The 72,089-nt window shown below is 38.5% G+C and overlaps 1 protein-coding gene across 1 annotated transcript; it reads right to left on the minus strand.

Moving 5' to 3' along the window:
* Window positions 1-23,630: 23,630 nt before the first annotated feature.
* On the minus strand, window positions 23,631-38,318 carry SHISAL1 (shisa like 1; the record flags this gene model as incomplete). The annotated part of the gene is made up of 3 exons (XM_082486435.1): window positions 23,631-23,958; window positions 31,781-31,994; window positions 38,252-38,318. The coding sequence occupies 3 exons, from the start codon at window positions 38,316-38,318 to the stop codon at window positions 23,631-23,633; spliced, it is 609 nt and encodes a 202-aa protein (XP_082342561.1).
* Window positions 38,319-72,089: the final 33,771 nt, after the last annotated feature.

Here is a 72,089-nt window from a genome sequence, read left to right on the forward strand (position 1 = left end):
TTCACATGATGAGAAAATACGCTTCTATTTCCACACGTGTAAATGAGTCAATATCATATTCATGTGCTTTCCTCACAGAAGTGTTGGGAGTATTCGTCATTTTTTTCTTGCAGCGCCTCCTGGACATAACAAATGCTTTAAATCTGCTCATCTTCACCTTGTGCAGAGGGTGTGTGTATAACTGGCTATGTGATCTGTCCATATATCAACTATGGCAGCGTGTAGGTAAATTGGCTGAAAGCCCAGCTAGGGAAAGTTTTGAGGTAGACCAAGATTACTAATCATGATAATAAATTAAAGCAATGCATCTGTTTGCTCAAGCAGGCAAGCGTAATGGTACGAATAAAGCTGTTGGAGGCACAATTCGGTATCCTAGTAGCAACAATACTTAATTAACTTCTCCCACCAGACAGAGTTCTTTGCGTATCGGGTGTTCCCAAGTCTATGTGCTACATTATACATATTGCATTCCATTAATGTATAAAAAATAAAGAAACATCTGGTTAGACAGCAGAGTATCTGTGGGAACCAGCGTGTTTGAGGTTATCTAGTGTTTACCCATCAGTATATAATGTTGACCCTATTCAGTATATAAGGCTTGAGCCTCAACTTTCACGTCAGTGTAACTCCACTGAAATTGCAGCAGTGCATCTGCTCAGAAGTGCAAGGCCGGGTAGGCAGCCACCTGAACTCAGCGGTATTATCTTAACTCAGATTTAGGCATTTCTCACAGTACTGTTAGCCAGGGAGAACCTCTGAGCAGATCTATGCAATTCTTTCGTAACTAACTGTGAGGATTTATGCCTTCACTCAAAACTCAATCAAACGAAACCTATGTCAAGGTTTGACAGTTAATTGCTTTCTAATAATCGAATAGCCTAGACAGCCTTATTCATGTTAGCAATACAAAAAAATTACTTCGTGTTGTTTTTGTTCCGTCACTGTCTTTTTTTGTCATTGGTAGAAATGGATACTAACAAAACATGCAAACCTGCCCCTTGTGAGGTCTTCAGGCAGACAAAGTTTAAAACAAGTTGTTTGTATCTAGCGGAGAGTCTCCTGAGACTTAGTTAGAACTAATTTAAAAAATACCCGGGGAGAGAGAAACTGAAGACTGTGAGCACATCTCACGGCTTGGAGCCACCCACATCCTTCACAGCACCTTCAGTTGTTTTTTTTTTTACTCTTCTGTAGAGTGCTGTGTGTGCTTTAGCTCAGATGAAATGCTTTACTAATATACAATCTGTGTAATTTAAATCACCAGATTGTTTGACAGGACATGGTTTCTTTTAGTTATTTATTTTTAAAGAAATGTTTAGAGATGGAGCAGGTAGAGCAGGTTTAGAGATGGAGCAGGTAGAGCAGGCATTTGGGCGCTCCAGGACAGAACGCAATTTTAAACGTGTCCGACCCATCAGCCAGTTACTCTTTTCCTGCACCTGAGAGTCCCAAAGTTGCTCCTAGCCAGATCCTTCTTCTGAGGTTAATGCAAAATCAAGACTATCACCAAGGTGGTGTAAAATGAGAGTTCTCGGATCCAAAGACTGTAGGAAAGTTTATGAATATTTGTATGCAGCACAGAAGACAAAATATCACTCATGCGAGTAGCTTCAGTTCTCTGCCAGTTCCCCTAATGTGAGTATAAAGCTACAGGAGAATGCGTGGGAGGATGTGAACAGCAAAGCCAGCAACACATAGACCACACTCAGCTCTGAAAGCCTCTTACATCAAGTATGAAGTATTCACCCTGCGTTTTCCGAGCTCTTGGCTGAGCCTGGTGGCGAATCAACACCTTCTGCCCGAAACCGAACCCTGACAGGACAGATGCCAGGCTAAAAGGTCCTCTTCCTCTAGTGAGAAGTGAAGTGGTGTGTGCGATTGACCGATTGATGGCTGGACCAGTAAAGTTGAGAGGTTCTGCTTCAGATTTTGCAATAGTGGGATCACTGAAAATACTTGTATTTTCCTAAGAAAGACGAATGCTAATTTCCATGCGCACTTAGCCGGAGTATTATATCCCAGGCTCCCAACACAGCATGCTTGGCAATGGAAGCCCCATGTTTGTCACTTATGGTCACTTCCACAGGACTTTAATGTATTTAGAGATGAAACGTGCTCTGGAGCTGGCTCAGGTTGCTCCTACTCACTAGCAAAGGTCACCGTCATTGTGTAGCACCCCAGGTTGCCATCGCTGCTCTACCTGTCTGCTTGGCGAACAGCACCCAGTCAAATTGCATCGATTTTCATTGCCTGGCAAGGAAGTAGCTAACTAAAAGATTGCCTCCTCTTCCACAGAAATGACTTTGCATGGCGGCTTAGTTCCGCTGGAAAAAATGACATCCATTAATAATGAAGGAATGATTCAGAGCCTCTGGAGACAAGTTTTTTTTCAGGGACTTTTGTCATTTTCTGACAAATGAAGTAAACAGTTGTTGCATTCACCGTTCCAGGGCCTCTTGCTAAGTTAGTGTTCACATAAAAGCATCATCAATCACCACAGCCCCTTCAGACCTGAGATAACAAAGGAACGGTCTCTGCTAATGTCCAGATCTCGCTCTGGCATAAAATCGTATTACACTGATCTAAGCAGACCTGCACTGATCTGCGCCTGTTGAGGTTCTGTTGTGATGCCTTCAGATCTGGTCATGCTGGGAGCGGAAGAAAAGCTTTCGCTTGCTCTGTTCATAGGAAGAGCTTGGATACCAGGCTAACAAACAGCTTTCTGCAATAAGAAGCCCTTGGCGGATACACTGATTATTATAGGCAATAGGAATGTCCTCCTTCCCCATAAATGGAAGGACAAGGGAGGACAAAGCACAATGCACTAGATTTTGAAAAAAGCCTCACAAGATTGAAAGGAAGGATATGAGAAATGAATTGCAGGACAAGCACCAAATGAAAAGCCATTCAGTTGTCTAAATATATTACAAACCAGAAAGAAATAGAACATAATCTAATCCCTCTGCCTGTGGAGTCTGCCAAAGAGCAGGGAAATCATTTTCACAGCTTGGCATCTGTACACTCCTATGGCTATATTATACATAGCATATAACATTATAACCAAAATGTATGCTGAAAGGCTGCTCGGGTTACAAAGTCTAATTCTTAAAAGTTACGAAATGTCAGAATGAACACTGCTGGTGCAATCTCAATTTGGCCCTCTTGTTTGCGTGAAAGAAAGCAGAAAGCCTCAAACTTTTTAGGTGGGGCTCATCATCTTTTTTCTTTGGGAGAACATCAAAATAGCTGAATGATTCAGGTTTTTCCAATGCAGGGGAAACTTCAAAAGCAACAAAAATTTGCTTCAGGTTGGCTCAGTCCTCAAGAGGTTGAATGTTTCGGTTTTTTGAATTGACTAGGAACACTTCAACATTAAGCAGTGGCATTCGATGTTGCCATCTTGCCATATAGGAGCAGTGGTTTGGTTCCTATTTTCATCCCCAGGTTTAGTGATTTTTTACCGGGCTACATTGCCTTTGATGCAGCACAAATTCTCCTCTGATCTAGCTGTAAAATGCCTCATGGCACCTGCATGAGGTCAGATGAGTGGACTGCCTTAAATGGTGGCAAATCAGTTTTGTCGCAGCCATTATGTAAAATGACCACCATCACTGGTAGCCATCGCTAATGTTTCTAAATTAATAGCTGGCTCAGGGAAGTAGGCATCTGGTGCTTAAGAGTTTAAGCAAAACCCAGGCACTGGAAATTTTCAACTTGAAAAAACAGACTCTGAATTTTCAACTCAAAGTGTTATTTCTACCATAGCTGACAATTCTGCAAAGGTGGAGAGAAATGTCAAAATATGTTGGAAAGTGAGTATCCCAGGAAAGTGTTAGGGATTAAACAGGAGAAATGTGCAACACATGCCAGATTCGTTAGAGTCAAACAATCCCTTACCTGCAGACCTAAGAAGGCGGAAATAGCTGGGATGTGTTAAGAACGAAACCAGAAGCATCTGCCCTGGTAAGTGTGCTCTTTGTGGTTGGGGGGACACATAAATGGGGCCAAATGAGAGAATCCCTTTGCTAAGTAGTCAGAAATGTCTGGGATGCTTCTGTGAATCAGTTGTCAAGCGACACCACGGAACTTCACAAGAGGCCTGTAAGCCATGGGGAGGCACGGAACAGATGGGCTTGTTGAATTTTGATCATATTTCATGGGGAAGTTTTGGAGGGGTTCCTATTTGAGGGCAGGTATCAACTGCATGAGGCTGGCAGCCCGTGACTTCCCTAGTGCAGGTGTGAATGGCAACTAGAAAGGTTATTATGTGCTCTGCATTAAGCACAGAACTGTGAAGCCTGTGTGAGCCACGGGTCTGGGGTATAGCATCACAGTGCTCAGGAGAGTAAGCAGTTCCCTGTTGGTTCAAGAGAAGACTTTCTCAGCAGATTGTTCTGCTCTGCTGCTCTTTTGGAGGACACAACCTAATCTTTTGCTATCATAGCTTGTGAATCCCTAACCCTGATTTAAGTGCAGCAGGCAAGAGATAGGTTGGTTGCAACAGTGAGTGGCAGAACATGCATTTAGCTGGTGTCTTCTGGAAGGATGAGGCCTACTTCCAAATCTTCTGCGATACGCCCTGAGCAGTGCTAGGATGTGCCGTGTACTTCAACATACACAAGGCTATCAGGAGAGAAATCTTTTGCTGTGCTGGGTTAAAGATTATGCTAAGTTTATTAGTAGTCCTACTGAAGCACCAGAAAGCCTGCTTTCCATAACTGATGCTGGGAAAGCCACAATCATGTGAGAGATGCTGTCTGCTCATATTGTTGCTTTATAGGTGGGAAGAAACCATTTGGATTATACGAGTTTCATTTGGACTGTGCTTACAGCAATGTATTTGTTCATGCTGCAATGCATTAGCATCAGTACAACGCATACTTGATGAGGAACAAGTCAGACAAAAGGCAAGAATGGGTCCCACTCAAAATAGGAATAGGTGGAACAGGTCCTATCTACCAGTCACTGGAAATGGGGCTGCATGTCACCCATCAGACCGTTCTCCTCCCCTCCATCCGGGAAATATAGGTGGGAAACAGGCATGTGCTTCCATTGCACCTTCAGAGCAGAATCACCTGTTCATGTTATGGAAGCTAATTATCACATAAAGGCTTAATATGTTACAAAAGTGAATGCTGTCAGCTGTCTTGGACATTGGAGCACTGCAGCAATATATTCAAGAGTAGCAATGACTGTTTACAATGCTTGAGAAAGAGTTACTAGAAAAAGTCAAGTGCACAAATTATGAAGCAGTGCAATCTTTAAGAAATTTCCATTTTAATAATTTGTTATGAGTGTTGGCAAATCTGGCTTTCAAATTGCTCACTCCATTTCTTAAGAATCTCACCTCTTTTAGCTTGGATTAAGCTTGTGTAACTCCCGTAAGGACTGGGGGATATAAAACAAATGGTATTTCACATCACTGCTGAGAGCTGTTGACTGGCTTTAAAGGAGCTTTAGAAACTTTGGGAAGATCTTGCATTCCCAGGGGTAAGCTGGCTTGGGCACTTGTGTGAGAGAAGGGGCTGGTGGTGGATGGCAGGTATCTGCTGACCAGGTCTTTGGTTGTGCTGCTGTCCTGCAGAGGAAAGGTTGGTGGGGCAGGGGAGGTGCAGGGCTACTCTCCATAGCAGAGGGACATACAGCGACTTGAAGGATTTACACTCCACTTCTGATTATTTCCTAGCTAAATCTCAACCAATACCTGCTAATTAATGACAGCCAATCCCCCCATTGGTGTGTAGTCACACGTAAGATAAGGTTACTCACACCATTGGAGGGTCTTTGCTTGCCTCTTCAAATAGCTTTTAAATTTCATTCCATGACTTCTTGTTGCTAATATAGAGTTCTAAGATGGTTTTCAGAGCAACACTTTGTCTATAGCTCATGTTTGGGCTTCATACTGGTGGGTTCACTGGTTCGGACTTGTGCCTAGCCAGTGCTCTGAGCTGGTAGCCAGAGAGCTGGGAAACAAATGGCAACCAGTTAGAAATTGCCTCCCAGCTCCACCCTGCGATGAAGGGAAGGGTTCTGTGCCAGCACTGTTTTTGGCACAGCATATGGTCTTGTTACTGATGATCTGGGTGCTTTTTTGGTAAGTGAGGCTTGGGATCTGCTTGGATCCCAGGTCTGTGTCACAGAGGGATGCGGGAGGAGACTTGGCACTTGTAATGAGCCTGGAGAGCTGTTACAGGCAAGGACTTGCCTTCCCCACCTCCTCCACCAGAACTGCGGGTGTTAAAACAGCAGCTGGCTTAACTTTTGTTATTAATATGGCTGCCTGGCTAACAGACCAAAGCTAAGAGAGAAAATGGGTTTCCTGTAGTTTCTGGAATATCTGTAATTGTACAAATTAAATACGTCTTTTGTCCCATCAACTGGGTTGGGTGGGAGGGGAATGAAACCACACAGGATACAATTTTCTCTATTTTTTACTAAAGGCCATATTTTACAATTCTCAATTACAAAGAGCAGTGAAGTGAAATCAATCGGATTGCTAACATAAATAAATATTACTTACTGTGAATAATAGTTTCTGAAGTAATCCTATGCTTCTGCAAGTCAAGTATTTTTCAATTAGTAGCAATGTTTATCATTTGATAGTTCCTGAAATGGTTGATACCCCTGAACACAGGTCTGGAAAGTAAAAACATCCAGTTCTCTTGGAGCATTTCAGAGGAAATATGAAGCGCTCTAAGTTCTGATTTATGAGTGTTGAACAGAGAAACAGATGAAGGTTTGAGGACATAAATTGAAAGATGATAGCTGAAAAGCTGCATGTGTCTTCCCTCACTGAAGCATTGCAGTCTGATTTTTAATGACCTGAAATGTTTTCATCCTCCTCTTAAGGTTATTTCAAAAAAATGCTCAAAACACCCTGGGCCTTCCAAGGCATCCTAAAAGTGTGGATGGCTGATTACAAGTAAAACTGAAAGTGAGCTGAATTTACTGATTTGCCAGACATCTAGGAAACCCTCAAGTCACTACCAGGGTGCCCGAATCAGACGCATCACTTGAGGCTGAAATTCATCTGGCTGTTCCTGTAAGCTAATGTGTGGCAACCGTTAAATAATTGATACACCTGAAGGCAAATTAATTTGCATGGTTGACAAAAAAAAAAAAAAACCAACCCTGGTTTCGTTACATATACAGTTTGAACTGCCTTCAATTTTTTTTCAAGACCTCAGTGAATCACAATGCCAAACTGAATAGGTGTATCATGTAACGAACTCAGACTTTTCATTCCACTTGAGACTGTGCTCATTTTCACATATTTTCAGCTAACTGGAGTGACCAAATAGCTTTAATTGCATTCCTGTCATAGATGAAGATGACTTGAGGTATTTAGACATGGAAAGGCCAAAAGGAACTATTGCTAGAGGCAAGATAGTATTTTTTTGCCTGCTTCTTCAAGGTCTGGGGCAGGCATGTTGCTTTGGAAAGGAGATTATTGCTATGTGTAATTTAATGGCATACATACTATAAGTGGGTTTCATTCTACCTAACTTTAGACAGCAAAATGGTTAGATATCTTAACTTCCAGGGAGTCAGCTCAGGCTCCTTTATTGTCAACGGAAAGCAACAGCCACCTCTGCAGAGCTACTCTCCTCCTCCTGGGATAGGCATCAAGTTAGGTGAGTGATGCTGCGGGGATTTCCCTTTGTTCTTACTGGCTCCAAAAGAAACGGATGGGTGATCAGTTCAGGTGCAGGTGCCTAGAAGTCCCATGCCTAACTTAGGGAATGAGTAATCCCACTGCCCCCCAAAACTGAATTATGAAAATGTGTAACACTAGGACAGATTTCTGTTACCATCATGTTCAGTCTCATACTGCCACATGCAAATATATAATCTTCTATGTAAATATATCCAACTCTGTGCTATTTACAGTCCAGTACCACTCAGTGGAAGTTGTTCTGTAGTCTCCATGTTCTGGTTAGAAAGCTTCTTCCATCATGTTTATTCATGAGCAGATTTGATTCGTGTGTTGAAGACCTGTAACATACTAAAAGATTCTGATGGCAAAACCAAGGCCTGTAGGTATTTCCTCACATACAGCTACCTCTGGAAAGAAAACCAGCTTCTTACCCTACATGTGCATGCGCAGTTCCAAAGATATTTTCTTCCCCTCTCTCATGAAATTCCACTGGCTGAGTGGCAGAAAAGGTGCATCCCTGAGGCTCGTGACAGTAGCACCCCCAGAGATGCTGCATGCTCCTGTGGATGGGGTAATAGATGGGCACTCTTTGGAGCAGGGCTTGATACTCGATTTTTTTGCACGGTGAAATCTCTTGGTACTGCTGTAAAAGCTTTTAAAAAAAAAATCTGTGAACCTTTGAATATTTCTACATCAGTGGTAAGGCCTGAATTATCTGAATGTCTCTGATTTCAGCTCATCCCAGTTTCCCAAAAGCTGGAGTTACCAGTTTTCAAAATCTGTTCCCACAAAGGGGCTTTGACATACCTAAGACACTCAAGTATTCTTCGCATTTGCTGAGCTCTTATACAGCAGTGTCAACCCATACACCAAGCGAGCACAATGATAAGTACAAGAGTCTTTACAAGAGTGTGCCCTTCTATGTAAAATTCAGGTACATGATATGAGAAAAAGGCCTCCTTTCATGCTGGCTGACAATGTGAATTTAACAGATCCACTACAAATTGAAAGCCAGATTTAAAAAGCAAGCGGTAAAACTTGCCATGTGACTTATAATGTAGCTTACTAGGACACTACCATTCCCTGCTTACACAATCTCCTAATGCACCCCAAAACTTTACTAGAGACATTTTAAAAACAAAATCACCCAAACTTTGGTATAACAGCAGTGTCTGACACAGAAAGAAGAGCAGTATAGAGTGCATTCTTTTATTGTCTAGTAACTTAATTTTTTTCATAATTCCTTTGCCATACAGTGACAAATAATGTATTTATAAATGAAGGACATAATCTAAAAGGATGTTTACAGAAGCTATACTCAACATAGAGTATCTTTACTCGTGTAGATGGTCAATTTTAAGTGTTTTAACAGGTCTTTGCAACTTACAGCTGACTTTAGAAGCAGTTTTATTGTACAGGATGTATGTGATCTGTACCTTGATGTTAATTGAGCTGTACAGAGAAGTTAGTAAGTGAAGAAGAAATGTGGGCATATGTAAGGAACTATGTGGGTATATGTAAAGTGATATGAGTGCACATGCGCGTGTTTGTGTATATAAGTGTATATGTGTGTATACGTTTCTATTATTTATTTATCTAGCCCACAGTTTCTGTATATTATCTCCCACATTTTATATGTAACTGTAGCTTAGTTTCTTTGTAAAATTCAAGAATGAACTACTGAGCTAAACAAAAGTAGGCCAACCTACATAATGTGAATGTTCTGCTCCTTTTATTATCTCTTTTGCCCTAGCGCTCTTTGCCACCTTGGCATGAGCAAAATTCAACCTATTAAAATTGCTGCCTAGCATGTCCTGAGATCCAACAGAGGATAAAAACAAACCCATTCATGGAAATTGAACTGTTGAAACACGCTGAAAGGGGGGAAAGGGGTTTAGCCAAACATTAGATTTGACTGTTTTGGTACCATTTGCAGAGCTTCAAGATGCTGACTTCTTTGCCAGCCTGTGGAAGTCAATAAAACTGAAAGCCACTGAAATTTCAGCGGATTTATGTTAGAAGCAAGAGAAGATATTTTTTCCTAGGTTCCATTTGAAAGAAGGTGGCAAAGTTGGTTTCAAAAGCAGATCAGATACATTGCTTGAACTGGATCCCAGCTGGATCACACACAATTCCTCATAACACTATGAAATACTCCAGGCTCTTCATTCCCCTGGTAGCAAGGTGGGCGCTGCAGGGGCAGAAGGGGCAGAACAGTGGCCCTGTAGAGGAAGGTGGCCAGTTTCCGTGCCCGTATCCAACAACTGCCCAGCAGCAAGACAGCTGGTGAGCCCCTCTGGACGCTGCAACTGCTCCTCAGTCCACACCAAACCTCTGCATTTCATTTAACTTACTAAGTTACTTCCCTTTCTTTCTCCTGTTTCCATTTTTCCCTTCTGTGCATTAAAAACCTTCTGTAATAACTGCACTTCCTCCAGGAGAGCTGAAACAAGATGTGCGCTGCTTCCCTTAGCCTCGCCAGAGGCTGAACTTACTCCAACTGCGAAATGGACTATTTAGGAGGGAGGAATCTGTTTCGGCACTTGAATTTTGATCCCCAAACCTGTGGTTTAGCCTAGAGTTGTACATTTACTCCCAGTCAAATCAGCTTTTTTATTTACCTCTGCACAACACAGGAAATTCTTTCATTTCTGGAAATAAAATGCATATTAATGGCATATGGAAAAAATTTTATTTCTTGAAATAGTTATTTCTTTTACCAAAGAGCCTTATTTTCTACTTTCACTTTTCAGTATTAAAAGGGCTACTCTTCTGAGTCAGAGCTCAAGAAAATATATGTAGTAATCACTGTATTGAGAGCATTCAATGTAGAATGAAACAGTTATTGCGTTTCCTGAAACTGTTGTTTCTGTGTATTATTTTTTTTTTCCTCAACTGAATTTGTGTGGCTTTTCTAGTAGTACAAAATCGAAAACAATTTATTTTAAAATAAATTTCTGAAGATTCTTCAAAAAAGAGCTTTTTAACATTAACAAAATTACCAACGACTAAAAAAATAGGAGTAAAGCTGTTGCAATTTAATATGGTTACTGTTTGGCTTCTTGTTGTAGATCCAGTGTATGTTTCTTTGCACATAACCATCCAAGCAGTAAATAATTTTTAACTTTGTTTATTTGCATTTAGGAGCAGAAGGGTAACACCCGTAACACTATCACTGGAAACAGCACTACATGCTGGAAGAGATGTTAGGAAGACAATTTCATGCAGAAATGTCTCTTCCGTCTTTCCTCCCTGCCTTCCCCATGTAAAAAGCCATAGGAGAAGTTGAGGTGTGTTGAGATGTGGAAAGAGAAGAGGCCAAAGACCCCGGACAATTTTAGCAAAGTGAAGGAGGCAAGAAAACAATTTCTCTTTCATGGTTATCTGAGCCGTATTGCCGGCTTTACAAAGAACCATGCTTTGACGCCAGTGGTGGAACTGTGACTGGTGTATTATTTTTAAATTGTCTCACAGCTGCATCTAGATATCGGTCTGCTGGGGTGTAAAACGTCCTTTGGCTGCAATAGGATCTTTGTGCACGGATCGATGACACTGTATGACCCCTGCTGAGCAGCATTTCTTGCGTTGCAGAGAAAGAAAAACAGTGCTTGCTTGGCGTCATCAGGCTGAGGTATTCCACTTGGTATGGCTTGGTTTTAATGATAATTTATGAAGCATGGAAATTTTTGTTTTGAACAATAATGACTGCCAGCTGGTGGGTTATTCTCTGTTTGTTCTGTGTTATACTTCATTATTCACTCATTTGTTTGCCCGTGTATGCACGTTTTGTATTGTGGATCCATTGTATGCTAATTTTTTCATGACAGACATTTAGGCTTCTTGCAGTTGCCCACTGATGACTGCGGTTTTCAGGTGTGCAACTTAATATTAGATGAGAGGAAGAAAGACCGTAATAATTCAGAATGAATAATTCAACAACAGCTATCATATGCATGCACTGTAACAGAGAATGCTGCCGTGCTGTGTCAATGTTCTTGTGTCCACTATAGCCTTACAGCCCTTCCAAATAAAAAATTGGAAGCCAGTTACTTACACACAAAAATAATCTTTACCTCTTCAGCTTTCTGTGCCCATAGAACGTGAGAGATGAGGATTTGGCAGGTGGTGCCGAGATGAGACTTTGCCCAGAGATTTCCATTCTTCGGTGTGATTATGCAATCACTGCACAGTCCCACTGGCATCAGCAGCTATTATGCAGCAGCTGCATAATCAGGCAGTTATTGGAAGAGGTGGGGAGGAAGAAGGCCACATGTTTGTCCCCTGTGTTCCCTAATGGTAGAGGATGAAACAATTGGATATAAAGCATTGTGGGATTTTTGATGTGCAGCTGTTGGCCCATGTTTTCTGACTGCTCTGTAAGTCCGATGAGAAGGTGATGCTAGGAAAATGCGATGCTTGGGTCACAAGAACCCCATGCAGTGCTACAGGCTTGGGGAAGTGCGGCTGGAAAGCCGCCTGGTGGAAAAGGACCTGGGGATGTTGGTCGACAGCGGGCTGAATAGGAGCCTGCAGTATGCCCAGGTGGCCAAGAAGGCTTGTATCAGGAATAGTGTGGCCAACAGGACTAGGGTTGATCATCCCTCTGTACTTGGCACTTCTCCCAAGTAGCAAGCGATAGGACAAGAGGAAATGGACTCAAGTTGCACCAGGAGAAGTTTAGATTGGATATCGGGAAAAATTTCTTCACCGAAAGGATTATTGAGCATTGGAATAGGCTGCCCAGGGAAGTGGTTGAGTGGTTTAGTGATGGACTAGGCAGTGTTAGGTTTACAGTTGGACTTGATGACCTCAAAGGTCTTTTCCAACCTAAATGATACTATGATTCTGTGAAAACTGATGTTGGTGTGAGTCTTCTGGGAACACAGCTTCACACATTCCCCAGATAAATCAGATTTTAAAGAGTCATTCTCCTTAGGGTTCTCAGTTTGGCCTCCTGTGCAGACCTAGCTTCCCATGCAGTGACTCTGTTTATATTCCGTAAGCCCTCTTGCCAGTTTTAAAATCACAAACAATGGGTATTCTGCTGCATCTCACGACATTTCCTTGGTGAATTGCCAACTTTGAAAAGAAATTTACACTTAGGTGAGATGAATCCCACTGTCAAATTTCAACCGGTTAAACGTTAGTGACTTGCATAAGCTTATCTTCCAGCATAATGTTAAAAAATCGATGAAGAGAAGCTTCCAAGTGATTCAATCCATCCTAAGAGAGGTGGGATGAATAGCCCTCTGGAAATGCCTCTTTCAATGTATTAGTGAGGATGCCTAAATAACTAGTAGATGCTCGACTTTTGGATGGCTAAATTGACTGAGGTTAATCCGGCTCTTTATCACCAGTCACAATTTGAATAAATAGATCTTCCAGGTATCGGATCTTTTTCTGCCTTTGTTTGCTACAGTCCTCTTTGTCTGAAATCTCATTGCCATGAAGAATTTACAGACTGGGATCAAATTGCCTTTTAATGTTCTTTTAGCCTTGAGCTGCTTAAACTTCTCACAGTTTGACAGCCTTTCCAGAAGTCAGATAAGCTCTGCAGCTCTTTCTGAATGCTTTCCCATCTGCCATTACAATTTTTTCTGCTACAGGCTCTACCGAAGGTGATGTTTCCCTCTAGCAGTCTCACTGCTGCCAGTGAGATAACAGCTCCCGACTTCTAATTGGCATGTCCTCTTTATATACTCAAGAATTTTGTTAGTTTGCTTAGCCATTATACTGTATAGGAAAATGATGTATTACTGGATATTTCAAATGGTTCCAGGATACTCTGTATCAGCAATGCCTACAACAGAACAGTAGAGAGTGAGCTGTGCTGTTACCTGAACCTTATGTCTGTGTTTCTACTACATAACATAAAATGTGCAATCTTAGTTTTGTGAGGAAGGAACTTTGTTGCCCAGGTAGTTGTGCTAACTTTCAGATATCAAAGCAGAGCACAGTATAATCAGTCTTTAAGAGCTAGATTACAGCCTGTTGCATATTTAATCTCTGTAATGCATTTGCAAATTCTTATAGACCGTCTTTGCATCAATCTAAACAGAATAAAGGAAAAAAGAAAATGAGGCAGAGATTACCCTCATGGGTGATATTTATTAGTGTAACAGACACTGGGAGATTAGGACTTAAAATGGGAAGGTGTGGATTACTCACTAATGCTAGGCAAGCTCTTTTTTCTGTTAGCTCACTTTAACTCCTCCAAAACCTGCCCCTTACAGCCAGCATCATCTTGTGGACTTTCTTAAGTATGGTTGTTGGACTGCTTCAGGTATTTTTAGTTTTGCTTTATGTATTCCCAGGGAAAAGAAAGGAACAGTCAACCTGAGCAAGAGTTGGCAAATGCCAAACCAAGTTTATTTTTTTTTTTTTTTCAATAGCATCACAATTAGGTTGTATTTTCAACACGTCCATAAAAATGCATCCACATTTTTGTCTTTTAGTTGTTCCAGCAAACAGTGGGGCTCTTCTTAATTGGGATGACATTTTTTATTGTGAGCTCTCAGAGGCTTCAATAAATAGTAAAAAAAAAAAAAAAAGTCAATTCCCAGCCCCTCATGTAATTTTCTTTAATATATCTTAAGATGCAAATTAAGCAGGTGTTTTTCTAGTTGATTTCCATTGTCAACTTCAGCAGCATAAGAGAAGTTCGGGAGGTTTTTGGTGATCGAAAAGGGTGAAATCTGGCTGCTTTCCAATCACAATTTCTTTAGAACACTTTAGGTGAAACTCTGCTGGAGATGAGCTGTTAGCATAAGAATGATAAAAGGTGCTGGGTTCAGCAGCTCCCTATGACTCACCACTTTTCAGAGATGAGAAGTTGGGAATGCAATAGAAAATAACTTGCCTCCCTCGTCTGCGTGACTGATTAAAATCTGTATCACTAATCAACATAGAATATAGTTAATGACTGTTTAATTAATTTACTGTAATTTTTGATGAAGCTCACTGCAATTACTTTTCCACATGCCGCTACACGATAGTAATGATTTCCAACAGAAAGAAGGCGGCCTGGGTAGTGTGTGACAGCCCTCAGAGCAGCATCACTTTAACGACTGCAAAGAACTGCTCTAATGCAGAACTCAGCTCAGAGATATGATTAGCTAGTTAATACACACTATTCCTGTAGTTACGAAGGCTTCTTTGTGCATAAACTACTCAACTATGTACTACAGCGCCAGTCCTTCAGGAAGAACAATTGTAGCTGGACTTTGTGATTTGAGCCCAGCAGTCATTGTTCCACCAGCTGATCACATGAACTGCTGTGCAAACACCTTTGCATCACTGCTTTTAACACTTACTGTAAATGGTTATGTCTCCACAATCATTCCACCTCTGAGATTCTTTGGAGCCTAAGTAAAGGTTACCAACAGATACAAACACCAGGAAACAGATTACCCTACTGGGAAGTAAAGTGAGGTAGCTTATTTATTTCACACATAATCACTTTTTACAGTTATTTACTGTATTTTATGATGGGTGCCTAGGTTCCACCATTTACTCCTTCGAGCCTGCTCTGTGGAGGCTGCATAGTGTTGTGCTGATTAAACTAATTTCTCTAATGTTTAAAGTAATGTGTTTCACTTGTTTTGTTTCGGGATCACATTATCACCTGACATGGCACTAACATTAGCAGCATTTCTAATTGTGTTCCAGTGACGCTTGTCATATTTCTGCCATTTAATGTCTTAAGCTGATTTTATCTCTTTAGCATTTCCTACTTCGAATAAACTTTTTACAATGGATTTCAAAGTCTTTTCAAAGGCGTTTTTTTTTGTCTGCAGTGAATAGATTTTCTTCACAATTATGGTTGCAGATATCTGTGTACATGTATTTATGACAGCGTTGATCATATAACTTCTCCAAAACCTTTTAAGGTCTTGAAAATTGTTTGCTGATTAACATCAGCGTTCTCTCATGTCTTAATGAGCAGTAAAGTGACTCTAATGTTTCTCAAATTTCAACACTTTTTGATCTTTGCTTTTAAGACTTAAACAGACATATATCTGATATCTTCCTAATGATGAACAAACTGACTGTGTCTAATTGCTGGCCTTTTCTTGAACTGTGCAGTGAAACATCATTATAAAACCAAGGTCATACAAACATGTTTTATCACTTTTCTGATGAAATGCCTAATTGCTTGCTGTGGTTGTGTTCGTCATGATCTAATCAGGGAACAGTGACAATAAAAGTAATGATGTGGTAGATCCTTGACCTCAGCTCTCACTGCAAATAATTGTCTGACATTGTTACCATTTATGGTCATGCAGTCACCATTATCACATATGCTCTTGATGATTCCATTACTGTCTAGTATTCCATAGTATCACGTTATTTCATTTAGATTTCAGCATACTCTAAAAGATCTTTTGCAGCCCCATAAAAGGATTATTAATTACATACGGCTTTTTGTTTAATAATAACTCTGAGAATAATAAATTGGTCTGTACATGATCTTCATCTCTACTACCTGCTTGTTCCTCCTTGAGTTAGGGAGTTATCTGTTTCCTGACATCCAAAATATACGTTGGGAGTTGATTTTCCAAGACACTGAAAGCAATGGGATTTTACTTCAGAGACTCTTACTTTTTTCTTCTTCATTCTCACTTCTGTTAAAAGCACTGACTGTACATAATAGTTGTTTTGCAGGTGTTTTACTAGTTCTCTGGCACATACCGTACTTTAGATGGACACTACTCTGTCCATCATTTTATTTCTTTTTTTTTCTTTTTTTCAAAAAGTACTTTCTTTCAGTTCAGAACTCCGAGTTCCACTAAATCTCCTACCTAGAAATCCTGTTGCAACTTTGCATAAACACAGGAAGACTTGCCTGTTTAGATCATTAACTCTACTCCTTAACACCTTCCCTTCTATTTCTTCTACCACTTGCAATATCTTTTGCTGATTCTGTTTATTCTCCCTGTCATTTGCTTGTTCATCTGCCTTATTTAGTCTCGAAAAAATAAAAAGCAATTAGTTAAATTTTATCAACGTAATAAAAGTTTTGGTCCCTGCCAGTTAAAGATTTAATACAGCTGAGACTGCATAATTCAATACAAGGTATGGGAGCTATTCACTGCTTCCTACCTTTGCCTTTGCTAGTCTAGATCAGCTGCTCTTAAAAGCTCATCGGGCACAGCGAGGCGGATTTTTAGTTACATTTGTATTTCCAGATGTAAATCAGGAGTGATTGTGAGCGCCTGACTTAGCTTTTTAAATGCGAACGTGAAAGTGAAATCAGCCAGCCTGGACACCTTTGATGTGCTATTGAGAGAAATGACAGATTCCACGAGTGTATGAGGGTATGAAGCTCAGCTGTTGCGCTCAGCTGTACTTGCAAAGTAGCTGGGGCCGTTTTGAAGTTTCTCTGTGATACTTCAGAATCTAAGTGAGAAGCTTTAGAATAACCCCACTATTTTATTTTTGAGCGCATATATAAAATGCGTAAAATGTGCATGTGCTATTACAATTACTATTGAGCACCTGGCACCTAAGAGGTTGTAAAGGATAGGAGTTTTGTAACTACTAAAATAACTTAGTCTTTTAAAATTAAGTGGTTTCTATAGTGACACAGAAGATGGAATTAGCTGATAGAACTTGGGATGTTGTTCCTGTGTGTGATGCTACAGTGTTGTGACATTATGCAGTGCAATTGTGGGCTAAATTGGAGTCTTCTGATTTCACACAAAATTTACACTGCTAGCTGCTACTCCAGTAGTGTTATTCCAGATTTGTTGTAATGCAGATGAGGTAACGATCTCGCTGCAAAAAATTCTACTCAAAATCTATGAGAAAATTTAAGATGATGTTCAGAACCAGTTTCTAGTATTTTTACTAGCTTTCATTTCTCAGTGTGCTGAGCTCATTTAGCAATAGACTTCAGACAACCTTTTAACTACTCACTTTTTTTCTAATTGCTATTTTCTGGCAATCCATTACCACATTTAAGCTAAGTTAAATTACTTCAATTGTACAGTCCATTTAAAAGAAAGACTTTCTGATGAATGCGACAGTCCCAATTTGACAGAAAGGCTGAGAAACAGCTAAAACAGGGAATATCAATCAACCCATATCCAATGAATCTGCAGCTAACAAGAATGTAGAGGAAGAAATGTTGCAATATGGGGTCTATAATTCAGACAGCAAAAGAAAAAGGAGAATAAGGCATGAAATGAACAATATATATTACATATCTATCAACAAAAGATCCAGTGTCTTTGAGTATACACAAAGATTGCCTATATTCAGATTGAGGTGAACAGAAACCTTGCGCACCGGCTTAACTTCACATGCTAATAGTGAATTTCTAAATACAAGGAAGAAAGAAAGCACTCAGTAACTTATGTATCTTGAATTATTTAAATGCAAATGATAAAAATCAAAACTAAAATCTTCCCATTTGTTTGCATGGTTATAGTACCGAGGCAAGTAAACAAGGCTCAGAGCACTGCAGATTTTGAGGGGTTTGGTTCCAAGCCCACTGCCTGTTTGTGCTGTTGGTTTTCTGCCCTGACATCATATAGGAGGCCAGGCAGGAGAAAGAATATGCAATGCAAAATGAGTTTCAGCATCTGGCTCTTCTAGGAGCAGAAAGTGATTTCCTTAGCTGTGCTTCTGTTTTTAAGCAATTTCTATTTTTACAGTTATGCAGTTCCTAGCAAACAGACAATAATATTTAGAAGAAAATATATTCAACAATATCTGTTATTCTAACCCAATATATTTTGAAGGGAATGGAGGCACACATATAATGGTAGATGTTGCTCAAAACACCTAACGTGTGTTACCAGACAGCTTCTCCAGATGATGTTAATTCCCAGACAGTTCTTTCATAAAAGCACTATATGAGTATTCAATTTTATTTCTTTCCATTTAAAAAAAAACAAAACAAAACCAACTATTGTTGCTCTGGTTTTCCATAGCTAGTCTGAGAATAATTTAAGTCTAGGTAGGGGCTGTAAATAAAAACTATGCTTTGCCCTATGATGCAAAAATTTGCAACTTTAAAATAGTATCATTGTATTCCTGTTTAATGTACCTCTTTTGCAGATATAAATTTGAGATCTTTCTTATTTTCAAAACACTTAAAATGGAAGGAGGCAGATTTGGTTCACTTTGTTGCTGTAAATGTATTGTAGAAAGAGCAGCCTCTGCACAAAACCCTCCCACCAACCTAGCACCTAATGTTTTTGGTGCACTATGGCCATGTTCACACTGCACAGCTGATCCCTTTCAGTGCCAGTGTCCCAAGCTAGGTGACACAGGCAAGACTGCATGCACAGCTCAGAAATTACTGAAGCAGAGGACCTACTGAGTGTGGATATTTCACTCCAGTGACAGTCTGTATCCTCTTTAAAAATTTGGTATCAATTTGGTATTTTGCGTAGATTTTTAGCCACCAGCAAAGTATTTAATTTCTGTGGGTTTTTGCACAGTTGCTATGGACATGCTCAGTTACCTGCTGGCTTCTAAACTCTGCCAATATTTCTATAAGCTTTTTTCTCTTTATGTTTATAAGTGCTTTGGTAGTCCTTTGAAGAGGTGTCAAGTAGCAGGTGAATAGCAGCAGGCTAAAAACTATTCTATTTGTTGTCTGAAAGACACGTGACTCAGAAGAATTCACAGCAAAAGCAGACTGCAACATCTAATAAGGAGAAGTAAAATAGACTTGCCTTTGTCTAACCCATTCCAACTGCATAAAGGAAATAAGCGCAGGCTTACCCTGCTGGGCTGATACTTTTCACGATTCTGGACAACCAGCAGGTTTCTGAAACCGTGAGTCATGTAGAGTAGCATATATGATCCCATACAGAGCAGACATGGCCTCTGCGTGCTGTTGTGCAGAACAGCAGGCAACGGAGAAGCAAATGTTAGACTTCAAGACAGTATCCCCTGTGATTTGCATCCTTGATGGAGGTGAGGAGGAGTTTAACATCACCACAGCAAGGCAGAGAGATCACGTTCATCTGTTCCCCTCTCACGCCTAGAACGCAGCACAGCCATTGAGAACCTGGAGAAACTGCCAGGCTGCCCTGGCCCACGCTTCCTCTTATGTGATCTTTTCATGCCAGTCTGACCATTTTAGTCATTATTAATTAACAATACTCCCATGATTGTGAGAAAAGTTTTTTCAGTAGTCAGGATTTTGATTCCTCAACTTACAATATTTCATTTTATCACCTCCCTGGCTTGTACTTTGTTGAGCGGTAGTTATGATTTGCCTGCTGCTTCTTGCTGTTTGATTGCCAGCCATTAAAAGCTTGCTCAGGCTAACCAGACTGCAGATTTTTACATGGGCCAGTAAGCATGGAAGGGTCCAGCTTGTGCACCTCAGCCATGACCTGGAGGAACCACCATGAGGCAAGCCACAACTGTTTAAGTTTATTCACTTGCAGTCTGTGACGGTGTTTGGGTTGCGGAAGGTACATCCACCAGGACCTTCAGACCACACAGGCCTTTCGACAGCCCTCAGATGGTTTCCATACTAAAGAAGAAATCAACATTAGTTGGGCCGCAAAATCCATACACTACATGATGAAGCAACATTATTCTAAATCGGGCTTGATGTTTCTGAGATTAATGCTTTTCCTTCCTGTCCTTGCACAACACTGCAAGCCCTCTGCAGAGCAGCCAGCAGCATGTATAATGGATTCCAGACTTCTTTAGTTATAATAATATTATGGCTATACATGGTCCTCTTTGTCTCAAGTAAATAATACAGTGATCTGCTATGACAAAATGTTTAAACATCTTGGGGATGGTTCTACCCACTATACACTATGAGTTGCATGATTTTTCTCTCTGACATATCTGTCTCAGTCATTGGTTTCATTGCCAAATCATAGCATTTAAACTAGAACAAGAAAAGAAATTATAAAATAAAAAGCATTTACATATATTTTTTTTTAATCCAGGAAAATCCCAAACTGCTTTAAAAACTATAGGCTAATCCTGCCATCTTTCTTTGGATAGCTTCTTACACTGTCAGCTCTCTGCAACACGGCTACCTAAAGTCTTTGGCGTTGCTGAGATTCTTGATGTGCAAGAATCACTTTCCTATTGTCATCATGTCATGTCTTCTAGAATAGGCACATTTTTCAACTGTATTAGTGTAAACGTAGTACAGGAAGCTAACAACTTCAATAACATCTGTCATCATGAAAACTTGCAAACTGTTTTTGAAAATGTTTTTGACAGTATTTAAGTCTTTATGCCCTGGTATATATGCATATATCACAGGATTAAAAAAATCTATTTCGTATTTTCAAAAAGCTCATATGTAAACAGGTACTGTTCTTATGGTATGATACCACCAATACATATATACACAAGTGTGTTTGTAAGGTGCTAAAGAAAAATGCATATTTTCTCTACGGAGGGAAAAGCCAGGCCAAGTTTAGAACACATTAAAAATGCCAACACAAACTGAAAAGTTGATTTTATGGACTGGAAAACTGCTGTTACCAAAGCATCTAAGAGGTTGTTGTCATGATCTAGAATAATGGAAATTCAGGTATAAAGTACAAAAATATATTAATAGATTAGGCAATTTTAAAACCAGTGATGGAAATTATAAATCCAGTAACTCCATTGCACTTCTTCACTGACAGTAAGACTACATTTTGAAAAAACAATACTGAGGTCAACCATCAAATATGAACTGCAGCAGAAATGAACTCTGAAAATAAGCTTAATTTCTACCCGACAAAATTTCCATATTTTCATGTATATAACCTGCAGATTATCTAATGGAGAAATAAACAGCCAGGAATCCTCCTTTTACTCCCCAACTGTCTTAGCAACTGCTGTAGTACACAAGTCTGTCATTTTCTGAGGGAGCTGTTTACTCAAAAACCTCTTTCACACGCTAAACACCTCGCCTGTGACCACCAGTGCCTACTATCTTTTTCTTGGTATTTTTTATGTAGCCAACTCAGACTGAGTCATCCATGCACTTAGTTAAAGGACTGTGAGTTACAAAAGCTGCAGGTTATAAGTTTGAAAATATGGCATCTCTTGTAGTGCTTTACATGCTGAAATACAAGGGATAAATATGGTTTTGCTAAGGAAACATCTACTTATTTTTTCCATTGAGCAATGAAAGGATTAGGAAAAAAGAAACAATTTTATGGGAACTGAGGGGAGCAGAGACAGACAGTTGTCTGGGGAAGGGGTGAGGGTTACTGGAGTGACTTATCAATGCTCATCTCCTGCAAACACAGGAAAAGGAGCATATGGGGTATGCTCACCTGATCCTAACATACATTCCCCGCTTAATGCTTCAAAAAAAGCAAAGAAACAGAATAATAAAAGTCAGTAATGGAAAGTGACCAAGAATCCTTCAAGAATTATTGAATAGCTTCCTTAAATTTGTAATGGTATGACAGAATTACCAAGTGGTATCACCAGGCTAATTTTATATATATATATGTATATACACACATATATATTCATGCAGTCATTGCATTTTTATATATACACTCACGTGCACACATGTGTATTAACCTAGAATACAATTATTGTACTATAAGTGTTGGTCTTAACCTGTATGGCAATTCTGACTGAAGACTGGGAAATCAGTGTGCAAAAAAGCTTAAGGAATTAAAAGAAGAAAAAAGGAGAGAAGATGAAGAAGTGGTGAAAAGTAGAGTGTTTACAACTAAGCACAAGCAATTCTCTATCTTAAGTAGCTCTTTTAGAGTCTTCTGTTTGGACAATGCCTAATAGAATGGTCCTTAAGTCTGATCTGCACTGGATACAACCAGTACCAGCTACTATGCCAAACCACCTCCTCTTTCACTGATCCTTGTCCTTGGGTCAAGCTATCACTACCTTTTCTATTACAAAAACCTATTTGCTCTAGATTTGAACCCTATTTGCTCTAGATTTACACTCAAAATTAAAGGGTAAGTTATGAAATAAAGGACTACTGCTATCATCATCTCATCTGCACACACTGCTACCCAAAGCTTTCAGACCAAGATCAACGTTGTGGCTTTGCATGCTCTACAGCTTCAGGAACTGTATCTTTTTCACCCTACTCATTCTTAGATCACTTTATTTTGCCAGAACTCAGCACTCAGCCCTCTGGAACACTTCTAAAATACACTGGTAACTCTGTACCCTCTCTGTCCCCTTCCAAATTTTTATGGTCTCTTGCCAAGAAAAAAGTCCGTGCCTTTCTTGACGCCTTATTTAGAGCATCATCTTATCCAGTTCTCTTCTTTTGTTTCTGTTTCCTTTGGTAAAAACAGTCCGAAATCATTCAATGTCATTTTGTCCTATGGCTGTCAGTATTTAGTTTCTTCTATTTATATTGCATGCTCTGCCTGCTCTTGAAGTATCTGTTTTCCATTTGGTCTGCTTTTTTCGGGTGGGGGGTGCAGGGGGGTGGCGTTTTGTTTTTGTAGCATTTAAGTTTACAGTAGCCTACTTGTGTCAGTCTGTCAAATGAGATCAAGCTATGCTTTTCTGGCTAGGCATATAAAAAAAACTAACCTGGTTTTTATGTTGTTTCTGTGTCTCATGCCACAAATAGTGTGGATTTGTGATATCTCGCATTGAAGCTATTTCAGTGTTGCTATTTATACAACTTTTTAAAACCAGACCAACAGATACCTACATATACATTGCAACTAGTCTTTGACATGAGATTAAAATAAATTTTATAATGGTTGATGCAGAACAAAGATGTGTAGCTTATTTGTACCACAGAGTAGTATAACTATTTCGCACTGAAAAATGGCAGCATCTATTTCTCTGAGAACAGTATTAAAAGATGACTTAAGATATTCCAGAGTAAGAAATCACTCTCTAAGTCAGTTCACGATATAAAGAATTATGTGCTAGAAATGGTGCTGTTCAGCCTGAATTTGCAGGCACTTTCAAACACAGGTGAGAGTGTTGACACTACGAAACAACAGAGTCAAAAAATAGATCACAATATGGCTTAACTTACTTACCAGGCAGATGTACTCTGAAAAGACATCAGGGGTGGGCTTAAAGCATCTCCTTTTAAAGTATGTACTGTTTGTGATGTTTGAGGCTGTTGCTGAGTTTGAGGCTGCGTCTCTGGCTGAGGCTGTGTCTGTACTTGGCTTGGGTCCTGAGCAGGGCTAATCCATCGGCTCTGTCCCTGTGTCATCCACTTTCCCTGGATTCCCCACCGCGCCAGGTAAAATTTGCAAATGTCATAGTTCATTGAAGAGTAATATAAAAGGTCCAGTACCAGCAAGATCACGACAAAAAAGCCATAGATCCACACTCCTAACAGTGCACTGTAGTTGCTGTGAAAGAAAAAAAGGGAAAACAAAAAAGTTATCGCATATATCAATAATGGTCATCATGTTAGTTTATCAAGGTTGTTTCTTTCATTAATTATGTAAATATAATATATAGATGGATGAAACAAAAATTTTGTTCTAAAGCATGTGTCATTAAAAATTATTATTTCAATCTAAATACTGCTATATGCATGATGTGGGAGGTTTCTAAAAACTAAGGCTCTCTGTCTTACATTTTTATTTCTCCCTCTTATCTGCGTATTTATATCAGCACGTAAATTTGGCGTACAATTAGATTCAGTGCTTTAAGTGAGACCACTGATATGTACACGGTTGATGGGTCCTATGCCTTATTCTGCAAATTCTCACTCCCAGAGAGTCACCCTACTGACAGTGACAGGGCATTTATGACAATGAGGGTTAACCATTTGAAAATACGCTGTAATAACTGAGACCAAGGGGTGTCTATACTATTGAAAACATTCACTGCTGACATGCATTATAAACTACTTGTCTTAAAAGGTGTTTAATGTGCTTGGATTTGCTCTGAATTTAATAATTAATTATTGCTGGATACAGAAGATACTAGTAGAAGTATAGGCTTTCAAAAGCAACTGCTAAAGATCTCTTAGTTTGCTAGTAATAAATGTAGGAAGGAAGAACATCAACAAGATCATATTATACAATGCATTCCACAGGAAAGAAAATATGTACTACATTTATATGTATACGTTGGTGTAGTTATGAAGTATATATACAGGTAAAGGCCATGAAAATTAGCAGCTGCTGACATGGTGCGTGGAGCTGTAAAGCTATGACAGGTGACTAAAGATATTAAAAGAAAGCGGGAAAAGAAAAGGAGGAAAAGGTATAACGAATCAAGAATTTGGAGATCAAGAAGGGGAAAAAGTGCTAAAGCTCTGCTGGAGATGCAATATTAAAAGAAAAATGACTGTCAGGTGCAAATGCAGTTTGGATTGGCAACTGTGTGAGTAGGGAGGATAAGGTCAGAACAGAGGAGGAAAGAAACGGGCAAGAATGAGATTGTTAGGGATACAGCGAAGGCAGCTAATCTAGACCTCAGAGCTAATGTGAAAGTATGTGTACCAGAGACTGTAAAAACAAGAGCAGGCAGAAGGGATACTGGTAAAAAATGTCATTAGGAAGACAGTCTTGGAGAAAAACGTTACTGAAGTAACAGGTGGGCAACACCCACCTACGTGAATCTGAACTTACATGAATAAAATTGAACACACACTCAACCATGCTGTGTCACAGATATTCAGAGAAACTTTGAAGAAATTGTATTTTATCAGAACATTGATCAAAATGGAAGTGCTATGAGAAGAAAAAAGGCTGAGAAGACATACTATAGACGCAAGCCAGAAAGATATTTTGACATTTTAAAAAAAACGTCCGAAACCTTTTTGGATCTAATACATTTCAAGTCTCTGCTTTGAACTTTCCCTCCCATTTGAACTTTTGTATGACTCTTTCATTTTATACTTTGAAAAAAAATCAGGATTTGAAACAAGAAATCAGAATTTTAATTTCTATGTTGCTGCCTGTCAGCACTTAAGACGACTGATTCTCCTCTCCACGGAATGATTTTTCCACTACACAGATATAACGTGCTTAGATTAAATGAGGTTCCATAGCAAATAACTGTAAGTAACAAGAGAAAGGTCAGAGCTGTTAATGAGTCCCTTCCTCTGTAACTTTAGGATTACACAAGCCTAGGATTTAAAAAAAAAAAAAAAAAAAAATCAGTAAATTTCCAGGAGGATTGGAAGTAGACTAAATATAGTGCTTCTGAAAACCCTTAACTCAAGAGTCTTTGCCTCTACTAAACACTTATACATGCATACCTAACTTCACACAACAGTAGGTAGACCTTTGTAATGCATTAAAATCTTTGCAGTCCAGGCACTTGAAAGTATAACAGGATCTGGTTAATCCAGGCTTCACAGCTCTTGACTTTTAGTGGATTTATTCCTATTGGGGTAAACTCTTCTGTCTTCTCCTAATATAAATAAAAGGGAAGTGAAGGCTGGAGAAGTCAGGAACAAATCCACTGTAACAAATCCTGTTCTTCTTCACTAATGCCTACAGGATCCATTTTACAAATAGGTGAGCTGTAATTGATCCATAGGAAGAATGAAAATATTAGAAAACATGTTATTTTTGTTTTGGCAACAATGTGAGAGGTAGGAACATTTCTTATAGATAACTCAAAAGAATTTGTTTGTATTTTAGGTATTTAGTTTCACTCATCAAAATTTTGGTTAGCAAAAGCTAGATCTATTTTGAGTGCTCCATTTTAAAGCAACAATTTATAAATCATACCGTATGTGAGTTATCCATCTGCTCCTTCTAAATAACATCTGTTTCTCACAAGTACAAAAATGAAAGACTGCTTTATTTTAATTAACAGACAGTGGGACAACAGCACTATCAAAAGGGCCTTGTGGAAAATCACAAGCAAAATTAATAAGTAGTATGTTTTGTACACACAGGGAAATTCCATACTTTGATGTTTTCTGTTTCTCAAACTATTAAGATGGTAGAAGATATTAATTTTGCTGATGGCTACTAATTACAGTAAAAATTAAAACTTCCCTACAAATTAAGAAGGCATCTTAATTAGAAAATAAACAACCTTACTCACATTGAATAACAGTGAGGCCAGAGACACAGAAAAGAACTGGGAATCAAAAAACTCCTCGGACTTGCTCTCATTTCATTGAGCTGAACAACTTAATTGTAAAAGTTTAACCCTGCAATCTGATTTTCCTGTATGTTTGTGTGGAAGTTTCATTTCAATTAAAAATAAAGCGTGAACAGATTCCAATTATAGGGGTTTGTTCCCGCATAGGGTCAATCAAGTATAGCAAGTTGTTTTGGTGTGGTTGTGTCTCCTCTCCCCTGTCCCAGCTGGAAAGCTTGCCCTGCCATGCTAGTGCTCCTGCCCTTCCCAAACAGTCATTTTGGAGGTTCAACACAGGGTTTAGCAATATAACACTAAAATGACTACTAAAGCTATGTTGCCCAGTCCTCTGCTGCTGCTGGCACACAAATACAAAAGCTAAATCTGGAGTAAACACTAAAACACAATTTCCCTTTAGCTTCTCTGTGAAACAGGGTAATTCATAGACCTATCAGAAAAGGTTAGTGGCTCGTTATTTTAAGATACTTTGTCTTTTGTAGAAATACAGCGTATATATGGTATAGCTTTGATACAGAGCCCGCTTGGGTAAACAGAAAGATTAACACTGACTTCAGGGAGCATTGAACTGGGGGGCTCTCTAAGAACAATAAATACTTTTATCATCCATCTCCTCCTATTTCATCTACAGAATCCTGCTTAGATTTCTCCAACATCCCTACACAGAAATGAAAAGAAAGATTCTTTTATTATTATTCTTACCCATGCGATTTCTTCCATCTAATTCATTAACTTTTTGAGACAGATGACAAGCAGGTTATGACCAGGCTATATTTTTTTTAGAAGAGTTTGTTGCTTTTACGTGCAGCACATGAACCAAAAATAATTTATTTGGGAATTCAGGATTAAATAAACAACAAATCAAAACAATTGTGAGCAGAATTCTACAGCTGCAGCGTTTAGATCTGGACAGATGGCCATGGAAACTGTTTCCTTCCCTATTCTCCTTAAACAGGGCTGCTACTTGCAGTAGTAACACTTTTTAAGTGTTGCCCCAAAGAAATGCAAGCTTACATCCTACCAAATGCCTTGGTACTTCTAACACTGAGGAAATCTGTGCAGCTTTCACATGTACACTTTAAATGTGAAATTTTTTTTTCCTATTTTGTTTTTATTCTTATCTCAAGGCCTTTGCCCAATCCTGTGTTTTCCTGTAGAATCTGTTACTGTAGTACCTAAAAGGTCTTCCCAGCTAAATTATGCCTTCTTGCAACAGTTGGTCGTGGAATTGATTTCCCCCCCCCCCTTTTTTTTTTCCCTTTTCTTTTCTTGTAAAGATTACTTTCAGGGAGATATTTAAGTAAATGCCAGCTCTGCAAGAGACATGCTGCACATGGAGAAAGATAGTGCTATTCTATCCTCACATTGCTTTCAGTGCAATGTTATAGTGTGGTGTGCAAAAGCCATTCAACCCTGAAAAACCAGAATAAGAGATAAGGAAAAACACGGACACATTACAGGCTGCCACAACGCTGTTCCAGTATGAGATTAAGGACCCCTAGCATAGTAGTATGCTGATAATCCACCAAAACATGCATAATATTAAATCTGAGAGAATATGAATACTAGACTCAAGTGAATACAACTTTTAAGAACAGTCAAACAACTTATTAGACAATTTTTTTTTTTAAAATACTTTGGATGGCAGAATTTGTTTTGTCTGTTAGACATCATTGGTATTTATGTATTTAATACTAAATGAATTGTTCACATTCAAAAATATTTTAGACTGATTAATCTGCATGATCACAAAGATATAATAGCCCAGTATTCTGCACTTATAGAAACATAGAAATCTTTTGTTATAGTAATGGAAAAAATGTAACTAAACCTGGCTATATTTATATTGTGTGACTGTAGAAGACAAGTGTGTTTTTTCAGCTGTGCCATGAGAAAGAAGTTACATATCACTTCATTAATTTTTTCCCTCAACTGTATTATAAACCAAGAAATTTGTTTTGATGATCACAAGAATGGCTAAGGGGAAAAATAAACTACATAATAATATTAAAATAAATGAAATAATAATATTGAATCATTCTTCCCTGAAAACTATAATTTTTTTTCAGCTCATTGCTGTTCCCATATCCTAAATCATTCTCCCCAGCCACAGCATAATAGGTTTCATCAGAATTTTTTTCAGTGGTGTGTGAAATTAGATCTAAACAAAGAGCTGACTTCGTTACTGTAAAGTGAATCCTGGATGCATGAGAATCCAAATAAAGTTAAATTACTGTATATGTTAAATAAAGTCAGTGTATTAAGAAAGACATTTTTTACAATGTTTTTAATGTAGGTATCTAGGCTTCACTTTTTTCTGCCCCTCCACTGCACACTAAAATTATCGGGAAGTTTTCCACCAATCTCGGTGAGTTCAGGGTGAAGAGATATCTCTCCCTCTGTCTCACTACATTGGTGGAGTTTTACGTAGAAAGTTATCGTCTCTTCATTTTCCTGGCCCAGACTGATTTATCAGAAGTAATGTTTCAGGAAGTTACAAAAAGGCAATACTGGTTGCACTGCACTTCTCTAAGCTATGTCTCCAGAACTTTTTTACTGTATTTAGCATGATTTCACATAACTTTGCAAAAGATCAGCACATAGCTAATGTTCACAGGAAATTCCAGACTGAAGACATATAGGTTAAATAGTCTGCAGGTGGTTCTCAACCATGAATCTTACCAACAAAGACTACAGCGGTAGCTCTTTCTCCATCACAACCAAATGAGGTGATTTTGGTTGGTTTTTTTTGTTTGTTTGTTTTTGTTTTTTTTTTGTTTTTTTGTTTTTTTTTTAAATTACTAAATTAAAACTAATATAATACATTATGCTCTAAATATTTTCATTAAAATAAATACTGTTGTTCATGAAATATCAAATTTCCTTTTTCCCACTGAGGAACTGCTCACACACCACAGCCCTATAATGTGAACAGCCCAATATTTATTTCCCTGTGTGCGTGTGTATGTGTGTGTACGTGTACAGATGTGACTGGGCATGCAAACAGAGAATGCAGGAGGCAGACAAATGTTTTACATCCCAGGGCATATATGCAATCAGACCATACCTGTTCTTTTGTGCGTGTCTGCTTTGGAAAGTGGCTGATTGGCCTGTCCATTTCAGCTTGTTGGTGAAAGGAAGAACAGAAGGGCCTTACCTTAGTAAGCTCTGGCCATGACTATATGGAGTAGCTGCTGAGATATTGGAAAAAGCCTGAAGCATTGGCTTTCAACTTGGCTGAACTACAATTGGCCAGTAACATCCTAAACTCTGTGATGAATGTGTCTGTTAGGCAGATTTGGGTGCTCGGCAATGTTGGTGCAGGGTTTACAAGTTTGCGGTGTGCAAGACAAAGAACTGGGAATGCATGGGCACAATAGCCACGCTAGTCCATTCTTGAGGCTCTCTTTTTATCACTCTGAGCATGAAGCAGTTTCTGGCTCTGTCTGTGACTACGTGCAGAGTCCTGTGTACTAAGAGTCCTGTCACAATCTCTCTTCAGGCAGGCATCCGATTGTTGCCGTGGTAGCATGGTCATCCCAGTAATTAAAGGGGGAGCACATCCTACTTTTACCACAGAGCGTATGTAAAGTATGCATTGCATGGGGGCACTGGGGCATACTGTGGTATAAACTCCACCAGGTTGCCTGGAGGCATGTATGTTGGCAGAGTTGGGTAGCCCCAGGTGAGGGTGCTACTGGTCTCTAGATAGTCCTGACTGCACAAAGGGTGAAGAAAATGGATGGCCTTTAATAGGCCTGTTTAATAGACTTCACGTGTCTTCCCAGTGTCCTGTGTGTGATATGTTCTCGTGATGTTCCCAGATACAGCAGAAGGCCAAAGCAAGGAAATTTCACCTCAAGGTGAAATTTCACCTCAAGGACATAGCTGCACATACAGTAACAAGACAGTATAGATCCACATTGATTTACAGTACAAAGACTTCTAAAGGTCATCGTCGCTGTAGCACAGTTAGAGCATGCAACATCTACATCTATGCAAGATTCACACTTCTCTAGGTAGAGCTGTATGAGGAGTGGTTGTTAAGGAAGATGACAGTTTGCTGACTCCATGGGCTGGCTGCTGCTGGACACAGCTGCATACAGTGAGTTAAGAGAGGCGACATCAGTATTCCTGCACCATAGCCTCCTTAGCAGCCTTGCACCTGCCTCCACAGGAACGAATGACAACACACCGACTGACTTTTGCACCAAGAAGAAAACAATAAAATCCCTGTTGTAAACAAAAATCAATAGACTGGAATTCCAGTTGTCTTTATCTGCCTCTTCCTTGCCCTGGAGGGGCTGAATACCAGAATAAAATAGCAGGGGAAAGCAGAGTGATCAGAATTCGACCCTGGAAGTTTACATCAGCTGAAAGTTACCCTCTTCACCAAGAGAAATCACAGCAGATTAGCGTGGCCAGAATGTCAAATACTACATAGGAGACAGACCACAACTGAGTATTTTGTCATTGTAAATAGGTAATCAGTAACAAAGATCTACTTGCTACTTATTGGTTCTTTAGGAAAAATGTTACTGACATTTGTTTTAGAGGATAGGCCCCAGCAGTACGTGGAAGTATCCCAGGTAACAGGCAAGGATACCGCACAATGTTGGTATACAACCAAATACGTTCTGTTCCCCAATGTCAGTGATTCCAAGAGATATATATTCAAAACATCAGAAATTCAAAATAGTGCATTTGGGGTTGACATGGAAAATGTCAACTCCCTCCCTCTCTCCTCTACAGACAGCTTTGGGGTTTATTTTTACTGATATACATTTAACTATAGTTTGGATCAGATTGGGGTCAGGGGAGAGAGATTTGTAACTTTTATATGTAACTTTATATTTGTTACATTTATATGCAACTTTTACATACATGCTCTCCTAGCAATGTTTATAGCCTGCGTCAAAGCAAAGAAAGCAAAGCTAAAATATCATTTCTTTTAGGACTTCTGTAACAGCAAAAACGTTTTAATAATATTTTTCTGTATGTGCAATAATTCTAATTGCTTGCATCATTAAGTACACCTTAGACTATGTTATTAGACCAGGAACAGTTTGGTGAAGAGTACTTTAAAACTCATTTACTTACTTATGCATATATCCATCTGCGTTTCCTGTTAAGTTCATCTGCATAACAGTCTGAAATTCTGTCTCATTGCAGCAGTATTTAAATACTGTGTTGTTATGGTGACAGCAAAAGATGTAAGATTTATTGTCAGAAAGACGGGGGCAGTGAAAACCAAAGTGGTAGCGACCTTTGTAGTCCGTATATGGCTCGCAGACCCGAAAATGCGCAGACAACGCTGTAAAACAAAGAACAATATTAGCTTTGTGAGTCACTTGTGTTATCTGTATGTTATGAACTATAATTTTTCATTGGTTAAACTCAAACAATTCGTGTTTGTTTTCTGAAAAACATTAATATTTCAGAACTTACAACATCATAACATTTAGTACTAAAAAATTACAATATTTATCCTCTTGTTGTATTTTGACTTTTATTATTACTATGTTTCTGATTGCTATTATTTCTTTTCAGGGAAGAGAAGAAAGGCCCTCCAGGCCAAGAAGCATGAAAATATTTAGGGAAATGTTTTCATACTGCTGTTCTAAACATACGGATATCCATAAACACCCAACAATATTCATGTTTGATTCTCCTGAGATGACATCATAGAAACAAAAAGTGTATGTAAAAACTGCAATAAAAGTTTGATGGCACTTGATTTACAGTCACTGTTCTTGACCAAAAATACATTCTCTACTGTAAAGGTCATTCTTTGATAAGGATTATTCTGCCAGAAATAGCATTTACAAAACAGTACAACAGATCTGAACAACTTTGAATTTGCAAACAGACAGAACTAATAGAAAGACAGCTATTCCTGGGAGTTCTTACATTTCTCCTTTATTAAATTCTCATATAAAGTGTTTATTACATCTCTGAGACATTTTTTACAGGAATATGTCACACCATCACTTTTCCTGGGGAAAAAGAAAAAAAAAAAGAAAATTAAATGCTCTCCATGTATATACAGAATGCAGACTTGAGGATGATTGCCACGTGGCGAGAAGCACACTGTGTTTACACCTACATGGTAAGACTGTGGGCAGATGCCAGCTCTCTGACCATGCTCTAAGCCTACAGGTTGCAAATAGCTCTGAACTGGAAGCTGCACAATCATCTTAGATTCCCTGAGCTAATTAACCATGCAGAGGGACAGGATATAGATCCCTTCCAGTATGGTCATAAACGACCACACGCAACTTCCTGGTTGATCTGAAAAGTCTTGTAAGAGACAGTATTTGGTTCCACATACTGCCAACATTTTAACTGATTTATAGTTTTTGTTATGGTAGGCCTTAAGGCATCATTTAAGATTACATGTACCATACAGACCCTCAAAGGCCTTACACTCTAAGGAAAGTGAAATGCAGAAGTCGAGTCTGAATACTCTTAGCAGTGAAATGTTTTTACTCTGATTAGAGAACAGAGGCACAGCGATGCTGTGGGTAGCTGCACTTCATAAGATTACACCAATTAATAAAGGATATTCACTGTAGACTGACAGAATTAACCCTTGTAACTTGGTGTATGATTTTTGTATCAGTTTACCAGTACAAGAGGTTACAGATAATGACTTGCATGTATTTAGCTTAACTTTATTGTATCTTTCTGCACATAGTCCCTGTTGATCTGTAACTGCATCTGCATACCTTATCCATCTAATCCTCATTTATTTCTATGTTGCTTAAAAAGTCTATTCCTAAGAGTTTTGTTTCTCAGTTTTACAAAATATATTAATTTCAAGAATCTCTCACTCTTTCTGTAGGTCTAGTCACATTTTAAGGATTGTGACAGTGGAGATTACTTCTTTACTTGTGTGTATAGAGGGAGCCTAGAACAAAAAAACCCCAGATTACTAAACTGAAGAGAAAACAAGGTAACTTGTATTGCCCTCTGAGCCGCGGAAAACCGCTCTAAACATTTTACATTCATATATATATACACACACGCTGGCATGTGCACACACACATACCTGTCATCGTTACTTTAACAAAAGAGAAAATCCTTTTGTTGATTAATTCAGTCAGGAACTGAAAGTGCTAGAAGAATGCTACTTCTAAAGGAACATAGATATTGAAAAAACTAATTACATATCTTGCCCTGCCTGAGAAAAAATGCTTGTTCCAAATAGGAGAATGTAATTTTTGAAACCTCTAGCATAGATGGAGGTTTCAAGTTTGGGACATTTTAATGGAAGATATTTATTGCTAGAAGCAGCTTTGCAAATAACAGGATAGTTATTACTACAACTTAGCTTAGGTGAATTACACCCATGTTAAGCTACCACAAGTGAAGAGCAGCCTTGTGAAGTTATACTGGACTTGTATACACATCTAGTGTGTGTTATAAGAATTAAAACTAGTTCTTTATGTTTCATAAGCAATCAAATACTTCTATGCTTCTGAAATCATTCAGTGCTCTGAGAGAGACACTGCACTGTGTGAATGCACTAGAGGGCTATAAGGCCCTAAGAAGTTTAGTCTGTTTGTCACTGCAAAGTGGTTTACTTAGCAGCACATGTGAAAATGTCGCCTGATCCCTAGATGGGTCCTTTGCCCATTTTAAAAGGAAAACAAACCCCAAACTTGATGACGAAAACTGAGGGAAGGATGACTACAGAATGAAGGGAGAAGATAACATCAGGTCAGAGGAGGAGTGATGCCTGTAATAAAATGTAGTCCTAAGCAAATACTTAAATAGTAAAATGTGTGTCAGTGATTAAAATAAACATACAAATTAGGGCATAACATGATGACTGAATTACAGTCTGAATTTGGTAGTCAGTGTGTGGTGGGTTAACCCTAGTAGGCAGCTAAGCACCACACAGCTGCTTGCTCACTCCCCCTCTCAGTGGGATGGGTAGAGAATCAGAAGGGCAAAGCAAGAAAATTCATTCGTGGGTCGAGATAAAGACTGTTTAACAAATGAATAAGAAAAAAAACCCAACAACAGCAAAAAAAACCCCCACCAACCCACAAGTGATGCTAAAGCAATCACTCACTGCCACCAGACTGATGCCCACCCAGTCCCCAAGCAATTTTTGGATAAACTCCCACCCCAGTTTTATTGCTGAGCATGCTGTTATATGATATGAAATATCACTTTGGCCGGTTTAGGTCAGCTGTGCCAGCTGTGTCCCCTGCCAGGCTCTTGCCCCCTCCAGCCTCCTTGCTGAGGTGCACAAGAAACAGAAATGGCTTTGACCCTGTATAAGGGTTGTTCAGCAATAGCTAAAATACTAGTGTGTTACCAACAGTGTTTTGGTTACCAGTCTAAAAAACAGCACTATACAGGCTCCCTTGAAAACTAACCCCATCCCAGCCAGACCTAGTACACAGTGAAAAAACTTCATCAATTTCTTGTAATCTGTGTAATTCTACTTGCTATCTTTGCTTCTCTGAGAATCAGAGATCCAATAAACAAAGCATGATTTTTTTTTTTAAAAGTATTTTTCCTGAAAGTAACTTTGCTTAAGTCCTGAGGATTAGAGAGCCTTATTTCTACAGAAATACTTCAAATAGAAGTACTGTACATGAAAGGCTCTACACTAATAGCCTGTTGCAAAGATGGCAGCTGTTTCTGAGGTGGAGTTGCATGTGTAAATTCTCGTACTATTTTTGAAAAGTATTATTGAACGGGTAAGTGATAGAGATGTTCCTATCTCTGTTCCTACTAATATCAAGAGGAGAATAGTCTGTCATGCTTCAAATGACAGATTTAAGCTCATCTTAAGATGAGGCTACTCTACCTTAAAAGGTAAACAGCCAGTGTACATTAAAACTGTTACTTCCCTATCTGTTCACAGTTAGAGATCTGTGTAATACTGATTAAATTCTTAATGTAGCTACTAAACTTTTAAAGCCCCAAGGTTTTCAGAATGACTGGTCTTCATAAGCTTTCCATATGGATCCACAGAAATATTCACATTTATGCATATTACTTAGCACAATGCCAATCATTTGAGATCCTCTGATAATTTTGCTATATGGACGTTCATTTCCTACTTCAAAGAAAAAAATACTGTAACGTGCAAATAATCTGCCAATTTTTGCTTGTTAGTATAAGCCTTGCTGCCATCCCTGATTTTATAAATGTGTTTCAATCCATTAAATGAATACAAGTATAAACATTACTGCAAAGCAAATCTAAGAGTTAGTGGTCAGAAAGGATATTCTTCTGGCATGACTGCATGCTGCTCCTTCCTTTATTATGCATTCCTTGTGCAGCTAGTACAACTAGTAAGTGTTCACAAATCCTAAAATTGCATGCCTTTGTGATCTTGATTACATTGAAATAAAATCAGTCTGAAGTTTCAGTATTCTTAATCCAATTTTGTCCTTTTTTTAAATGGAGCCATAGCCTACCTACTCTGAACTGAAGCCTTTCTTCTCAGCATTATTTGTCCCTGGCCTGACAGCATTTTGCTCATGTTAGGCAACTGCATCTCCTTCCTAACCACTCTGCTAAAGCTGCCGAACTTCATCCTCATGCTGAGCCATGACCTTGGTATCTGACCACACCTCTGCTCCACTGCCACTGTCGCTGCTTCTCTCCTTTTCTAACACGATGAAGACTGGGCTCTGAGAACAGCTGCTCTGGGAACTTTTCTGTTACTTGTGCCACCTGTGGAGCCAGTGAAAGTTATGCTTCCAATTGTTAAGTGTGGTTTTCAACCATGCATACAGATTTTAGAAATTTAGTACTAAGACTGTGAATCTTAGCGTATCAAAGACTTGGAAGTAAAGCATGATCTACAGACAGATGTCTGTAAATCTAGGGAACTCAAAAGGAGTCTTGCCATTAGATTTTTTGATTTCAGCTCAGTTTAAAAATTATGTTCATATTATTCCAGTGACAGTAGCATCCTTTTTTTCCCACGTCATTTTCACTGCATAAAGCCAGTAGTTTTCCTTTATGGAAGCTGACCTGTCTTGGACAAAAACAATTTATATTCATGGTGGATGCAAAATAATAAATAATAAATTTCATCCTATAAAATGAGTGTGAGTTAGCAATGACCCAAACCTCCTCCTACAGATGTCAGTAGCAGAATTCCCCAAGGAGAAGAGTTAGGCTGGCATGAAAGGCTTGTGATGATTTCAAATTAAGCCTGTACTCTGCATGCTAATAATGGATGTCAGATAATAAAATACTAATAGCCAAGGAGCAACAAGAAGATAAGGTACACGTTTACAAAGACAAGAGTTTTTTATGTTAATAGCTAAATTATGTAAGAAGTAAAAGCTATATGTAAGTAGTTTCAAATAAAAACACTGTACTTCAGAGGCAGTACTTTTCTTCTAAGAGAAAAAAATACCAGAACACTGGCTTTATGTCTGGGTTTGAAGGAATAAGTGTGTATCTATACCAGTGGCTGACTACTTCTATTTGCATACACGGTGCAATCACAGTGTCCCATTCAACAGGAACATAGGAACCATCTTGAGGAAAATGGTTGGAGAAGTGGGATCTCAGGAAGTCTCTAGTAGAAGTCCCCTATAAAGAGTGGTAAAAGTATGAAAAATGAACAAAAATCAACAGAAGACACTGGACCAGCTGGAAAAGTTTTGTGATATTTGATCACTGGGATACATTCACTGGAGTGTTCTTGAATAATTGGCTTAATTCACGCACCAGGGAAATAGCTTTCTGAAATGACTTTAACCTGGAAAACAACAAAGAAGCTGCTACAACCCCTGTGTCTGATTCTAGTACATAGGAGGAGGGTAGTTACATAACTAGGGATGCAGCGCCATACATAGGGATATCAGTGGAAGGACTCTAAAGGGAAAAAGTGTTCTAAGATTATGCAGAGAAGCAGTCTAGTTGACAATATTATAACATTGTTAGGAAAAGGACTATGTCAGTTATAGCTAAATAATGAACTATCATTAGCAAGAATAAACTGGCAACAAACAATGAGAATGTGGGCAACAAAATACACCCTTGAACTAACTGATGAGGATCCAACGAGTATTATAAGCATTACACAGAGGAGTAACAACTCTTACAAGGATACTTTAAGATATAATGCCTGGTAAAGTTTTAAATATGGTCGTTAGGGACGTGATGTAGTACAAGTTCAACCCTTCACATGCTTACATACTCTTGTGCACACATATAAAACCACACCATTGGAACCTGACTTGCTCTGCTTCCAAAAAATGGTTGGATTGTGTGGTGATGCAGCGCTTGCTTTTTTCTTGTAGATGAGCTGAAAAACTAGCATATCAAAACAGTAGCTTTGTTTCTTTTAAATTTTCAGCCTGCTTTACCATGTCAGTGTCCCACCACCTTTTCCTTCTTAAACCAAATTTTCAAATGCATTTCAAATTCTAGCTTCCAGTTCTTAAATACAAAGAGACTTTATTTATTTATTACTCAATTAACAATCCATTTGATCTTGTTTGTTTTGTAGGAACCCAGTATTAAATTACAACTAATTTTTCCCTGCAGCACACATCAGTGAAAGATTCAAAGTATAAGCGTTACCTGCTGACAAGAGTAATGAAAGCAGAACCATCAGCACATTCAAGGACTGTTGACCACAACTTGTCATCGTTGGCTTTCATTGGTCCATTACAGAATTACCTGTTTGATGAGATGCAACATCATGGTGAAGTTTTGGGTTCATCTTACTTTCATTATTCAAACTTTTACTTCCCCACAAAGATTTGGTAAAATGAGATGGCTTTGCGCAATAAGAAAAAAAATCATACTTTTTTTTTTCTGGATTTTGAAGTGAAATAAATTATCCTTTCTATGATTTCATTAAAATTCCTTTCTCATTTTACCATGAATGTATACAGCTATTTATGTACTTTTCATTAACCCATAGTAGAGATGAATCATATAAAGCATTTATTGGATATCTACACCTCTTGTGTAATCTACATTCAGCAAAACTGTGCTTGTTTTACTCTCAGAAGAATGGGCTGTTATATTATGCCTATAAGTACCAGAAGGATATAAACATTATCAAAAATAAATTGGCTGCTTTGCAAGTCAATCTGTTTTACCCCATTAGAGGGTGCAGTCGTTCAGAAAGTGGGTCGGCAACTGAGATGGTTGGAAACATTTCAAAAAATGTTTTTTTCATTAGAATCAGAGCATTTCATGGAATTATTATTTCTTGTTTTCCTAGAAATGAGGGTGAGATGTGATGCACTTTGGCTGGCAGTCATCAGAAAAAGGCTATCCTAGTTTTTTGCACAACAGCCCCACAACTGCATGAATCCTAACGCATCTTATATCCACATTGATTCAACATCACCAGCTGCACATTCTACAGCTTTAGCAGACACTGTGTCCCAATGCAAGTGTTGTCATCAACGTCAGTAGGAACGTCTAGTACCCTAACCTGTTGTCACAGCTAATGCAGACTAATGCTGGACGTATAAGGTCTTCAGCATCCTGAACTCACGTTGACATTACAGAATAATAAAGAGTAATTTATTGGTTTGTACAACACACTGGTAACTTGGGCTAGAAACCAGAAAGCCTAGGTGGTGCTACTGAAAGCTGGTGGGGTAAGTCTAATTCTTGGCTCATTAAAAAAAATGTTCTAAGGTGTTTATAGAGGAGCAACTTGGAAAAAAGAAAGGAAAATGGCAATTGTTGTCAAAATTTACACTGTTAGTTTGTGACAGCTCAAGAATAACATGATGTCAAATGCTTATGAAATCAGTGCTGTATCATATAAATACTAGGTAGTTTACTAATAGGTGTCTACTACAATCTACTGAATCAAATTAAAATCCCAAGACAATTGCATCTGCATGTAACAAAAGGGGAACGGGTGAAAATCAACATTATCATGATTAACTAAATTCTGAGGAACATACGTGGGCACAGGAGTGGAGACAGTGCTATCTAAAAAGTGTTTAGAGACAAAACATTTGTCACTAACAAAAAAATGCTGTCTGGCACAAGCAGATTCTCTAAGAAGTCATCTTAGCATATGAAAAACAACAGATCAAAAACCTAACAATCAACGTAACTTTTGTACAAGAAATCATGATAGTTTGTACTGTTATCTGCAAGCCTGAGTAACACTCAAACCACTACATTTGTAGCTTTAAAATAAATAATTTCTTCCCAGGGGAAAACAATTAGAAATAATAACACCATAAAGAAAAAAAAAGTGCAGAAAACTATGAATGCCAATTAAGAATATTTCTCTAAGGATCAATCCTGTTTGAAAAAGCTACCACCTTTTTTCAGAACAAATATCAAAATAATTAAAACACCAAGCAGACTTAAAGTTAGGTTTGCTAAAAAATAATATCGAATATAAGGCAGCGGTTAAGAATGTAGGAGTTTAATCAAGAAAAACAGATACAAAGAACAAGCTATTACCAATATTATTAGCAATAAAAGGAAAAGGATTTTTTTCCTGACTAAACGAAAGCTGCAGGAATTCCGATAGTGATTCATTACTAGAGGGAAATCTTGGCTTTAGTAACAGTTAATTAAAAAGAGATCAATAAGCACTTCTGTTGTGTATCTGGGAAGAGACAGATGTTTGGTATAGCTGAGACTATTAAATATTTCTATATCAAGAATAATTTAGGATGACATTAATGAGTTGATACTAAGGTTCGTAATTTGATATTTGCAATTCTGTGTAATTTGTATCCAGTTATGTTAAAAGAGCTGGCTGGGGGACATACGTATCCTTTTTTCAGTTTGTTGGGAAACTATGGCAGCTTTCAGAGGACCTGAAGAAACCTAAGCACACTTCTAAACGTAAATGAGATAATCCAGGTAATTACAAGCTTGTGAGCATGATGTGGATCTACAGAAAATTAATGGAATGGTTAATATAGAATCCAATTACTAAATAATGAAGGAGAGTAATACAATTAATGCATATCACTGTGGGCTTACGGTAAAGTAAATTTTATTTCTCTCAGTGTTGTTGATGAAGGTAGCTTAGAAATAGTAATAATATAGTAGATTTCTGTAAAATATCTCACTTACTAGCATGCAATTTGACCAGGCAGTGAGAATGATGATTAAAAAAAAAAAAAAAAAAAGGCGTATTAGTTATGGAAGACTAACTTGGACTGGAAATAAGATGCATGTTTTTTGAAAAGTACAGTCTTGCTAGTAATTGAGTACATACAGCCATAATCAGTACTGTATGTAGAAATCTAGAAGCTTTTCAGGAAGGGGAAGATTTATTCAATTATGTCCAATAGAACTGGCAATAAAAAAATTGGCATTTTAATCCAAGTCTTGTGATGCTTGCATTTTATTAAGTGCCAGCTGGGAAGATCAGAGCGAGAGACTAGAACACTAGAGCCACACATCAAAGGCCAGGAGAGTGACAGAATCTGTGTACATGTATACATATTTGTGATGGCAGGGAAATACTCCAATTTTATAACTACTGCTTCAGTGATCATTAATTGAATATGACCATTTTTATCAGGACAGGGATACAACTAACCGTTCACTACTTGACCATTTTGATTTTTTTTTTTCCATGCTGTTGTTTGACTAAAACAGTCCTATTTAGTGCAGTATTATGAGAGTGCCTCTGAGCAATTAGAGCTCAACCAGCCAGGTGGAAGACATGGGCAGGAGAATAGGTACCATGCTAAAAGGAAGTGCCTAGATCGTACAAAGTATTTCCTAATGCTAGGCCATAAAACAGAGATGACAGAAACATGGTAATAAGCAGTGATTTAGCTGAACAATTTTTTATGATTATTATTAGTCCAGGCTGATGGGGCACTTTAGAGAACTGCATTTGAAGGAAAAAGGAAAGGCAGATTTGGTTGTAGTCTGGTTGTGTTTTTATTTTTTTAAATAAAATTTGAGGCTAAGAGATTAGGTTTTCTTTCTAGTTCTGTAAATCAGCGATTTAGAAGGGTAGTCTAATGCACCAATTTTAATTTTTAATGTAGCATTTTAAGCTTATTTGTGGTCACTGTGGAGGGAAGGAGAATGGTCCATACTTTTCCATATCCTCTGAGATTCCTAAGACTCACACCACCTCCTCCCTTCTGGTAGCAATCACAAGTGTCTTTGCAGCTACATCATAAAGTAGACTAAAGAAATGGTTGAGGAATCACAGTTTTAGAGGCTGTGTTTCACTCTGTGTTTCAATATGTCTACTATGAAATAGAAGAAATGGTACTTACGTTTTTTTTTTTAAGTGCTTTGCTATCTTTTCCTGGAATAAGGATTATGTTAGAAATTATTGCTTTCCCTGGCAGAAGCTGTAACAATGAATGATTGAAAGAGAGCAACATTCAAAGGAAAGGTGCTGTAATGTTATGATCAAGGAGAACAGAAATTAATATGAGACACAGCAGGTGGGTGGCTTTTTGTTTCTGCCACAAAGAGAATGCAATTGCACTGTAAAATCTAATCTCACCACCACTATAGAAACTGAACTCATTTGCCTTTAACCTCCCTCCTCACCATGGACTCCAGGTGCACAGACCAGATATATGTATCAGATCATTACACTGGATTTTACTTACACACCATGACATTTTAGCTCTTACTCTGCTGCTACGTACATTACTTTGGTTACCCTTACAGTTTTATCTAGCTGTCTTTTCTTGAAGGGAATCAGTGAATCATTGGCAAGAAAAGCTGCGAAGAGAAATAACCATTTCACATGGCAAGATTTTTATGTGGAAATAATTTTCCCCTCACTTTGAAGGAAAAGAAAAGCTATGTTTAGAAGAGATATTTGAAAAACATTGCACATTTTGCATTTTTTGGTTATTAGAAAGAACAAAAGGAACTAGCAAAAGAATGTATTAAATACATCAGCACTGCCACACAAGTTAGCTCTCTTCATAGAAAATAGAACAGAAAATAAGGTGATTCAAGAGATCGTTTAATCCATTTTTCTGTCAAAGTATTAAGTACATCTAAACCATTCTTAGCAGGAGTTCACAGAATCTCCACCACCAGAAGGGTTTTCCAGTCTTCTCAGGCAATTCCTTTCCAGTGTTTCTCTAACCACATGGCTAGAAAGGTTCTCCTGTGTCTAACTTCCAGCTCATCCTATCCTCATTAAGCCCATCCTATCCCCAGTGCAGCTGGAGAATATTTTACCTACAAATACATTTATTACACCTCTCTTTGCATCAGTCTTTAATTAATACATACCAAAAGTGTTATCATATCTTCACTCAGCCTTTTCTTAGGCTATCAAACTTCTCATAATCTTTCCTTAAAAAACACATATGCTATACCTCCTATACCCCCTCTTAAATTTCGCTCTACACTTCATGGCAAGGTTGTGTGTGTAACTTCAGTGTCGTTTAGGTTTCAGTTGTTTGTATTTTCTTAGTGCCCAGAAAGTCCTAATAAATACCCCTATAGCTGCCAAGTCTTCCAAGGTAAATAAAATTACAGCATTACAAAAGTGCAGAGAGCTATAGAGCTTCTGCTAATTCTCATAGTTAATCAAAAGATACATAGATACATCACTCGGACACATATTAACTTTGCTGCGCTTCCTACATTGTTGGGACAAGGAGGATCAGCAGCAGGGAAACGGCCTCCTCTCAACCTATTTGCTCATCTGAAGACAACAGACAACACTGGTTGCATTGTGGCAGCAGTAAGGGGACGAACAATGCAGACAAGACAATCACAGTGGTCAGGAAAGCTGTTTAAAATTAGATGGAAAAGAGAAGGCTGTGATCGAAACTTAACTTCTAGTTCAGCTCTGTTCACTTCTCACGTTAAAATAGGCTTAAAAATGCATCTAGTATGAGTTCATGAATGCTATTACAATGAAATTACAGTCTTATTACAAAGGCAGCAATGTAACTGGCATGAAAGAAAACCTGATTATTAAGAAAACATGTGGTTTCACACTGCAATAACCTCAAGAAAATGTTTATGAAAAACAGATATTAGTTTTCAGTTGACAGTTGTCTTGCTTGAAACGATGGAAATGACCTATGAAAAGGAACTGCTGGTAGAAAACCTTTTGGATTATACTGCAGCTTTAACATTAGTCCGTGTGTCTTCCCTAAAACCATCTTACTATACATATGCTTGAAGTTAAGCATGTGTGAGTCTCTACATAACGGCAGACAAAGCATTGCAGTTAGGGTTTTAGCATTGCTAAAGATGAGCAAATTTATTTTACACTAACTTGATCATTAAATTCTTCCCCCTTATTTTATCAATTTTAAAATTCAAAATATGAACTATTTTGTTCAACCTCCCATGTTTATTATTTCCCCCAGCTGTTCTAGAAACAGTTATGAAGAGACAACATGCATGAGTGCTAAAAAAATCTCGTGAACTTCAAGCAGTCTATAGCTGTTATTAATAGGACAATGTCAAGAAACCTGTACATGCTAAAACTGTCAACTGTTGAAGCTGCTCATTCATCTCCTGACTCTTTTACCCCTTTCCCTTTTCACCAACACATTTAGTCAACCATTGTAACCTGTCCTACATCTCCATCCTGAGAGACACATCATACGCATGCAAGTTGGAGATGGATTTTGGCAGTTCCTACCCTGACTACACAGTACATTGCACAGTCGAATCTGATAAAGAAATTAAGGGATTCTTTTATTACAAGAGAATTAATTTTAGAGAATCGGCGGTACATTCAAACCTTTTAATCACAAAATTTAACTGATGAGAAACTTCCTTAAGATAGCACAAAATCTTTATTGACAGCCAAATTCCTCCCTGTCTCTACAGCAAAACTAAAGATATTAAAGGTATTACTACAATGTAGCTGTAGTGCAAATAAATTTTAGCTACTCAGTTTCTTGGTGGAATTCATTATGTATTTGCATTTGGTAGGATATTTGGTTTCCTGGATTTATTGCTGACGAAGGTTAGAAAATTTTTGATTGTTGTCTGTCCTACAACTGGTCCTTCACTGTATACATTAGATCTCATTTTGGGGAAAAATACCTAAATTACTTTAGGGAGACAGTCAGCTATGTAAAAAAATACCAGCTGCAGTTGTGATTATTTACTGACACTGATAACTAACTTCAGCTACAAGTTAGCATCAGCTTTCTCACTTCTCATAAGCAAAATTCCTTCTGCAGCCAAGAGCTGCAACCTTTCCTAATGCTCCGAACACCACGTAGTTTTGTTAAAAGACTGAAATATTCATACATTCTCATTTGCATGTACTGTATGATCATGAGTGTAGGCAGCTGACAAAGATCTGTTGTAGTCATCCAGAACTCTTATTTTTAATGAATTAATCTCAGTTCAGATGTATACCTGGATTATTGAGTCAAACAAGGCAGCTGAGTGATTTTGTGCAACCAACTTCTAAGATTAGCCAGCTGTGTGAGCTGAAACAAGTGCTTCAGTAATGAATTAATAAATAAATCTAGTAAGATGAAAGGATCAAGTCTAGTCTATTAATGGAAGAAAATAATCTGAAACAACTGAATTTTTACTCGGAAATTATGAATGCTCTTGGTCTCCCATGAGGCAGAAATGATAAGGAAACATACAGAGTTTTGTAATAATTTTCTAAGAGATCTTGAGAGCAGGACAGGATTCATTTTCAAGTTATTACAAATGTCTATTGTTAATCAAGTTATCATTTCAGCTGCAAAGGACTTCTCTAGGTAAACTTAAGCTTGTGGTATTGAGATACTTTCAGTACAGAACCAGAGCAAATGGACTTTAATTTAAAATATTAAAATTACCAAGTCTTAAATTAATAATGTAAATTCTACTAGCTTATTGGAAACAGTTTGTCCATGTAATTTTAAAGATGTTATTGAGAAATAAAAGAAGTTATGAAGGTAAGATTAGAGGTTTTATAACAGGCATGTTTTAAAAATCTCCCGAATCTAATATGCAAATATTGTTCATCTCTATATTACAGCGTAGCTCTAAAACCTGAGAATATGTGCATCTATAAACATAACAGTAAGCCTGGCTAGTGTATTTCTATTATCCATTTGAGAAAAAAAAGTAATATACTGATAATTTATCTACTGAAAAATAACTCTGAGTAAATTTTTGGTCTCACCAATATTTTGTCAGCTGTATATATACAGAAAATAACTACCTATAGTCTCTATGGGAACACTTTTGATACATTTTCCTTTCAAAATAGCCTTTTCTGAAAAATAAACCTTCCTGTGAAAAGTCTGTTGACATCTAAATTTTATTTCATTCTCACGTTCTTGAACATTGTTAATCATTATCTTTATCTAAACAGATTGGTTTCTGACCTTCCGTCACTTCAGGTTCGTAAAACACTTTCAAAAATTATTTTGCTCAGAAGTGAAAAAATATGAAGAGTAAGTTAAGCAAAAGTTAAAGTGGACTCAGAAAAAAGGATTAATTTAAACATGTCAAATTCAAAGGAATTCAGAATTCTCAGAAATACTTTTTTTCCTCTTTCCATCAACTTTAGAAAGGATATTTCCTTTTACAAATATGATTACTCCATTCCTTTACAGTTTAATTAAACATTCCAAGCCCCTGCATGGGTACCAAGTTGTACTTTAACTCTGGCTAACCACTAGGCATCAATCCTTGCAAAGTTATTACCTTAAGCATGTCTTGTCTTACAGCACTAGAGCTAGTGCTTTCTAAAAGGCTCTAAAATGGTTTTCTGGCCAGCAATACTGAAATGATAACATGTCCCTGCTCAAAAATGTCACTATGCTATTTAACACATTTTAAAATCAGGACACTTTGCAATGGGAAAACCAGCTAATTTTGCTGGCACAGATAGCTACGTCAGAAAAGGGTGCAACCCCTGATTAATGTAGCAGTGCTGGAAGAAGCTGCCAGTTGTGGTTAAACTAGCAAAAATACTTTTTTTCTTTATGAGTATCATTTTACTATGCCAACACAATGTGTAGCTTATCTGTCATAGATGGGTCTGCACTACAAGTATTTTGGCAGTATTATTCCAAATTGCCTAAGGAAAACAGCTCAGTGTGCACTGCAAGTCAGTTCTAAACGTGAACGGAAAGCGCACTAGCTGTCTAGTACAGACCTGTGTGTAGACCCATGTCTAGCCTGCGAAGAAATACAGGTTGCTTCCAGTATTTCAGTTGTTTCATCTAGAACCCGCTCAGCTGTCTATATACTACAGAGAAGTGTTGATATACTCTTAGTGCTGGCAGCAGCAAGGCTTACGAGGAATAAAATAGCCCAGGAAGTCACCTGGGGTGAGCTGGCAAAATTCTGCACTTAATCCACTGTGTCTGCCTGTGGTGGTGGTGGCGGTATTTCTGGGATGGCTTGGCTGTTGTATGAATTTGTTCAAAGGGCAAGACTTTTTCACTTTTGAAATCTGAAACTAGCTATCAGTGTTCCCTTAAGAGGCAAATAACTCTTTTGGTTCCAGGGAACATTTTGGTCAAATCTTGCTCACCCTCTCATTAAAGATAATGAGGAAAAACACTCATCAGAGTAAACTGAGAAAGAACTGGCCTTCCTCCTTAAAATATCTGCGATGGCATATTCAAATATTTCATATACTGAAATGCTTCTCAGTAACATCACAAATGAAGGCTGTTCTTAAAGCAGACTAGAACAGGATAAGGAGCTGTCACTGTACCAGCTAAGGCAAAAGGAAACTGTGTGGGAGCCTTGAACCAACAAACGTTGGTGAGAAAAATTGTATGGTAGAAGATGGGAGTAACTTCCTTTCACCTGTTCTTTTGCTTCATTCCCATTAAAACACACAAGCCTCACAGTGCAGCAGAAAATACCATTTTTCACTGCTATACACTTAAATACACTAAAAAGATGGTTTTAAGAGCAGTATGTGCCTGTGCTACTGCAACCATCCTAACTCACAGCTCTTCTCATTAAAAAAAAAAACCTAAATTTTGGAGCCCCCAAGAACAAGAACTTAATTTTGAAAGTTACAAGGCAGCAGACCCAAGTAAAATGCTAGTGAATCCTTTGTCCTCTCCTCTTAGGCAGAAATACTTGCAGGACAAAAGAAAGGACAATTTTTAGTAGTTAGAACAGCAGGTGTGGAGGTTGCCAAGCAGAAGGAAAAAAGGCATGCAGAGCAACCAAAAAGTGGCTTTCAACAATTTCTCTCTCTCTCTTTTTTTTTTTTTTTGCATGCATTTTTGGAACTGAAAAACCAAGTACAACAAAGCTGTGCTGCTGGTGGTGACATCACAGACCCCAGCCTGTTTCATGTCCTTTGTTTTACAGGATTGTAAAAAGTGCTTATTTTATGTCTAGCTTGGGGTTTCTGCAGATTTTTTGCTGTGCATAGAGGTGGGTGCGAGAGAAGCTACTTGAAAAGACTTGTACAGAATTCCACAGAAATCCTGTTTCTTGACCTCACATAGATCAAGCATTGAACACCCCCTCCCCATTGAACCCAGTGGAGTTGAGCAAAAATACAGGAATGTACCAGAAGCATTAATTGCAGACTGAAACTACAATTCATTTAGAAGCGGCTTCCTTTATTTAATATTTAGTTGTATATACTCAGTGGGCAGGCATTCATCATACACACAGAGCGTAATCCTTAGTGTTCCAAGTACTTCAATAGTACCTGTGAAACCTAGTCATGAGCCACCAACATCAACACGGTGCTTTGCTCCATACAGACACATACCTAAGAAATGGCTCCCACCTGAAACACTTGCCATTTATATGTCTGTAATTACAGTAGTGCAGAAAACACAATTTGTATGGAAGAGATGCTGGAAAGAGGCTCCGAAAGCCTCCCTCAAGGAGGGAGTGGAGCTCAGCTCACACCTGAAACAGGTTCCGGCATGGTATTCTGGGTCATTCCAGTGCAAAGCTGGTACTGATTGCATGTGACCTATATGTACACTTCTCTCTGCATAGTTACTAGAATAGTTTACTTTGTTGAAAAATTCCAATATTGATAGGGATTAGTTTTACATTTTTAAACAGTGATGCTTAAAGGCAAAAATTAAATGCCTCAAGAACATAACTGCCATTTTGAAGACTGATGAATATACTTAGTTTCAATCATGAGGCTGAGTCCTATTGGATTCAGCTGAGTGCAGAAATATGTCACTTCTAAAATAAGGTTTTGACGTCAACTGTACTTGAAACACAATTTCATCTTTACTTGCTACATGTGCAAGTCTGGTAGGAAGTTGATGGGCTCACACTATATGCTGGAGACTGTAGACCAACCACGCCACATCCCAGTCTACAGTAAATGACCCTGAACACAGGCTTATGACTATAGAGCAACTGACTGAGGAATTCCCGCCCTTGTGGATGTAGAAGTCCCCAAGCTGACAATTGTGCTTTATGGTGGGAAACAGAATATTCCTAAAAAAAAATTTACCCATCTTTCTGTAAGTCAGTATTGTTTCTAGTTTCAGCATCCTACTAAATCTAACTTACCTCAGCATGCACTAACAGTAAGCACCTTATAATTTGCAGATAGAAAGTACACTGAGTCATGCATAAAAAACCCACGACCCAGCCATGTCTTTCAGCTCAATTGGTTTATCCTATGTAAACTTCCTCTACATAGAGAGGGGCATTTATTTCTACACCTTGTGCAAAGTAACTTTACCATAGTGTTTTGATTAGCTCCTTAGCTAACTTACCGTTAAGTTTCAGGGTAAAATATCAGTTTTACTGAGGTCAGCAAGAGTTTTGCCTTGAAGTCAACAAGATCATCTTTTTACATCAGATACTCATCAGATACATCAGTATTAACAAACCACTACTTGTCTTTCGGTTGCAATACTCAATAGTTCCATTTGACAAAACTTTCTGAAATGGTTCCTCTGACAGTGACGTTCATCTCCTATTTACCTTATAGACCCATATATAGAAAATCATCAACAGAACGTATCAAGTCCAAATAATTCTTATGTAAGGAAGAAAGTATGGCATTCTTCACATATGTTACACAGCAAAAATATTACTGCAGTCATGCAGTCCATTTCTTCTCCCAGGTATTTTACAGTCTAAATAAATGAAAAAAGACAAGTGGAGAGGTGGTACTATTTCTATTCTACAGAAAAGAAGCTGATGCACAGAGCAATTACAGTCATAAAGGAAGAATACATCAGACTCCTGTGAAAACAGACCAGGTTAGGAAAAAAAGAAAAAAAAAAAAAAAAAAGAGAAAGAAAAACCAGACTTATTACCTATGAGAATATAAACTCATATGATGTTTAAATGTTTTTCATAAAGTTTACATACATTTCTTCGGTCTTCACTGCTAAAGTTGTCCCTCATGAATCCCATACTCTGAAGGCAAAGGGGAAGGTCTGGAGAGAGGAAGATTTTCCTCAGTTGAGGAGGACCGTGTCAGAGACCACTTGGCCAAGCTGGACATTCATAAGTCCACGTGCCCTGATGGCATGCAACTGCGACTGCTGAGAGAGCTGGCGGATGTTATTGCTAGACCACTCTCCATCATCTTTGAACGGTCATGGAGAACAGAAGAGGTGTCTGAGGACTAGAGGAAAGCTGACATCACTCTGATCTTCAAAAACGGCAAGAAGTAGGACCCAGGGAACTACAGACCAGTTAGTCTCCACTCTGTCCCTGGGAAGGTAATGGAGCGACTCATTCTGGATGTCATCTCCAAACACGTTGAGGAACAGGAAGTTATTGGAAGTGGTCAACATGGATTTACCAAGGGTAAATTGTGCTTGACCAATCTGATAGCTCTCTATGATGCTATAACAGGTTGGCTGGATGAGGGGAGAGCCATAGATGTCATCTACCTTGACTTTAGCAAGGCTTTTGACACTGTCTCCCATGACATCCTCATTAGGAAGCTGAGGAAGTATGGGCTAGATGAGGTGACAGTGAGGTGGATTGAGAGTTGGCTGCGGGACAGAACTCAGAGGGTTGTGATCAGCGGCACAGAGTCTAGTTGGAGGCCTGTAACCAGTGGTGTCCCCCAGGGGTCAATACTTGGTCCAATTTTGTTTAATATATTCATTAATGACCTGGATGAGGGGACAGAGTGCATCCTCAGCAAGTTTGCTGATGATACCAAACTGGGTGGGGTGGCTGACACCCCAGAGGGCCACGCTGTCATCCAGCGTGACCTGGACAGGCTGGAGAGCTGGGCAGAGAAGAACCTAATGAGGTTCAACAAAAGCAAGTGCGAGGTCCTGCACCTGGAGAGGAAGAATGTAAAGCACCAGTATAGGTTAGGGGCGGACCTGCTGGGAAGTAGCTCGGAGGAGAAGGATCTGGGGGTCCTAGTAGACAGTAAATTATCCATGACCCAGCAATGTGCCCTTGTTGCCAAAAAGGCCAATGGAATCCTGGGCTGCATAGGGAAGAGTGTGGCCAGTAGGTCGAGGGAGGTCATTCTCCCCCTCTACTCGGCACTGGTGAGGCCACAACTGGAATACTGTGTCCAGTTTTGGGCTCCCCAGTTCAAGAGGGACAGGGAACTGCTGCAGCGAGTCCAGCGAAGAGCAACTAAGATGATTAAGGGATTGGAGCATCTGCCTTATGAGGAAAGGCTGAGAGAGCTGGGACTCTTTAGCCTGGAGAAGAAAAGGCTGAGGGGAGACCTTATTATGGCATACAAGTATCTAAAGGGTGGGTTGAAGGAGGATGGAGCCAGGCTCTTTTCAATGGTTCCAAGTGACAGGACGAGGGGCAATGGGCACAAGTTAGAACACAGGAAGTTCCGTTCAAATACACGGAAACAGTTCTTTACGGTGAGGGTGACAGAGCACTGGAACAGGCTGCCCAGGGAGGTTGTGGAGTCCCCTTCCCTGGAGATTTTCAAGACCCGCCTGGATGCAGTCCTGAGTAATGTGCTCTAGGCAATCCTCCTTTAGCAGGGGAGTTGGACTAGATGATCTCTAGAGGTCCCTTCCAACTCTGAAAATTCCGTGATTCCGTGAAAAGACATCATGGCTAGGTATTTAGTAATGGTCAACTCTGAAGTCATTATAAGCTATAGCGATGTTTTCTGTTCTAGTAAAGTTGCAAAGTAGCAGTCAGAAGTCTAACTTTCTAATGGGAACTAGATGCCAGCCACTGTATCTTTGAGATACTCCTACAAAGTCTTTGACCCGAAGAACTTAAAAGAGAATTATTTAACCTGTGTATAGTTAAATACACACCTCAATTTCTTGAAAGATTGTGATGAAAGGATACAGGGATACTAACATCACTTTAAACCATCCTTGCAGAAAACAAGCTTAGGTATCTTTGAAGGGTCATACTTAACCCCCACATTCAGAGATAGTGGGGAACAGGACACAACTTGGACATGTTAAAGAAGCAAATTAAGAATGTAGAGTTTTAAATCACAAGAATGATTTTTAAAATGAGATGCTTTATTTCTGGAAATTCTGTTGTATAACTGCATTTCCTCCCTGCAGTAATACTACATCATACAAATTACCTCAAAGTCAATGTAAAGAATCTGTTATTGGCACAGTGAAAGGTTTCTCAGAGTCTGGTCCCAATGACCATTTCTTTTGGAGATTTTAGCAATATGAAATTAGTTACATTTGTTAACTGACCATTTTATTATCCTATAATACAGATAGTTTTAGCTATTTTTCTTGAAGAGGGAACACAGAAAACATCATAAAATCTGATTATGAAAGATATGACAAAAAAAAAGCTGGTGCTACAGCATCTAAGGTGAGGGGGCACAATATGCATGCAAATTTTATGAGCAGAGTATTATTTTAATCTTAGTATCTCAATGCATTTTCAAGGTTTATTCCCAAACATTGTAAGTATTGTAACAAATTTTTCTGACCCTCTTGTGTAATAAAAATATAATCCTTTTGGCAGCCATCACAGATGCTCATTCTGCAGTAAATTTCTTTTCACTAACCATAAGGCCTTTGATGCCTACTATGTAATATATTTATCAGTATGGATGAAATCATATACCGCAGACAGTCACTTGTGTCTTGGGACAGTAAATTACATCCAAAATATACCAAATTATGAAATCCTTAGAACTCAAATATAGCTGAACTGAATCTAATGGAGTCTGTGAAGAGCAGAGGGGCGTTTTATATTTAGGATTAACCCACTTCAGCTATAGGTTCCAAACCTGCATTACAGCCTTTCCACAGGATTAAGAGGTCTCATGTGGAGCAAGGAGGACTGAAATCTGCCTTCCTTATTTTACCTGGAATGAAAACTCAGAGACATGTCCGGAAAATTGTAGGGGAAAGATGGCTAATATTTCAAGAGGTAAAGGAGGAGATGAGACAGAAACTAATTGGCAATGGAAAATGGGTTTGTCCAAGTACAGAAATAGGAGCCAGATTCAGAAGTGATTTCTCCCCTCCTGTATAACCTTATTCTATTCCTTCTCATCTTCTACCCCCTTCAGCTGCTTCAATCATGATTTAGTCCCTTCAGACAAAATGGTGGGAACAGAAAAGACCAAATGACTTCTGAAGAACCCTTCCTGTTCTTAAATTTTACTCTGCTTTCTAGTTGCCTCTAAAATCCTCCTCTACCTCCCCATTATCTCTAAAGTTCACTGTCACATGATCTTTGCTAGCCAAAAATCAAAGTCAGCAGTCCATTCCTCAGCTTTCTTGGTAATCAACTGTCTTCTACACTATTAAACCTACTACTTTGGTTTGTGGTATTTGAGCACAGGTCATGTATTACTCTCTATTCTCTTTGTTGTCCTATTTTCTGTCTCAAAAAAAATCCTTAACTTGGTTAACCCCCTTGCCCCTGAATCCTCATGTATTAATTCCTAGACTTCAATACCAGTGAAAAGGGTAAGCATAGATAGCAGCATGTTTTGGTGTAACTTCTGTCATGTAATTACCATCTAGGATTACTGTCTTATTCAGGTACCAAAACAATAGTAAAGGAAGCTTTTCAGCCTTTCCCAAGGGCTTTTGAATGGCCAGTGCATCAGCTATTGTCATTACTGTAGGTCTTAAATGTAATAAGTCAAACAAACTTTTAAATATGTTGTCATGAAGTTTTGCTTTAAGAAAATAATAAAAATTTGTAGTTACAGCAAAATGTAACTAATAAACACAGCCCTCCCAAGAAGGCTTAGCCAATCCAAGGAGATATAATTTATTCTTATTTAGCATCTTGCCCATCCTACACAAATACAATGGAAAAATTTCAATTGTCCTGCCTGCAATACTGAAAAAATTCTAAGCATTAAAATTTTACTGATTGCAGGAAATCATCTGCCTAAAGAATGGTTTACATAGTTTTTAAAAGCCAGAATACCTTATTCTACGTGCATGGATTTTGAGGGTTTCTTCTGCCTCTTCTTTGCATTGAGACAGTTAATCTGCCTCATCCTAAAATGTGCATTCATGACAGATTTAAACATAGCAGAGGTAAAACATTAGACTAATCACTGGAACTGCAAAAGGGCTTGGGTTTTGTTTGTTTTGGTTTGTTGGTTTGGGATTCGTTTTTTTGTTGTTATTGTTTATTTGTTTGGGGGTTTTGGTTGCTTTGTGTGTGGTTTGTTTTTTTTTTTTTTCTCCAGGTAGTGTTACACCTTGCTAAAACTGCTAGAACTTTAGTTTAATCATCCTAGTTTTCTGCTTACTGGCCAGGATGGTAACACTATCAGACAGCTGTTAAACTCAGCTCTGTTCTTTTAAACCAGTTGTGAAAGAAATTTAGACAAGTAGTTTAACTCGTAAGAATTTACACAAGTTATTGTTCTTAAGAAGTCTTCTTTGAGGACATTTTGATTATATCGCACGCACCAAAAATTTTTATAACAAGAATAACCATTTATAAAGTCAGCTAAAAATGACTATTTTTTAAAATTAGCAATGTTTCATATTCTAGATGTAGACATTTGAGAACAATGACAGGAATCTTCCCCCTCCCCCCCAATTTTATTCTAGAAATACAAAAAAAGCTTATTTTATTTCTCTCTAATTTATAGAGCGAGAGAAATACATACTGTCCTGGGTTACATGAAATGTTCTGGGTTGATTTAACAGTTGTGGGATTTTTTCCTCCTTGAAAAGGTAAAAATATTTCTGTTTAACCCAATTTAATGTCACTCCATTCCTCATACAATATGCTTTAATTTTTCCATACGGCCACTAACTCAGAAATCTAATTCTAATGCCAACTTTATTACACTGAAATCAATGACAAAAGTTTCAATATAAGAATACAAAATGGAAATTTTGATTCTCAACAGTAGATTTTTAGAGGTATTTCAGTAGGTTAGAAGAGGCTACAGTGAAACTGTTAACGAAAATTTGGCCGTCAGATCAGTCAGGTCAAATCCAGTTCTCCTTCTCAAGAACGGACTGCTAGATATTTGAAAGTGGACATAAGCAGAAGCTTGTCTTAGACGTAAAATTCTCCTATATCCCTTTCATTAGAGGTTTACAATGTTTTGAAGAAAAAATTTACTCTTGAAAACTCTTTCTGTAATTATCATAACAGTGAATTATTGCACAATTATTTCATTGTTTTCATAAATGTCTGCTCTTCCTTAGAGCTCTTATCAGCATGGATATCTTCTAGCTCAACGACTTCTACTGATCAGTTGTAAATAAACAGTAAATGTTATTGGACCAGTTTAACATTCTCTTATTCTTGCATTACAAATGGGCTGATCTTTCCTTGCTGTATCACTTCTAATTTTGCATGTCCTTTTGCATCCCACCTTCCAATAAACAGTTTCAATCTTTTCAGTATTCTCTCTGGAGCGAGTCTTGTATTACTATGTGAAAAATATGGGAGAAACTCAAAAGTCTTTGATTAGAAAGCTTGAATTATCTTTTAATAAGGCTTGGATCATAATACCTATTTCAAAAATGCACTTACAAAAATGAAAGAGTATTGAAACACCAATTTGAAGTAGTAAGGAAATGGTTTGAACACGTATTAGATTAGACTGATGTTCACATAGCTTAAAAATTGTGTTTTCACATCACGGTACATCACAGTAGTTCAGAAATCCTATTAGAAACACCACCCAGTGAATAACAAAAAGCCTATTTAAAGGAGGCCTTGTTCTTAACCTAATATACTTCTATCTAAGAGCTATTTACTCTTGTAGGATGCTTTTAGGTCATATCTTCCCTCCCCACCCCTGCTGTCTTCACCTCAATTGTATACTGAAAATTCCAAAGAAAAAGGGTAAAGCTGCAATTTCATCCTGTTCATATGCTCTAAGCATAGCAGCTTCTGAAGGCAATTTTGAACAGATGAATGTCCAAAGCAAGTCATGCAATTCATCATCTTCCTCATGGTATAAGGAAATTAACAATAATTGGGAAGGCCACTCTAACTTATAGAAAGCTCTCTCTCTCAGTCTAAAAATAAACTCACCTCGAAGTGCAGCACTGATTAAGAAAGAATTTAGGAAAAATCACACTTAGGAAAACACTTCTCAGTTAATCAGGTTTGCAGCACCAAGTTCCACACTTCACAGAAAGGTTCATAACCAGGCTAGGCACCTCACTGTAACTGCCTTCCAATGTCATAAAACTTGTCACAAAGGGGCTCTTCAAATGAAGACTATTGCAAAATATGCTCAGAGATGAGACCACAGTTCATCCGAAAAAGTGATAATCTTCTTCAGGGAAGTCAAGAGGTAGCAACCAGAACTTAAGTATCAGAGTTTGCTTCCTTTCAGGGCAGTCATTTGGTAATTAATAACAGTAAAAGTTGCAAAAAAAACCCACCTAAGAATCACTGATATGTGTGAATGAGTAAGCCTATTTGTTTATCTAGTAGGAAAATACCTGGGATTTTCCAAGTAGATAAAGCAAGCCATAGGCATTGTTTGTTAAATAAGGAGAAAGGAAAACTGGCTAGGAAGGAAGACAAATATGACAATTAACATTTACAACCCAACAAGCAATGAGAAAAGCCAAAGCAGCCACAAATGCGATAACAATACAGATATTTATGAACTAAAGATCTCTGACTGACTGCTAAATGTGTGCAAATACAAGACAAATAGATGCACTTAAGAAGAGACCTGTGGGGATACCGGCTCAATGAACTTGAAACAAGCTGTTAATAAAGCACTGTCTCAATTGCAACTGTATAATACAGCCAGTTCAGAAGAATATCCACATGAAAGGCTAACAAAGCATTTGCAATTAAAATCATTCATTTGAAAATCCAGGCACTCGTGTTGGTGTGACTACCCACAGACATTTTCAAACTTTCTGTGTCAAGAGCGCAATCAGCACGTTTTTTGAAAGCAAATATTACTATTAAAAAGGCAGATATCTCACAGAAGTACACATGCAAGGTTTCAGAGCAAATAAGTGCTTGAAAGTGCTGCCAGTTAAACTGAGGCAAGTGTTTGGGTTCTGTTGTTTGTTTTATAGGTGGAGAAGAACAAGAGTCAACTGAATTCAGCCTTACTCAGCATATGAGCATGTCAGCGGGTCTCAAACTACTCACATAGAGCAAACACCAGTACCACCACGATCATTAGTAAAAACTTCCATCTTGGTCTCGTAACAAGGGAAAAGTATCTCAATTATCCATCTTTTCTCCAGTCAGGCTTCCCATTGTACTAATAAGGACACAAACAATCCAGGAGGTTCCTGGAATGTGCTGATGATAACTTACTTCTCCAAGTGATAGAGGAGCCAAAGAGGAGAGATGCCATGCTGGACCTTGTTCCCACCAACAAGGAGGGGCTGGTGGGGAATGTGAAGCTCAAGGGCAGCCTTGGCTGCAATGACCATGAAATGGTGGAATTCAAGATCCTTAGGGTGGTGAGGAGGGTGCATATAGGCTCACTACCCTGGACTTCAAGAGAGCAGACTTTGGCCTCTTCAGGGATCTGCTTGGTAGAGTACCATAGGATAAAGCCCTGGAGGGGAGAGGGGCACAAGAAAGCTGGTTAATATTCAAGGATCACCTCCTCCAAGCAGGAGCAACGCAACCCAACAAAGACGAAGTCAGGCAAAAACATCAGGAGGCCTGCCTGGATGAACAAGGAGCTCCTGGAGAAACTAAAAAAGGAAGCCTACAGAGGGTGGAAGCAAGGATAAGTAGCCTGGGATGAATACAGAGAAATTGTCTGAGCAGCCAGGGATCAGGTCAGGAAAGCTAAAGCCCAGATAGAGTTAAATCTCACCAGAGACGTCAAGGGCAACGAGAAAAGCTTCTATAGGCATGTCAACGATAAAAGGAAGACTGAGGAAAACGCAGGCCCTCTCCAGAAGGAAAGAAGAGACCTGGTCTCCTGGGATGTGGAGAAGGCTGAGCTGCTCAATGATATTTTGCCTTGCTCTTCACCGGCAAGTGCTCTTGCCACACCACCCAAGTCACAGAAAGCAAAGGCAGGGACTGGGAGAACGAGTAACCTCCCACTGTAGAAGACCAGTGTGAGACCACCTAAGGAACCTGAAGTGGCACAAGTCCATGGAACCTGATGAGATTCATCTGGCAAAGCATGAGCAGAGGTAGACAAAGGAAAATGTCTGTGCGTGTCTGTGGATTTAAGAGATAGAAAGCAATGTGAGAAGTCTAGAAGTGATTTGGTTTTATTACAAGCAGTTACACAGCAAAAGCACTTCCACTATAATGGATCTATCAACCTGTCAACACTACACTGTGACACCTAATTAGTCTCCTACATTTTTATCTACCTTGCATCATATTTCAACTTGCCTTTGTAGTTGGAACATGAAAAACATTCTGGAAAAGTTTGCTGTACTCCAAGAAAAAAAAAATCATGAGCCTTAAGTGTTTGTTTTATACCACATATATTTATGTCACCTATTTTTACTTTTAAAAGCCAGACTAAAGCTTTGTTGTTTTTAAAAAAGTCTATTATTGAAAATAAAAACTCTTTGTATATGCTGTGTAATTCGTATTGATCTCTCATGCAAACACATTGTTCAGATTGCTCATTCATATGAAGATAAACATGTTTATTCTCCCATTGGCTCAGTGCTATGAGAAAATTCATGTACTTTAAAGCTACCCGTAATATAACCCAAAAAATGAATACTTCAGTCCTTCAGAACTTTCTTACTGCAAAAGGTAATCAGATAATTAAAGAAAGCTGGTTTTCATCACGAAAATCAGTTAGTTTTACAATACAAAATAACCACTGCAAACAGTAATATTTTCTCCACCGTTACAAACCTGATTCAATTTGAAAGTGTGCAAACAGATAATTTCCATATATTTACGCACAGTCTGCAGACAGCACCTAATAGTCTCGAGTGGTACTCTATTTTTCAGCTATGCAGAGGCTAAAAATCTATCCAGCTGCTTCAGTACTCCATGAACAACTGACAACTTAGGTCTCAAGTGTGATAATCAAGTATAACAGAAATATATAACCACTACAGTGTTGACATGTCATTGTAAGCACACCAGCTCTCCCCTATGCAAGTATAGTTCTTCATAGTATTGCAATACAAGAGCATGAATGCAATCTGCTTTGTTCAGGGTTTGCAGAGTGAGCACCAGTTTGAAAAAAATCAAAGGTCCTACTTCTATTAATGGACTAGAAAAAAGTGATTCTGTCATTAATTACAAGCAGCATGGCTTCTGTTCAAACACTAGGCAGTTTTACTTTGGAGAACAAGTGACATGAAAGTGAGTTCCCCGTTATTTGAAAGATCTCTGTAGCATTTTTGGATAATGTATTTTCAGGCATTCATCTTAGCGACAAGGAATATTCTTGGATATTCATATTCTTTTTCTTCTGAAACATTTCTGAATGGTTTTAAAATCTGATAGGTATATTCATACTGCCTTAACAAAAAGACTCCCCATTTGTGTGCAGCAGCTTGACTTTCACCCTTTGGATTTTGTGAAGTCATCATTACGCTAGTCCTTTTGTTCATCAAGGAGTCTATATTGAAGAAAGTCAGAATACTTCATGTAAGCAACACGTAGAAGCAGAAATGGATGCCAAAGACTTCAAAACATTCTTGGTTTTAATTTAATTACAGAAAACCTGCTTCTAAAAGTTTATTGTTACATGTACTTCACAGTGCAATGGAAGCAGCATTTCAGGCTTTCCTGCTTTAACATTTGTCCTCAGTTGTTCGTGCTAAAATGATTGAAAATTATAAGATATGTGTGATATACATGATGTATGATATGTAAGATATGTGCAATACAGTATGTATGATACATATGGCATAATAAATATATGATACATGACATGGCATATATAATACATGTGAAATACATGGTACAATATGATACAATATGACGGGACATTGTTTTTTGATAGATCGTCATGACGTTAATCACGTTCCACCAGATAAAGCTCGCCTGTTATCTGGACTTTCTGTGTATTCAAGAAAGGGCACAGAACAGGTTTAGAAAAAGAGGAGTGAGTCAGAACCTTGTGCAGTCCTGAACTTTGAATGACCAGCAAAGCAATGACTTACATTACCACAATGCACACTGTGTATTCACTGAAATAGGAACTTTAAGTATTGGTGAGTTCATGAAGGTGTTTCCACTTAATAGCTCGATCTTTTGGAATCTGCCTGAAAAGCTAGAAATCATAGTACATTGTCTCAAGCTGCTAAATATGACAAGTCACGTTTTCAAACCCACTAAAATATGTTTTAGAACCTATTCTAAAAGCCTTTTTACTGTCTTTCAGTAAAAATCACCTATTAACTACGCTGAAACATAGTGCACTACATAAATGGAAACAAGAAACTAATACAATATAGGATATTAATAAAAATGAAGACTGCAAAGATGGATCAATGACTGAGAAAGCCTTTTAGCAATGAGGTACAGGAATGAAAAGGATGCTACACACATGAAGCAAGTTTATGCAAAACATAGGCTAGACTCCAACAGAACAAGTATCTATAGGTAATAAAAGCACATTTCTTTCAGATGTTTAGGTAAATGTACTTAATTAAAAACATTAGCACTTACTCAGTACTGATAACTGGACTACCAGGTATGGGGAAGGTATTTTTGAACACTAATCTTAAATGAGCTTTCTGCCCTGAATACACTTTGAAACTAAAACCAGTTGTGCAGAATGAAAATTCAAAGCCTGTTCCAATTCTTTTAAGAATCAATGCAGCTAAGGAAGGATTTAAGTGAAAACAACAGGAAGAGTAGTATTTTTTATTTCCATAGTAATCACCACATAATACTTCATAATTAAGCAATGCTTTAAGTCACTTTACAAGCTACCTGAAAAGAACAATTCCTTCAGCACTTGAAACAGTTAGTTTTGTTACCCAGCGACTCAGATCCAAATGATTCTGCTGTCTGCTTCATTTTAGCCCACACACCTATTTGTTACCATGCAAAAGATACCTTTGTGTGATTTTACCCCACTCATGTCCCTTCTCCCCAATTTCCCATCTCTAAAGAATTTAAATGTTAACAACTATGACCAACCAACGAGAACAAGCTACAGAATTTAAGACACTTAAAATCAATAAGCAAAATATTAATTTACTTACTAGATTAACTAGCTAAACAATGCTGCACATACCTATGAAGGGACTTATTGGAAATGTCAGCCTTGCTATTGTCAGGCAGCAGTAAATACACAAGGCTTGGGTTTTCTGTGCACTAGAGCTCTGTTATCTCAGCTTGCTTTGCTTATGCAAGATCAACTTCATCAAAAGGATGGACTGAGTATTTATCCAATAATAGATATTAAGAAGAGAGGGATATTGGGAACAAGTCTTCTGGGTAAGCTTACATTATCTAAAGTAGGGACTGTCTACTGGCCCATGATGATGGATTGACTATCTGTGATCATTGCTCTTCCTTCCCATCTCTAAACACAACCTTGTGAAGGGCCCAGCTCTTGTGGAAAAGACTGTTGTACCCCATGCTTCATTTCTAACATCAAGTACAGAATGGTATTCTGGGAAGAAAAAACAAACCAAACCACACTAAAATTTACTTTAGGACAAGAAATCTACTAGAGGCATTGAATAGACAACAGAAGAGGGGTAAGTTAAGGATCCCTAAGCAGAAATCCCTCTGGCAGATATTTAGACATTCCTGGGATACATCTCACCTGTCTTTAAAAACTCTCTGCAGCATACAGATTTATATCTATACTCAGTTCAGTGGAGAAGGAAGCAATTTCCGCATGCAAATCAATATGAACATCTCCATTTGGAAGATAAGGAATGTGCTGTTGACTCCACTGAATGATGACAGGTGGAGAGAACTCCATTGTGCATGAATACATCCAGTTTAATGAATCATGTCCTATCTACTAGCACTGAGCATCAGCTAAGTGTGAGAATTTTAAGAAACCTTATTTCTGATAGTAGTTGGTTATCTTTCAGTCAAATCCAGCAGAGAGGGCCAACTACGGAACATCCTTAGCGATAAATGAGGAATACCACACTGACAAGAGACAAGGCTGTAACTACAATATACAACAGAAACAGAGAAAGACCACTGGAATATGTACATTTGAACTTGAGAAAACGAGGATGTGCCAAGTGAAGCAAATCCAAGTATAGAGCAGATAACCACTATGCAAACTGCAAAGAACCCAAACTACTACAAGCAAAAGAAATCCAATGCAGAATGTTGCCCATGGACCTACGATGAACTGAAAGCAAGATAACTTCCTGGCATATGAAGGACAGATGCAATGACTACAAGGGGATTATGTCACTTAAGCAAGAGCATGTAGGAACCAGAGCTTGCATAACATGAATGAGAACCATGTCAGAAACATAATTAATTCAAAGCATTCTAGTTAAGAGTTAGGTACAGGATTTTAAAAGAAGATAAGACAATCAGCCTGAAATCAAACAGGTTGTTTATTACTTTTGTATTTGGCATACAAAAATTGGCACGGTTAGCCAAATCATGATATCTAAACTGGAAAAAAAAAAAAAAAAACAACAAAAAAACAAATCAAAACACTTGATGGAAAGAAGTGTAATTGAGGTTCAAGAGTACTTTGTTTTAACAACAGGAGAATATAGAATAAAATGCTTAAGCAAATGAACTGAGAAAGGTACGATGCATAGCAATATGGTGGAGAAGGAATTACCCATCACTGAGTTTAACCATGTTGCTCACAAGACAGACCATTCCTGTGTATATAAAACTGCTAATGCAGGGCCCAAGGACAATGCTAATGCGATAAATAAAGGACAGAACAGACTTCAAGAAGTTCAAGCACTCCACAGTCTGTGCCTTAGGACACAGATTACAAGAGGAGTCTTTTGTCATATGGCTATTGGAATAACATGTAAAAGGAGTGACTGCACCTGCAATATAAAAGAAGGTAGAATGTAGCCATTGGCTGAGAAGAACCAATCAAACACATAAAAAGACAGTGAGGGGAGAAATCTGGAGAGACAAATGATTCCAATTATTTCCTATACCTTAGGCAGCCCAAGGTTATGCCTAAAGCTTTTAGAAAAACAGAATACCTTTATGGTACCCCTTAAGAGAATGTATTATGTAGATTACTTTTCTAGCAAAGAAGGTAATTAAAGGAAAATCATAGATATTTTAATCATATAAGAGATTAATGCTGGCAATGCTGATACCTTAATCTAAAAGAAATAGCAAAAGAGCATGACTAAAGGGTGTAAACAGCTCTGCAAAGAACTAGAATTCAGAGTAAATCAAAGCAAGAAGGTAAATCCCCTAAAAATAAAAAGTTCCATCTTTGGAACTGGAGGCACCTCAAACTGTTCAGGTGACCACAAGGGTGCCACAACAAAGGGCTACCGCGAAAATAACTCAATTTTGTTCAATATCTGATCTGAACTGCTATTGTTTGCTGTTGATGATGTTCAACGATTGTCCTGTCTCCTTGAGATGAACTCATGTGAAGACTAGCTAGATAGTAGGCCCCTTAAGTATTCTGTCTAGGCACACACTGTGACTCCACAACGAACCAAGTTCTTTTGCAACACCAATAACTGAAATTTGCTTTCCCAAAGAGGTAATGATTACCCATGCCCCAGCCAAGGCAAAGACACAGGGAGGGAAAACCTCTAAACATCTGGAGACTCACTGAAGACATTGCTAGTTTCCACATGGACAAAAGTTATGATTTATAGGGGAAGGAAGATTTGACAACCTTAAAGATTTTTCTTCTTGTTTTGTATTTTGTGAGGAGACACATCTTACAATTGCTTTACATAAGAAGCCCAAGTACTGCATCCCTGGGGACTCATACTCTAGTTTTAAAGCAGTCTGAATAAGCACGGGGAATTCAGATCACTTTGCAGATCCCTTCTCTCAGCACCAAGGAGTCTAATTCCTACTCCTGACCAAAACACTGCATAGTGAGCAAAATCAAGTACCATTTCTGTCTCAGAAACTTTAAATCTGTACAAGAAACACAGCATAACATCATAGTGGAGAACCGCTTCACTGTTGCCTGTTGAGAAAAACACACAAAAAAATCTACAGAATCACGATGACCACAGTGCACGTATTCTGTGAATGTTTCTGCTGTCAGCTGATCAAGTACCTGACCGTAGCACCATATTGCTATCAAGATACTGTGTTTCTAAGTTAACAGATTTCTGGCAGAGACCAACCTTTATCTCTCTCTTTTTTTTTTTTTTTTTTTTTTCCAATTCCAAATCTCTTTTCTTCTCCTGCTGCTGTCCTTGATCCTGAAAACTAGTAAGGCAGACCTTCCACGTTTCTGCTGTCACTACTCTACCATAACCTCATTTGGCTGTCAGGTTTTGTCCATTAAGTCCTTCAAAGACTCTGTGGCAGAAAGCAAAGAAACGCACAGGCTTAATAGGAGAATTTCTTGACCAAATTTATTTTAGAGAACTTAGGAGTTCCAATTCTACAAAACTATGATAACCCTCAAGACATACATTACCCTATACTGAGCTGATTCCCCCTTCAAAGCATTCCGAGTTTGGCAGAACACTTCCTTGCTTTCACCCAGAAATCATTCCAGTAGAATCCATCACTCACAATACTGAGTAACTGGGGGATAAAATAGCAAATGAAATTCATGTTGGTAAATGCAGAGTAATGCAGGGAGCAAACCCTCTCCCCTCACTAGCCTCGCACAGTGGGCTCCAATACTGGGTGGGCTCCTGTATCTTACAGAGATATGAAAGCTATAATAAAAAAAAAAAAATGCACATCAATTCTATGCAGATGGTGATTTAGTACTCTAGCAGTCAGAAAGCAGGTAGAATTTCAGAAGCTGCTAAGAAAAAAAAAGGGAACAAAAGAAAAGCTCATTATATCCTGGTACTAGTTTATGGTTTATCTACATCTCTAGAACTGGAAAGAGAACAGGAGGGAATGAGAAGGATAGTAAGAGGTGTAGAATGTTTTCTGTATGCAAGCATTTAAACAGACTAGGAAGCTTCAGCTGGAAGGAATCTCATAAAAGCCTATAAAAAACCTGCAAGTGGCATTGACAAACAGAATAGGCAACAATCATGCATCACTTCTCATAATACAAATAGTATCAGATAGCAGTTCTACAACAACCAAAAGGAGGTGTTTTTTTCTACATAGCATGCAGTTTAACTGGGTTTTTTTAATGACAAAAGCTTACTCATATTTTAAGAACAATTGAACAAATTTTATGGATTAAAAACATCCACCAACAGCTATTAAACACAAAACTATGACCCCTAATGCAGAAAGTACCTATGATGTAGATGGCAAGAAGCTGAGAGAGCACATCTGGGGAAATATGTTTGCCCTATACTTACATGATAGGATGTCTAGCCCAGTCAACATCAGGGACATGGCAGCAATCTAGATGCATGCTTAACCTGACCCAAAGCATCCACTCTTCCATCCTTTTTCTGTGTCATCTGCCCAACCCAAAAGAGGCAAACCAAAGCCCAGTCTCCTTGCCTTGTCCCCCATCCCTGCAAAATGTTTATACAAAAACAAACAAAGCATTACTCTACAAGAACAAATCATGACTTCAAAGTCATATTTTGATGGCTGCAAAGACCACAGTTTTCCGAAACCTCTTGGTACTAGAAGACATTCTCCAGGTTGTCTGAAAGTTTGCTTCTGGGCAAATACAAACTACAATAGCCTCCAGTTCTAACGTACAGCTACAGGAACAAAAACATCACAATTTGATACTTATAACTGACCCTTCACTGTGTCTTACTGAAGAGCTGACCCAGCTTTGAATCCTTTAAAACAGAATATAATGAAGTCACAACTCTGTCAGAGCATGCAAGAGAACTCTTCAAACAGACTTTTACGTCTTGAAAGCAGATTCCTGTTAAAGGAAAAGCCACTGTACCGATGTGTAGTTATTACTGTGTATAGACAACTACTGTCTCAGTATTCAACTTTGAATTGCTTTGGACCCTGCACAGGGTACATGCAGGCAAAAGCTTCAGCAGACTCTTGCAAAGTGGTCAGCCTGCACACTGCTTAGGTTTTGGCCTCTGTAGAATAAGGTCTTCACAGAAAACAGACTCATGCAGTCCTTAAGTTGTTTCTAGGAAAGCAGCTGATCCCTTTTGTTGTCATGAGACAGGCATGAGAATCTTCCCAGGGTGTTTTTGGTCAGAATCTAATACTGTATAGATACTTAAGCCTTTCTTGTGTTCAGCTGATCACCTGTGTTTTGAGGGTTTTACTTTCTGTTGCACTGTGCTTTACATGGTGAAAAATGATGAAGGGTTTGTGTCCTGGTGAACTTTGGTTTTGACCAAAAACTGATACAGCACACCACTGAGAATACAGACCATGCAGAAGGATTTTTTTATTTTTTTAAATTTTAAGTGGTACTTTGCTATTTCTGTCTTAATGCAGCGTGTTCTTCAGACATTATTTCATCCTTCTAATATGGGGGATCTGCTGTGAACTACTTATATTACATTTTTAGAGATCCTTCACTCTTGTGACAGAACAAACTTCAGTATTGCTTAGGTGCTTGTTTATATATTTTAAGGCACTGACATTTCTGCTTAGTCTTGCTGGAAAGTCTGGATCCCATTTAGAAGGGAAAGAAGGCCAGAGATTCCGCCATCTCGATGAATTTCAGTTGTATCCATCATCACTTCGTGCTTCAAAATTCAGGCTCTATATTTGTTATATCATTATGTTTGTTAGCAGTAGCAAGCTGTACAACACACGGCTTACTTTATTGGGTCTGGTTTACTACTAATATCTAGGCAATTTAATTTCGATTACATCCTCTACCCCTCCCCAAATGAACAAAACCATAATACCGATGTATTGCATTCAGCACGGATATAGAAATGACGTGAGAAAAATTCCACCATATGACCCAACACTATCAAAAAAATATTTTTACATTTCCTATTAACAGCACTTTATGAAACTGGATAAAAAAGTTTGTGATTCTATGATGAACATAGCCGCCATTGGCTTTAAAACTGAAGAAACCAAGTTCCTTGAGGACAATGTCCTCGCTTTGTTTTCAAGAAAAGGATGTAGGCAATTTACTCCCTTAAGACAAGCTCTGGGGGTTCTTTTAGTGGTTTCCTAAACTCTTTAAACTCTGCGAATGTCTGGCTTTTCAATCATGGAAAATGCTCTTCCGCAAGAAGATAGGACTTCTCTTCCAGGAAAGAGGACTTACAACGATGACAACTCTGGAAACAGACTGATCATATCATGTGCTTACCGTCTCGATTCACAGGAAAACCCACGTTCTTTTGGGCAGACATTCTGTGCCAGATATATATTCACCAATAAGGCTATGCAACTGACTGGTATTTTTTGTTGTTTTGGCAGCTGAATTGGAAAGAATCAGAAAAGACATTCATGTTTAAATGGGATAAACATTTGTTTGGTTTTGATGCTTGAAACTAAAACACCAGAACATTTACTTCATACCAGACAGAAAAGAAGAGGAGAGGAAAAAGCAAAGGAAACTGGGATTAGGCTCATGAAACAGGAAAAGGATTTTCCTGGTTCTGATCAGTATTGTATGAAACAAGACTACTGCCACTGTTCCTAATACCATTTCCTATGCAAGACACGAAGAGGAAGAAGGCACAATAAATGTTTCTTGAGACAGAAGTGTGGCAAATTTTGGAAGTTTGTAGGCAGCTGCTGGACACCCAAACTTTACTAGCCCAGCCCACGCCACCAGTATACTTCAAAACACAGTCAGTCCTGACTTTGGTCATTAAAATAAATGACAAGGGTTCCATTACTCTCTACTGTGTGCCTGTCTAAGCCCACCTAAAGAGGGATACAGGACTGACAAGGCAGACAGAACAGAAAAGGAAGTGAAGACTCAGCTTTGATCGTGAAGAGTGACAGCTCCACATTAATTTGCATTATTTATTTTATACAGGGTTTTTAATTGTTTGTTGTAGGTAAATATAACAATTACAGAGAAGGTTGTAAAAACAACGCTTGCTTTAAACACATCCTGCTTAAGAAAGGTGTCAACTGCCTTAAGAATATTGCTCCTCTTATCTTTGCCTAAAGAGCACCTAGCACCAAGACTCTTGACTAGGGCTTACTGTGAGACAGATGCAGTACAGGACACTTCTGAAAAGCACACCTGTGTTGTTAAAGTTCTTGCTTGATGTTTTAAGGTTGGACTACAATTACCATTGATTTAAAACTATTGGATTAAATTTCATACTTCAGAGAAGAATAAAAGATAAAAATAATCTCCTAAATGTTTAAAACTGCAAAGCCTTGTGAACATATTTATTCCGTATTTCATTTCCATCACTGCAGTAAGTTTAGAATGATGTTACTTGTGTTCAATAGGTAAAGTAATAAATTTTGTTCTTATTAGTTCTCAATCATTTGGACTCATGTTCATGCTACTGCAAATCTTCCACTGCAGTCCAAACTCAGAATATTTAGGGAGAAGCTAGATGGAGTTACAAAACAGTTATAAGGGTTACAAACCCTAGACCATAGCAATAACCTTGTTGCACCCCTCATATTATCACTGAGCAATTAGACCAATTACAAAAGCATAAAATGAACACATGTAATGCAAATTAATTTTAATGGGAGCTACGCATGTATGCCTATATGTGTGCATGTGGATACATATTCATTTCTCTTATGTATAGTAGATTCTAGGAAAAAAAAATGGAAGCAAGCTTTGTACTATGGCTTTAGGGCTTAAGTGACTAATGATGGATAGAACTTTCCCTGAGAAAGAAGATAGAGACTGTCCAACAAAGACAATTAATGGACTGAACAGCTCTCTGCTGAGAACGACCCAAAAGTGTGGGAAGCTAATGATAAAGAGTAGAAAGGCAAAAGAAGTATTATTACTGCCAATTCCTTTCCTCATAAATTTCACATTGTTATATTTAGATTACTGGCCAGGAGCGCATCCCGACTCCTGCAGAGGGGACACAGCAAGGGTTTGCTTTCACAATAGCATCCCTCAGACACATGGGGTTTTACCCTGCTTCCATGCAAATAAATAGGAATTTGCCCATGGACTTATAAAAGTAGGATACGTGTCTTGAAAACAGTTATTTCATATTAAAGAAATATTTGAGCCCTGCTCAGTAGCTCTTCACCTGTGTTCTTCTACCCTGAAATAAAGGTGAATTGTTCCTTTGTTGCAAGATGGGCTTGTAATTTATAAAAACAGTTATATGTATGATATGAGCTGGTTTCTTATGTAAAATTATACACCTCTAGAGTTTCAAGGGAGCTGCTTTTGACTGACACTAGTCAAGAGATGAAGAGTGAAGCTTACCCTGAGCGAAAAGGGAACAGAAATGGCAAGAAGTTAAAAGTGACTGAGCAAAGATGCTGACCACACAGTGATTTGTACATCCTGCTGTTCTTCTAGCCATAGAACAACTTGAAGACTGTCACATATCACAGATTAGAAGCAGAAAAGCACCAAGCCCCCAGGACCCTTTCCATTTGCTACCAGTCCTTGAAGGGCTATGGGACAGAATGTGGCTCAGTAATCACTGTGCTGGCTAATGACCCTGCACTAGAGCAATCCCTTGGCGGCCAGTTACACGGCTACTGAGTTACTTCATGTAGGAATTCACAGATTTGCCCAAACACAACAAGAGAGTCTGCAACACAAAGTAATAATTAACAGTCTCCAACTTGTGTGTATAGAATCTCCTTGCATAGCTGGCTTCAGTGATTGTTTATTTTCTGGCTAGAGTCCAGGTTTCTAAAGCCCTGCCAATAGTATTTCTAAAAGTGAAAATTCAACAATATCTTAATCAAGGAAATGCTGCCGTGTCACAATACTTTACAACAGGATCACAATGAATTACTCTTAAAACTCCACACAATCAAAAAATATAACAAGCATGATTATATTGAACTTGTTTCATAAAAACAGTTTCAATATTGAGAACAGGCACTCACTGATTTCTCTCATGACTTTTAAATTCTAGCCCAATCTGTCAGCGAGCAACTTTTCCAAGAAGCCAAATATGCAACCAGTATTTTATTCAGGTCAGGGCTCCTGCACAATACATCTATAAGGGGAATTTAACTGCTGGTGTAACTGGCAATTTGATATTTAGAAGAATGAAAGTCTTAATTCCCCCCCCACCCTAAAAATAACGATGAAGACCATCCCATGAAGATGATGTTCAGTTTCCATTCACACATGCTTGTCATTTCCCTTGATTTGGATAGCCTGAAGTTCTTCATGACTGAAAGTTTGGGTTGGCACCATTTCTGCCTATAGTTATGTTATCTCTTACAGCTTTCAAGTAAATAATTCAAACAGCTTTGTATTCAAGTTCTGCATTTTGGGATATTTTGTACCTTTAGAATAGAAAGTCTATTATCTTGGCAAAACAAAAAGTTCAGTCTATTATCTTGGCAGCTTTCTGTCCAAATGACATGCCATGGTTACACTGAAAAAAACAAGACAGGAACAAAGAACCCAACCTCAACTGCATAAAACAATGCGAGTACTCTGGATTAAAATGCAAATCAAACATTCATATTAATCGTTCAAGATAAAGTGTGTGTTGTGGACACAACTTCCTTGGAAAAGTTTATCTCCATATCGAATTTTGCCTATATTTTGAATGTTAAAATATTAATTACCTGGGAAGCAACATAATGGGAAAGCACGTCAGCCACAAGAAGAATTTAATGTGTTGATGCTGTTAGGACACTACAGGGAAAAAAATGCAATCTCCCAAACGTTTACCACAAAAACAAACCAGTCCAAGATAGGAGATAACCACGCTTCACCTCGTAATCAGAGACAATGGTATTCTGACTACCACAAGCTGAAAATTGTGTGGAAAACACAGCCCTGGAGCTCTCATGTTCGGGAATGCTAGGCAAATGGCAAATGCACAACCTGTATGACTCAAGGGATTACGTTGCCACCACTTCCTTGCACCTTGACAGGTTTATTTGGACAGTAGAGTGGGTTTCTAGTGGCAAAATGAATGGAATAGAGGGATTTTGGAAAGCAAACAAGGAACTGCAGATACCAACGAGCTACGTTTTGGAGCCTCCTACCTCCAACAGGCAATAGGTACTTCATTTCAACCCCTCTTAAAGAAAAAGCCTACAACTTAAAAGGTTCCTCTGTTAAGTGAGACATAGGAATGTCACTAAGGCAGTCACCAAGGGTAAGACTGGGGGGGAGGGGGGGAAGCAGGGAAGAGAAAAAATTAATACTCAAAGGAAAAAAGAACCCAAAGTTTTTGTTTGGAACCCACCTGACTAAAGTATAATAACTCAAAGCAGCAGAATGGCAGTCCAAAATTTTCCTCGGTAACTTACAACAGTCCCTACATCAGCGTGCAAAAGGGAATTTTGCTTCTTCAGGCAAATTGAAATCCCACTACCTTTTTTGCTTGACATAGTAATTCCTTTGGGTAACAGTTCTTATGTCACACTTCACTGCTTCTAGAATTCCATGCAATATAATCTAAAGGGCCTGAATAGTGTCCATTAGAATAAGTAGGATTTCACCAGCAACATGATCAGGCCTCAATTGTTTCTCAGGGCAGAATGAGAGCTGGTAATCCTCCACAGTGCTGCCAGGAATGCCCTGAGATTTGCTGTTTGCAGTGCTTGGTCTGCAAGCATGTTACTCTTAAGAGCTTTGAAGCCTAGAACAATGCTTGATGTTTTGTGTAATGTTATAGTCTGGTTCTTTATTAGGAAGTTTCTTTCTAGCTACTGGAGTATGTTTAGGAACACATCTTGTTCCTATGGAAATCACTGAGAATTCTGCCCTTGACTCCAAACAGAGCAGGAACAGACTCCCTGTCTGCAACATCAGACACACAGCATAAAGTGACAAAATTGGGTGGGCCTGCTAAGCTTCACTAGTGTGAGAAGGTCAGCCTACAAATCAAGAGACTCAAAAGGAGAAGCATGCAGGCTGTTGCAGGGACGGCTGCACATGCAGAGGCAAGGTCTCTCCCTGCCTTATCCCCAGAGAACCTCACAAATCTGCACCTTGGCTTCCAACCTGCATGGCCAGTCCGGCAGACCTGTCAACTGCTGT

The sequence above is a fragment of the Vanellus vanellus genome (genome assembly GCF_965231255.1).
Source record: "Vanellus vanellus genome assembly, chromosome: 1".
NCBI classification, from domain to species: domain Eukaryota; kingdom Metazoa; phylum Chordata; class Aves; order Charadriiformes; family Charadriidae; genus Vanellus; species Vanellus vanellus.